Source organism: Triturus cristatus, chromosome 8 (genome assembly GCF_964204655.1).
Source record: "Triturus cristatus chromosome 8, aTriCri1.1, whole genome shotgun sequence".
Taxonomy (NCBI): Eukaryota; Metazoa; Chordata; class Amphibia; order Caudata; family Salamandridae; genus Triturus; species Triturus cristatus.
In genome coordinates this window covers 1,427,531,303-1,427,603,391 of record NC_140591.1, presented here as the reverse complement: position 1 = coordinate 1,427,603,391, position 72,089 = coordinate 1,427,531,303, and positions in this window count along the sequence as shown.

The window sequence follows — 72,089 nt, the reverse complement described above, 5'->3', positions numbered from 1 at the left end:
TATTTGGTTCCCTGCATGCAGTGGGAGCCATTATTGTTCCCGTCCTCAAGGAGTAGCTACTTAAGCTGCCTCCTCCAGGTGGGACAAACTATTTAATCTGTTTTCTGCCCACATCATTGCAGACAAGGAAACAGATCAAACATCTGCTCCCATCCGGTAACAGCATTTTTAAAGTTCCCGCCAGATTGGAGCACATTTTGTGTTTGCATTTTGTGTTTGCTCCTTTGTGGCGGGAGTTTTGAAATTGCTCCTGCCAAGCCAGAGTAAGCACAGGTTTCCCTGCATGCAGCAGTGCGGGCAGGTAAAACTCTTTGTCCCAGGGGTGGGCTCCTGAGACATTGCTAGTGAGCTGGTCCGAGTTGTGGGGTCCCCGGGGCCTTTAAAGGCTCAGGGAAGGGGACCGTGCAGCTCCACTCTTCTTTAAAAATAAAATGGTCCCCAGGGGATGATGCCCCTGGGGCTGAATATGGCCTGGGGATGGGGGTGGCTTGTCCCCTCCCCTAAAACAGACTCTGCGCTCCAGGGCATGGGGTCCCTAGGGCCTTAAACAGCCTCCTCCCTCTAAAAAAGATATCAGGCCTAGGGGGACAGAGTCCATGGGGCCAAAAGCTGGCCACGGGCACCCCTGTCACGCCACAAAAATAAACACCTCGTTCCCACAGATCCTGGCCAATCCTGAGGGGTTTGTTTATAAACAAGCGCCAGCCCCCCCCTTTTTTTTTTGCTGTGGATTTTCAGTGACTTCGCCCTAAAATCTTTTAAAAAATAAGTTTTTGGCCCCAGGAAGGAGTCCTCTTGGACCCCGCCACCAGTCCTAGGGGTCAGGGTACCTCACCCTACCCCCTTATGTCTTTTATTGAACTTTATTTTAGGACTCATGACTGAGACCTAAAAATATGCCAGTAGGTAGTTATAGTTAGGACCTAGTTTCCATAGGAAAATATATTTTTGTCTTGCTAATAACTTTAGGGCTGTTTGATAAATCTTCATGAAATTTTCAAAACTAGTGTGCCACTCACTTAAGCTGCTGTGTTGAAAGTTTTAGGGTGATTCATCAGTTGGTGTCCGAGAAAAAAAGGGGGTTACTAAAATAGGTTTTCCCTTGCAGTTTCCCATAGGGATTTTAGACACGAACGAAATAATAACACATTTTGGAGAAAGCTAGATCTTGGTCCAGAAAGAGTGCTGTTTGTAATTTGGTGTAAATCTGTTCAGCCGTTATGGAGTTATTTAAGAAAAAAGAAATATCGATTTCTATGGACGTGAATCCTCCACAGATCCAACTGATCTCATGCTGAGATCTGATTGGGTGCCACCACTTCAACCAGGAAGTGTTGGGAGCCATCTTGGGACTCAGACTCAGCCGAATCCAAAGAAAAATCATTTTTAAAAAGGACAAAGAGGTAGGGTAGGAATACGTGGAGGATCCATGGCAAAAAAAAGCACAGTAGTATATACATAGCTGATAAATGTATTCAACTAAACGTTCCAATGGCTGTCTTCTTTTTTTCATCTAGCAGTAACTACCCTAGTGATATTTACCCTCAGCACTAATAACATTCCACTGCCACAGTAACATTGGGATTAATGCTGAGCAGAGAGTTGATCTTGACAAAGCTGTTATTTATGTGTTATTGGGCGCTTTCATATTTAATCGGGGAATCTTTATCTGTGCGGGAGACGTTGCCTCTGTTTTTTCAGAAACCGGTCCTACAGAAACAGAGGACCTCATGTACATATTCTTTAAATTAAGAGGAGAACGAGAGGATAGGTAACCCTGCCGTGATTTATAACATTTTCAGCATGCACCTGAATGTTCAGCATTAAAGAGCTGTTTTCACAACGTGGCTGAAAAGCACCAGTTGACCTGGAGATGTTCTCAGCACCTCTGCACCCTCTAACCCTCACTAATTTAGAATTAGACAAGAAAGAGCTTGTGGCTGTGAGATGGAAGTGGTTTTGGGCTCTCACAGCTTCATGCTCTCATTACAAGAGATATTGGGACAAGCCTGGCAGCAGTTAATTGGAGAACAGGTCTTTGTAGTGGATGAAGAGATGTCCTGACCCACTTTACAATGGATGCCTTAGGACCAGGAACAAATCATATTGATGTTTCTGGCTCTGTTGGCTATGATGATAACAAAAGAGCATGATGATTCTCAGGAACAGTGCAAAAAAGTAAAGCATGTGAATTTCCCTTTTCCCAAAACATACCCAAGCAGGTCAATTTAATAGGAAAAAAGCAGAAAGTGCACACACGCAGGCTGCTTCCTATATCACTCTACTGCACCGTGCTGGCATTGGCCCTGCTGGAGCTCAGGACACCAGCTCAGCAAGTAAGTGGCATATATTACAAGGCACACGTGATGCTGCCAGCGGGGTACACCACCCCAAGCAACCTGTATGTGTGCTACCACCTCAAGTGCACTGCCCACCGCATTTGCACGGTCACCCTGTGACATACCCATCTACAATGCTAGTATATACCATATATCTACCTACCACTGTGTGTCCCGCAGTACTATAACCAACCTTCGCTACACCAAAGTGCACACCCCATCACATATCCCCTCACCTCCATGTGCATTGCCACTCAGAACAGACCATTCATGTACTCATACACTGCTACCCTAAGACACACCTACAAGTACTGTCACCTCAACACATACCTCTCCCTGCTATAATGCCCACTATCACCAATAGCGTATCACTCCTCATCGCTATATGCTCAAAACTTCATGACAAAACTCTACCCCAACCCCCGAACGCCCACACACACATGAACTGCAAACACACAGCAAACCCCAATAAAATCAGCCTGAATCCAGACAACCAGGGTCCATATTCCCCTCCCTCTACCAAGCGTGCACTAAGGTCATGCATTCACTATGTCCCTACCTCTATGTAGACATCAACCCTTACAACATACTACACATTCAAGTGAACGTGCCCTTCCACTTCATTCCACACCGCCAGGTGTGCTGTTACCACATACCGACCCAACCAGTCACACACTTCTTACTATGCAGTGCATTTTCACACCGTCAGATATCTACCACACAGTCTATGCTTTTAGAATTAAGATGGACATCTGCTTTCCTCCAAATTGTCCTTGACACACACTCTTAGGAGCAGTGCCCCCCCACCCACGACTGTGCAGACATGCATTTGCTTGGGTGAAACTTCACCTATTCACACTGGATGTCCTGTATGTGGTGACAGGAAATGTTTTGTGTGCAGTGACCTTCCGCTTTTCTAATGAAAGAACAGCCGAGAAAAGCATACATGTGTACACTTTTCCATTTCTGGTGTGGAAATGCCACCAGACTTCTACAGGAAAATAGTCTTGTGGAATAAGAAAAGCCTCGGTGCTCCAAGAAGCTGAATGCATGAGAGAAGGGGTCAAAATTGGCAGAGTTGAAAGGAAAGAGGTTTCAAACGGTCCTGGTGAAATATGCCGCTTCTTTTCTCCAGAGGAGAGCGAGGCTGTCTGAAAAAGTGACTCCTTGCTGAAAAGATGGGGCCAGGTAGGCTCTGAACAGGTCGGCATTGACACACCTGTCTCCACCGAGCCTTCCAACCGCCCTCTTGAAATCTGGAACTCATTCCTTGTAATCCATATGTCTTCTGAGAGAGCACTCCTCGCATCGGGGCACCCCGCAGCACCTCGCTGCCCTCGGTGCCCACATGGGACATTTTGTTCTCTGTGTGTCTATGTTTGACTAGGTGTGTGTGTATTTTCATGTATCTATCTATCTATACATTTGGCTGACTGGTGAGGAACTCGCAAATGGGAGCTCCTCCGCTTGGGATCGTTATTTTTAATATTTATCCCTGTTAGTCCCGGCGACCCAGCACCGGAAACATCGAAATCTCGACGTTAATATTGGCAGATACTTAAATTCTGCTTACCGTGTTTCGGAGCCGATGCCTGAGTGATGAAATCCGGGGTTTGTGGAGCTGCACTGACCAGGACCCCCATCTTGGATAACGGGCCAGAGAAACAAAGGGGATATTTCCGTTTGCCCATACCCGATGCAACTCTTTTCTTGTAACCGCTGCAATCTCCAACCAGTGCCACCCACATTAACTCCTGGTCTGAAGAAGGGAAACATCCTGATTCCGCCCGGACCCATGATGACTCCGATTTGGAAGACGCTGCAGGTCTGACCAGGACCCACTTGGCTGGCCGATGAAAGCGGGTCCCTACTCCAGCTGGAACCAACCACAACTATGCGGCTAGGATCGCCTCAATTGCGATCATCGGTCCCTGGACCTGTCCGGGGAGACGTACAGCTTTCCGGACGAAGTCCGGAGCGTCTCAATTTTACATCTCGAGGGAGACGGTGATTCGTGCTCTTTAGGGGCGCTGATTAGATCCCTCTGTTTTTCAGTGATAAAGCTGGATGTGCTGAGTCTCCAGAATTTGCAGCGGGAGGGCCGCGGACCGAAAAGATCACCTGCGCTGTGCCAGTTCCCGAGCGTATTTCGGGTTGCGCTTCCTACCCTGCGTGGCCTCTGCTTGTCTACCAATCAGCGCTGGATGCTTTTTGACCAGAGGCTAGCACTCGACATTTCACAGGAGGTGCGGCCAGCAAAGGAGCGACGCCGCTGTGCTGCCGGTGTTTTGAAAATCGGTGGGACGTTCGTGACTCAGGTGCCTGACCCCTCCATGGTGGCTGTTCAGTCCACAAATGAGATCCACTGGAACAGGTAATGGTGGGGTTTGCAATGGATGCAGAGACATGAGAGGGTCGCAGGGTCTAATGTTGAGTGGCTCTTCTAATGTTGGAGGCATTTGGATCACCAGAGAATGGTCTCCCATGCCTCTGCATGCCTGACCTCAACATGGTCACCGCACCCGGTGTTTGAGGCTATTCACAGACACACTGTATCCTGTTGGAATCCTTTCTGTCTGTTTGTTTTTTGATTTTTGGTTGATGTTTGGGCAGATGCCTGACCTCCTCTTGACAGCTGAACCCGGTGTGTGAAACGAACACGGTCACACTGGAACCTGTTGTGTGACAGCTTTCTCCCCAATGCCAGGTTTGAAGAAGTGAGTGAGGGGCTTGGAGAGTCTCTAGAGGTGCTTTGCATTGCACCCCTATCTGTGTTTGTTGACTTTGAGGGATGCCTATTTTGTTCGTGCTTATCACTGTGGTTGATCTTGGGCACCCTTTTTGTCCCATGGTCACTGGTGTTTATGGTGTGTTGCCCCCCTCCCTGGTCCCTGCTCGGCTGGGCACTGAAAGTAAAAAGGGTTGGCCCTAAACTTCTGCTTTTGACGGCCATCGTGGAGTGGGCTCGCTGTTACTATCACTCACACCGGGTCTGGGCATTGAAAGAAAAAAGGGGTGGTTCCACTCTCTGCTTTGGTGTAGCCATCCTGGAGTGGACCCTTTGTCATTATCCCACTCTCCTGGGTAATGATCTCTCCTCTTAACACCTTCCACATCCTATGGATATATCATTACGATCATCTGACACACTCTCAAAATGGAATTAAGTCCCAATCCTTCAGGATCCAACGCATTCATTATCAACTACCCACCCAACCTATCGAAAAATGCAGCCAAAAAACACAAGCATCACATTCTTAGGGCTAAGTCCGAAACCTTAATCTCGGAGGTCTACTTTTGCACAAACAAAGGCAGCCGAGTCAATTACCTTATTTTCTACACCTGGAAAAGAGCGTGTTGGCAAAAAGTCTTCTACTCGATGCTACGAATATCAGGTACCAGAAAAACACCTCATGGTCTCAAACTTACTATAGCGCCTTCGTCCTTGCTCAACGCCAATGCCACCATCACCCTCTATAACAATGGAATCATCCTTATCCAAGCCTCCAATGTCAATCTAATTAAGATAGCCATTATCTTCCCTGGGCTCAAAAACGCGGTTTCGGCGAAACATAATGACACCCACTCTCACCCGTCCATCACTCAGGTCACCACTAGTCCTTCCCCCATCACTCGGAGTAGGCCCTCACTCTCTTTAAATCACTCATCGCCTCTAGATGATCACAGAACGATGTTGTCCCCTGTTGAAGTGTCCCTACTCTCTAGACTGCTGACTCAGAATGTGAGAGACATACTGGGTTCACCAATCGCTCAACCAGCCAATCCGACTTTATCTGTTCTTCACTCGGAGAGATCCTCATGTGATCGACTATCATTGCCTTCAATGACTGATCCTTTTCCCTCATCCCTCTTCCCATGTCTCTCACTATGGTGGCGACCACCCTCAGCCATGATCGTTTGAATCCACTCTTTCCTGTCCGGACCGTATCTGACCCTCAGCTCAATGGTGATATCGCCCTCGCTAATGACCCTACCTTGTTATTTAAAGGTCAAGGATCTCCGCTAGTCCCACTGGATCAACTCCCTCCCCAGGAGCCACTCTCCATCAACTTGGACCCCAAGGGCTTACACCAAGGCCCTCTTTCTCCGCTTGCTGTCCCAACACACCCCTTGCCCCTTTCTCACTGGGTCACGCACCTGGACGCTATATCTCTCCAGCTGCACCTCCTCACTACTGAACTACATGACCAGAAAGCTCTCTCACATGTTTTTTTCCCAGTGATCAGTTCCCTCCTCACCTCTACAAACCTGCCCAGAGCCCACCCTAGTGTGAGTGTTCGCTTGGGTAAGTTCTTAGCCCCCCGTTTTGCAAACCATTCCCTTAGCTAACATTAGGGGTGGGTGGAATTTGCGAAGGGGCCTTTCGCAAAATTCCACGAAACTGCAAAAAATCTCTGCGAACACGTGGAATTTCGTGTGCTTGCGGAGATTTCGGGGGCGGGGCTTCTTTGCTTTATTTCTGTAAGTGTTTCCTGCTGAGGTTTACATTTTGTGACAGGAGCATCGTGCCAGAATGAATCCTGCCCTGCAAATTTATCCAAGCAGATGCCACCGTTTTGTGCAATACCTCTACTCAACTGGAGTACTTTCTACTGGCTAATCAGTAAGTGCTACCTTGTTGGGTAAATGTATAGTGCTTTTCCTACACTACAGCTGCATAAAGGGCCAGAAGAGTTGTCTCCCGTGACCATGTGTGTCTGTAACGTTGCCACCGCGCCGAAAGGCGGCGGAGTCCCTTGAGTGAGCTCTCCAACATATTGGGGAAAGGGCGGGAAGCTGTTGCATACAGCTAGTGTATGTGGGGCGGGGCCAAATGGGCGGGGCTTCTGGTCCAGTTCACATGCCTCTTGTTTATAAAGGGTCAGAGCAGGATCTCAGCGGCAGACGAGGAGAAGGAACCTCCTGGTCACAGTTACCACACAAGGATTGCGCTCGAGAAAATCAAAGATTCAAAGACCTCTATCAAGGATTACAGCTAATGTTTCAGGGTGGAATGGAGAGAAGGCACATCTGCTTAGCCACGCTCACGAATTCTAAACGAGAATTGCGCTCGAGAAACTCATGGATGCGAAGACCTCCAGCAAGGATTACAGCTATCTTTTCATGGTGGAAATGGAGAGAAGGCACATCTGCTTAGCCAAAACCTCGCTCGTGAATTTTTGGGCTGATTAATGCGTTACAGAACTTGAGCTTCAACTCGGGCACCAGCTTTATTTATATCTGTAAGTGCTTCCTGCTGAGGTTTCATTTTTGTGACAGGAGCATCGTGCCAGAATGAATCCTGCCCTGCATATTTATCCGAGTAGATGCCACCGTTTTGTGCAATATCTCTACTCAACTGGAGTACTTTCTACTGGCTAATCAGTAAGTGCTACCTCGTTGGGTAAATGTATAGTGCTTTTCCTACACTACAGCTGCGTAAAGGGCCAGAAGAGTTGTCTCCCGTGGCCATGTGTGTGCTACCTCGTTGGGTAAATGACTGTATAGTTTTTCTTACACTACAGCTGCATAAAGGGCCAGAAGAGTTGTCTCCCGTGACCATGTGTGTGCTACCTCAAATGTATAGTGCTTTTCCTACACTAAAGCTGCGTAAGGGGCCAGAAGAGTTGTCTCCCGTGACCATGTGTGTCTGTAACTTTGCCACTGCGCCGAAAGGCGCCGGGGTCCCTTGAGTGAGCTGTCCATCATAGTGGGGAAAGGTCGGGAAGCCGTTGCATAACGCTAGTGTATGTGGGGCGGGGCCAAACGGGCGGAGCTTCTATGCGAGTTCACATGCCTCTTGTTTATAAAGGGTCAGAGACCGATCAGAGCAGCAGATGAGGAGAAAGAAGTTCCTGGTCACAGGAACTAAACGGGGATTGCGCTTGAGAAAGTCATGGATGCACAGAGCTCCATCAAGGATCACAACTAATTTTTTACGGTGGTTATGGGGAGAAAAGCACACCTGCCCAGCCTCGACCTAGCTCACGAATGTTTTTGGCTGATTAATGCGTTACTGAATTTGAGTTTCCTGTTGAGGTTTAATTTTTGTGACAGGATCATCGTGCCAGAATGAATCCTGTCCTGCATATTTCTGTTCCGCCGCGGATCGCGGAAGTTTCAACACTTTCGAGTTCCACGCGGAATGCGAAAATGCAGAAAATTCACAAGTTCCGCGAGCGGAACTGAATTTGCCGCCCACCCTTAGCTAACGCACCATCCCACCCCAGAAGATGTGAAAATTACTTGGCACTCATTGAACTCAATGGCCTGCACAACTCTTACTCTACTAGGTCCCATTCCAACATGATCTCGCCGAAAGAAATTCAATCCATCCATTCCAACCCGTACAGAAAACCTCCTTACAATCCCAGAGTCATCAATAAAGACAACCTCAAGAGAGTGAATGTCAATCAGTCTCCTTCACACACTCATCCTCCACGACTTAAATGTGTACTACTCAATTGCAGATCAGCCAATAAACACGCCTCAGACATCTTTGACCTCATCCAACACAAAGATTTAGACATTATCATCCTCACTGAAACATGGCTACATCCCGCCTCCACCCCTTTCCTAGACCTACTAGTACCTTCTACTCACAACATAATTAGGCTAGACAGAACCCGGAAGCTGGGGGTGGCCTAGCTTGTATTCATAGGAACACACTCTCGATTTCTCACTTAGAGTCCTCGTCGCCCTCCTCCTATGAATACCTTTGTCTCAGCGTCACTAGTAATAACCTGCCGGTTTGCAAACTTCCCACTTTTTATCACCCCCTGGGAGAAAATCTCCCCTTCACCGAGCAATTAATGGAAGTAATTTCTGTCAATATCGATTCAGCTGTGTCCCAAATTTTCCTTGGTGATTTCAACCTTCACTGGTCTAACTCCAATGACCAAGCGGTAACTTGCCTGAAAGCATTCTTGAATGATCATGAACTGATTCAGCACTGTGACCAACCAACTCACAACAAAGGTGAAGCTCTAGGCCTCATTATCGCGAAAGGGCAGACCATCACATTGGACACCATTACCCCTTGCATCCTATCTCCAACATCCCCACATTAGCCAAACTGCTTGAAAAATGTGTACAATCACAACTCACATAGAGAATTTCCAACTCCTAGACCAGCATCAATCCGGCTACCGGAAGGGGCACAGTACCGAGTTGGCTCTCACACATGTGATAGATGACATCTTAAAAATGCTTGATCAAAATGACTCATGCCTCCTAATCCTCCTGAACCTGTCTTCTGCTTTTGACACGGTGAATCACGACAACCTCCCATCCATTCTGAAGAACAGGATGGGTTTCTCAGGTCGGGTGTTAAAATGGTTCTTGTCCTTCCTTCACCATAGATCACAAACAATCAAGGCAAACCACTCCCTCTCCCTGCCCTCTCCTGTACTCATGGGTGTCCCCCAGGGGTCCGACCTATCTCCTATCCTCTTCAACCTTTTCTTGGAGCCACTAGCTAATTCTCTAAATTCCACGAACATTCTTTTCCATATGTACGTGGATGACACACAACTTTATTCGAAAATCTCATCCCCGACAATATCATCTCACTCAACACTACCCTAAACGCCATGCAAAACTGGCTAACGGAGAACCATCTACTTCTCAGCACCTCCAAAACTGAATTCCTTTTCATCTCTCCTCCGAACCACATCCCTAAACTAGTCTCTTGGCTGAATCACCTTACTGCCTTCAATTGTAACCCGCTCATAATAGATTCAGCCAAATCTCTCGGAATCACCCTGGACAAACACCTGAATGTGAAAATCATATTAGCAATGTGTGTAAGGGAGCTAATCACTTGATGAGGACACTCCGAAACATCAAACCATTCCTTCCACCAAAGGACTTCAAGCAGGTGGCCCAAGCTCTGGTCCTCCCGAGGCTGGACTATGTCAGCGCGATGCTCTGCGGCCCGCCCAAATACATCCTGGCACCACTAAGGGCATCACTGAACACTGCAGCCAGACTGGTCACAGGTACCAAATGAACTGAGCACATATCCCCAATCCTAAAATCACTTAAATGGTTGCCTTATGAAGCTTGAATTCAGTTCAAGATTGCCGTTCTAGCGCACAAAGCCCTGCATTTCAAAACTCCCAGGTACCTTGTGCAAAAGCTTAAATTATCCTGTGGTGGGAGAGCATCAATAAGCGCTATCACTCTCCTCCTGAAACCACCCATCCTTAAGAAAAAGAGAATCACTTTCCAAGCCTTCACGACCCCGCCCACTGATTAATTCTCCCGCACAGGTGGGGAATTAATCGCACGTGGGCGGGCCGCGACCGTTATGACGAGCTCAGCTCGTCATGAGCACAGCTCCACTGTGACTCATGACGAGCTGAGCTCATCATGAGCACGAAAGGGGTTAATTTGGGCTTGGATCACTTGTTCGAAATCACTGTTCCTACAACCTTTGTACCCTCATGTGATGCTGCTCATCTTTACTGCATTCTGTGTCCCCCTTTGTTGCCTGTTATATTCAGGTTCATCATATTACTCTCTGTGATTCACTTATTCTGGGCAACATGCCAGTATTCCTGTTATGTATTCATACCTGATATCCATACTGGATCTATGCTCTTTTTTCCGCATTATATACCCCCTTTCTTAGACTGTTACATACTCGCTTATTGTACTATTCTCCTTGAGTGTTCGTGTGTCTATATCTGTAAGCTTGTGTTTGTGCATGTGTGTTTGTGTCAGTGTGTGTGCATGCTTGTCTGTGTGAATGTGTGTGTGTCGGTGCACATTTGTGTGAGTGGGACTATGTCTGCATGTCTTACGAGTGTGTGCCTGTTTATGTCTGTGTGATTGTGTTTGTATGTTTGTCTGTGTCTGCATCTGTCTGTCTGTATGTGTTTATGTTTGTATGATTGCGTGTCCATGCCTGTGTGAGTGCATTTCTGTCTATCTGTGTTGCCGAGGAGAGTGTGTGCATGTGCTTGGCAAAATGATTGCATGTTTGTGTGTCTAGGCTTATGAGTGAATTGATCTCTGTATGATTGTGTGTGTTTTGTCTCTTACAATGTGAGTGCATGTCTGTGTCTCTGTGAGTGCCTGCATTTGTATGAATTTCTGTCTGTGTCTTTATGAGGGCGTCCTTGTTTAATTTTCCATCAGTTTGTGTGTCATTCTCTGTGGAACTAAAATTGTTTCTATATCTGCAAGTGTGTCCATGTCAGTGTGTGTATGTTTTTGTGAGTATATGTGTGGCTGTATCAACGTGTGTCTTGTGTGACTGTCTGTGTCTATGTGAATGAGTCTGTTTTTATGTGCTGGTGAGCATCTGTGCAAGGGCTGACATCTTTGTGCTGCACTTAGATATGAAAATTTTTTTGTGGTGCGTTTAGGTCGTCAGTTTTTTTTAATGTTGGTTGCGTGTGTTATGGTTGGGGGAACATTCTCTCCAATGTCTGAAGTGCTAAATGCTGGATATTTGAAAAACGTATCAGCGAGATATCTCAGTCCAATGACACACACAAATGAATGCGATTCTAATTAGGCCCAAAGTGGGCACACAAGTAAGGCAAATAAGACATCTCTCATGGCAATAAAGGTACCTCACAATTGAAGAGCATGAACTTTAAACAAGTTTCCTGTTGCCAACCTACAATTCATATGCAGACAGACAGGAAAGGTTCACTGGAATCCAGAAAGCCTCACTTAGATGCCTTCCTTGACACGTGCCTCCTCACCTTACTGTTTTTATGTGCAAGCACAGTAGCATTCTTCCCCTTAATCAAAGAGGTTTGATGCCCTGAGAGAGGCTTTCACCTGTCCTAATTTGCCTCAGGCTGTCTCTACTTTTTTTCAAAAACTGGATAGTTGGGTCTGCCTTGCTCATGCGTTTTACCCCACACCATTTGAGACGTGTTCATTAAACATAATTATGTGCAACATAAATTCCCTTTTATCCTTTTTTTGAACACTTTGTGGTTGTTTTATACATACCGAATAAAGCTTCTTGAACTGAACTGATCTGCTTCAAATGATCATCAAAGTCACAATGTATTTGTCAGTGCTACAAGAATAGAGCATAATGGTATGTAGCATGCAAAGTCTGAGGTCACTCTGCTCGATGCTCACTGGTCCATACTCCGAAGGTGGCTGTCAAATTTAAATGTAAACCATCAAGATGTGCAAGATCGGTTGTGACCTTCACTTACATATATATATCACTGAAAAAACAAACGTTACAAGGACATTAAAGTTAGGATCAGATTTCACTCGGGCAAAACCAGTGCAATTCAGCAGTTATAGTTACCTGAGCTATCACTATAATTCACGCCCCGCAATGCACTGCTTATGACCTCACATATTACATCACTCATGAAATGGTCAGTGACATCACTGATCGCAACACTGATGACATCTCAAATGACATCACTCATGACATCATCAAGTGAGTGTAAGTGTTTTTAAGAGTTTATGGTGTTAAGCATACATACAAAAGTTACATTAGTATACTAGGAGCACTACTATTTAGTGATACTACTTCTAACATGTATTAAGTGAGTAGCTGTGTGAATCTGTGTATCCTTGAGTGTATGTGTGTGTAAATGGCTGTATGGGTATATAAGTGGGTGTGAGAGTAGCTGTGTGAGTGTGATGCTGTGTGAATAGCGTGTTGGTGAGTGAGTGGGTGTGTCAGTGGCTGTATGGGTAACTGGCGATGTGAGTGGTTCTATGGGTGGGTAAGTTGGTATGTAGTGACTGTATGGGTGAGTGAGTGGATGTCTGAATGGCTGTATGGGTGAGTGACTCTGTGTGTAAGTGGCTGTGTGGGTGAGTGAGTTGCTGTTTGAGTGGGTGTTTGGTTAAGTGAGATGGTGTATGAGTGACTGTATTGGAGAGTAAGTGTTTGTGTGAATGGCTGTACGGGTGAGCGAATGGATGTGTGAGTGCTTTAATGGATGTGTGAATGGGTATGTAAGTAGTTGTGTGGGTGTGTTAGTGAGTATGGGATTGCTTGTATGGGTGAGTCAGTGGCTGTGTTGAGAGGCTGTATGGGTGAGTGACTGGTGTGCGAGTGAATGTGTAGGTAAATAAGTGAGTGTGTGAGCAGCTGTATGGGTGAGTGTGTGGCTATGTTAGTGGCTGTACGGGTGACTGACTGGCTGCATGAGTGGTTGTATGAGTGAGTGAATGGTTGTATGAGTGTCTCTATGGAAGAGTGAGTGGGTGTGTGAGTGCTGGTATGGGTATGTGAGTGGTTGTGCAGGAGTCAGAGTATGAGAGGTTGTATGGGTGTATGAGTGGTTCTGTGGATGATGTCATCAGTGATGTCACTGACCATGTCATGAGTGATGTAATATGTGAGGTCATAAGTAGTACATTACAGGGGCATAAGTTATAGTTATAGCACAGGTAACTATAACTCCTGTATTTCACTTTTTTAGTATGAGTGAAATCTGAGGCAAACTATATCGTCCCTGTAAACTTTGTTTTTTTCAGTGACTTTCTAAGGTTTTTTAAATTCTATTTCCTAACTATAACGGCCTTGTAACCTTTGGTTTTCTAAGTGAATTTCTTAGGTTTTTTAAATTCTATTTCCTAACTATAACGTCCCTGTTGGACCCGGCCTCGTGGCGTGGTCCTTAACCCCCTGGATTGTGCCCGTTCCCCGCCCCGGCCTTCACGGGCCACCCGTCTGAACTGCACCAAGGCCCTTCACCCGGAGCTGCACGTGGCCGCATACTCCTCGTGGCTCCGCCATCTTGTTGGCATCCACGTCACACCGTGCACCAGCCGGCGCGACCCCGCTCAACCCGGCCTCGACCCCAGCGAAGCCCCGACATCGAGGCACCACGAACTAGCCAGGGGGTGCCGCAGGAACCATTCATCGCCCCCGGCGGAGGACAGTATCGATGGGACCCCCAACTGTCCTCCCCTCTCGAGGTGTGATCGCCCTGCAACTCCCATGGGCCTGGCGCCTCTCCTGCTGGGCGTCTGGCCACCTCCACCCGGCCACTCCGCCCCCTCGGGCGCATAGGTCCGGACATCAAAGGGCTCCAGACCTATATCTGGGGCGACCCCACCACAGCTCGGCAGTTGTATCCCAGAGTCGAGAGCCCTGCTGATTGAATCGCGGCTGACCCTACGGAGAAGAACTCTTGTCGGAACCATCACGAGCCCTGCTGACTGCGTCGCGGCTCCTTCTTGTGAACCCTTTCTGAACCACCTGGTACATCGGAGCCCTGCTGACGCTGTCGCGGCCCAACCTCGCTGAAACCTTCCTCGGAGCCCTGCTGACGACGTCGCGGCTCGAGCTGAGCAGAAACCATCTTGAGAGCCCTGCTGATTGAATCGCGGCTCTCCACGAACTGTACGCCAGAGCCCTGCTGACGCCGTCGCGGCTCGACCCATCCGAGATCCGGAGGTCCTCCAGCTTGAGGATAAGAACTGGGCCCCAGGTACCCTCGTACCGCATTCCTGCCAAAGACTGTCCCGCTACCCCGACCCTTCCAAAGAGACACTGAGACTTTTGGTGGATCCCTCGATCCCTTCATGTAAATATTGACCTCGTAACCTTTTTATTGCTGATAAAGAATTGCTTGTCACAAGACAACCTCCTTGAGTCCTGTGTGGTGGTGTTACCGTGCTAGTACGTGATAGGAGAAGGATCTCTCAGGAGACTTCTCGGCAGCGCTCGGCTACTTCGTGCAGTGAGAGGGCCCCCCCTTGGTGGTCTCACCGACTCCTCGGGGTCCGCCTTCCAACATTTGGTGGCCAGCGACGGGATCCGAGCCGAACGCAGTACGTACCAGCCAGTACCCACTAGCTACCCATCCAAACGAACAGCATCATGAGCAGCCAGGAAAACAACGCGACAATGGAGTTCCAGCCCGAACGGCTGGAAGAATATACGCACAAAGAATTAAAACAGTTCTGCAAAGACAAAGGCATTGCAACCACCAGCCTAGGTACCACAGAGGAGATGCAGAAAGCTCTGAGGGCATGGTTGGAGGCCGGGGCAGGCCCCTCCCAGGAAGAAGGGCCCTTGCCCCTGACTGAGACCACACCAACCCCACTGACTCCGGCAACCGGAGGAAGAAAGAGCCTAGAAACCGGCCTCTACGAAGAAGAAATACGAGAGCGGGAAAAGGTCCGGAGCCACGAGCTAGAGCTCGCCCGACTGCGGCTGGACGGCGAACTCCAGCTGGCAGAAAAGAAACTGGCCCTAGAGCAGCTAAGCCTTCAAGAAGAGATAGAGGAGAAGAGACGACACCGGGAGTTGGAGGAAAAGAAACTAACTCTTGAGCACGAGCGCAGTCTCAAGGAGCTCGAGATCAAGGCCAAGAACGGAGGGACCGACACCCCCAGTACTAGAGACACTCTACCGCCTTCCGAGGCCAAGGTACATATCCCGAAAGAGGTCGTCAAGGAGTATTACAAGAGTGACGACATCCAACAATGGTTCAAGGCCTACGAGGTGGCCATGACCTCTCATCGGGTGCCCCGAAAAGACTGGGGCGCGGGCCTGTGGGGGCGGTTCCTGAGTGAAGGGCGGGACACGCTGCTCCAGCTACCGGAGGAGGTGATGACCTCCTACGATCACATGAAGGAGGCCCTGCTCACCCGCTACGGGCTAACAGCGGAAATGTACCGCCAGCGGTTCAGAGACTGCAAGAAAATCCCGGGTACCACATGGGTGGAATATGTGGACTTTTTCAGTCGGGCCCTAGAAGGGTGGATCAAAGGGAGCAAAGTAACCACCTACGGGCAGCTGGTCGACCTCATCGTGTGGGAACACCTTTCCAACAATTGCTTCATGGAACTGAGACAGCACCTCCTCGACAGCAAAATGACCGACCCGCGAAAACTTGCCGTCGAGGCCGATCGATGGGTCAACTCCCGGGTCCCCCGGAACTCAATGGGGGAGTACCAGAGGAACCCCAACGGACCCCCCCGCCAGCGCGGTGGGGGGGGGAGGGCCGAACAGGAACCGAGACCCTCCCGCCGGGGCCCCCAGGAGCCCCCCTCGAGGGCCACCGCAGCCACATCTCTCCCCGAGCCTAGCCCGAAGGGTGGGCCCGGCCCGACTCGGACCACGGCCACCAGTGACCTGCTACGGCTGCCAACAAACCGGACACTTTGCCAGCGATCCGGCCTGCCCTCTGAACCGAAGAAACGGGGCCGGCGGGCCCCCGCCCCGGCAGCTGACAGCCGCCGCCTTGGGGGGAGGAGAAGAGGAAGAGGAGGCCCTCGACCGAGAGAACACTGAGTGGGAGCCGGCAGCCATGTCCCTGGTCTGCCTGGGTAGCCGAGAGATGGTACCCTGCACCCCCATCCCAACCAACACCCAGAAGTACCGGCAGCAGGTCACGGTCAATGGACAACGGGCCGAAGCCCTTCGTGACGAATGTGCTGTGCCCCGTACGGACGGCCGACAACAGTGAAAGCCTATGCCAGATGGCCCTGGTCCCATTCGAGTGGGGAGGGGTGACGGGCCTGCTGAAGGTGACAGTGCGCGACGACGCCCCGGTCGACTGCCTCCTGGGGAACGACTTGGAAAGTTCCCCCTGGGCTCAAGTAGAGCGACGAGAGCACCTCCGAATGTTGGGACTGGCTGATTGGGCCTGCGCCATCACCCGGTCCATGACCGCCCAGGCCCCCCGCTCATCCTCGACCTCCGGGACCGCCCAACCCGAGGGGCTCACACCCCCTCCCACCAGCAGCGAGGAGGAGGCGGACACCGACCCTGGACCCAGCGAATCCTGCCCCGAAGAGATGGCTTCTCCGAGCGCCCTACCAGAGCTGACACAATGGCGACACGAAGGGGGCCCCACCCGAGAGCAGTTCCAGCAAGAACAACAGTCCTGTCCCTCTCTCGAAGGGGTCCGACAACAGGCGACCGCGCAAGCCAACGGTGACCAGACCGGCACCCACTGGATCTACTGGGCCGAGGGCCTGTTGTACAGTGAACAGAAAGTAGCAGAACTCGGGGCCAGCCGCGTGTTGGTGGTCCCCCTCCGCTTCCGGGAGTTCCTTCTCAACCTGGCCCATGATGTGCCCCTCGCCGGACCCTTGGGGTAAGACAAAACGTACAGTCGTCTGGTGACCCACTTCTACTGGCCCCGGATGCGGAGAGATGTGGACAACCACTGCCGGTCCTGCCAGACCTGCCAAGCCAGCGGAAAGACGGGGGGTCGGGTCAAGGCCCCCCTCCAGCCCTTTCCCGGCGTCAGCACCCCGTTCGAACGGGTCGGAATCGATATTGTGGGACCCCTGGACCCCCAAACCGCCCTGGGCCACCGCTTCATCCTGGTCCTCGTGGACCACGCCACCAGGTACCCGGAGGCGGTCCCGCTAAGAACTATAACGGCCCCTGTGGTAGGCCGGGCCTTGATGGGGATCTTCTCCCGAGTGGGATTCCCCAGCGAAGTGGTGAGCGACGGCGGCACGAACTTTATCTCCAGGTACATGCGGTCCCTGTGGCAACAGTGCGGGGTCACATACAAGTTCACGACCCCCTATCACCCTCAGGGGAACGGACTGGTTGAGCGGTTCAACCGAACATTAAAAGGGATGATCCAGGGCCTGGAAGAACCCCTCAGGCGGAAATGGGATGTCCTGCTGCCCTGCCTCCTGTTTGCCTATCGGGAGGTCCCGCAGAAGTCCCTGGGGTTCAGCCCGTTTGAACTATTGCATGGACACCCGGTCCGCGGACCGCTCAGCCTGGTCAAGGAGGGCTGGGAGATGAAGCCCCGAGGCGCCCCTCCTGACGTCTACCGATACCTCCTGACCCTCCGAAACCAGACCCGCAAGTTCCGAGCCATGGCCGAAGCCAACCTCGAGGCCAGCCAGGAGGACATGAAGCGGTGGTACGATCGCAACACCTCTACTATAGAATTCGAGCCAGGTCAGAAAGTATGGGTCATGGCCCCGGTCGAACCCGGCGCCCTCCAGGACAAGTGGACCGGGCCCTTCAAGGTGGTGGAGAAGAAAAGTCCCGTCACCTACCTGGTCGATCTGGAGTCCCCCCGGAACCCCCTCCGGGTCCTACATGCTAACAGGCTAAAACCCCACTTCGCCCGGACCGAACTGAGCCTGCTGCTGGCGACCGACGAGGGGGGCGAGGACGACTCCGAGCCCTTGCCCGACCTCTTGCAATCCGACATTCACGATGGATCGATCGAAGGGGTCCAACTCGCCTCGTCCCTGACCCCGGAACAGCGCAACGACTGCCAGCAATTACTGCGGGACTACGCAGCCCTCTTCTCTCTCACCCCGGGGGTGACCCACTGGTGCGTCCACGACGTCGACACCGGGGAGAGCCCCCCCATACGACACAGAGCCTACCGGGTGCCTGACCGAGTGCGGGCCTGCATCCAGGCCGAAGTAGCGAAGATGCTGGCCCTGGGGGTCATCGAGCCTTCCGACAGCCCGTGGGCCAGCCCTGTCGTCCTGGTGCCCAAGGCCGCAGCTCCCGGTCACCCCCCGGAGTTGCGATTCTGCGTGGACTACCGAGCCCTGAATGCAGTAACCAAGACAGACGCACACCCGATACCCCGGGCCGACGAACTCATCGACCGCCTAGGGCCCGCTCGCTACTTGAGCACGCTGGACCTCACCGCCGGGTACTGGCAAATCCAGCTCACCCCCGGCGCCCAAGAAAGATCCGCCTTTTCGACTCCGGATGGGCATTACCACTTTCGGGTGATGCCCTTCGGAATGAAGAACGCCCCGGCCACCTTCCAAAGACTGGTGAACAAGGTTTTGGCCGGGCTTGAGGCCTTCAGCGCGGCCTACTTAGATGACATTGCCGTGTACAGCAACCACTGGGCCGAGCACCTCCTCCACCTGAAGGCCGTCCTGGCCGCCCTCCAGCAGGCCGGGCTCACAATCAAGGCCAGCAAATGTCAAATCGGCCACGGATCCGTGACCTACCTGGGCCATCAAGTGGGGAGCGGGCAGGTGGCCCCCCTCCAAGCGAAGATAGATGCCATCCAGACCTGGGAACCCCCCACTACCCAGACCGCTGTCCGGGCCTTCCTGGGCCTCACCGGATACTACCGGCGGTTTATCCGGGACTATGGGAGCATTGTTGGCCCCCTCACAGAGTTAACGTCCAAAAAGCAGCCCAAGAAGGTACACTGGACACCCCGCTGCCAAACAGCCTTCGACACCCTAAAGACAGCCATGTGTACTGCTCCGGTGCTGCAGGCCCCGGACTACCAGAAGGAGTTCGTGGTACAGACGGACGCCTCCGAGTATGGGATCGGGGCCGTCCTATCCCAAGCCGACGAAAAGGGGCTCGACCGACCAGTGGCCTTCATCAGCCGACGACTACTGCCCCGAGAGCAACGCTGGAGCACTATTGAGCGCGAGGCCTTCGCTGTGGTGTGGGCCCTCAAGAAGCTCCGGCCCTACCTCTTTGGCGCCCACTTCCGGGTCCAGACCGACCACCGGCCCTTGCAATGGTTAATGCAAATGCGGGGCGAGAACCCCAAGCTGCTGCGGTGGTCCATCTCGCTACAAGGGATGGACTTTGACGTCGAACACCGGCCCGGCAATGACCACGCCAACGCCGACGGCCTGTCCCGCTTCTTCCGCCTTGACGAGGAGAATCCCCAAGGAGATGGGTGACTCTCCATGCCTTCGGCTGGGGGGGACGCCTGTTGGACGCGGCCTCGTGGCGTGGTCCTTAACCCCCTGGATTGTGCCCGTTCCCCGCCCCGGCCTTCACGGGCCACCCGTCTGAACTGCACCAAGGCCCTTCACCCGGAGCTGCACGTGGCCGCATACTCCTCGTGGCTCCGCCATCTTGTTGGCATCCACGTCACACCGTGCACCAGCCGGCGCGACCCCGCTCAACCCGGCCTCGACCCCAGCGAAGCCCCGACATCGAGGCACCACGAACTAGCCAGGGGGTGCCGCAGGAACCATTCATCGCCCCCGGCGGAGGACAGTATCGATGGGACCCCCAACTGTCCTCCCCTCTCGAGGTGTGATCGCCCTGCAACTCCCATGGGCCTGGCGCCTCTCCTGCTGGGCGTCTGGCCACCTCCACCCGGCCACTCCGCCCCCTCGGGCGCATAGGTCGGGACATCAAAGGGCTCCAGACCTATATCTGGGGCGACCCCACCACAGCTCGGCAGTTGTATCCCGGAGTCGAGAGCCCTGCTGATTGAATCGCGGCTGACCCTACGGAGAAGAACTCTTGTCGGAACCATCACGAGCCCTGCTGACTGCGTCGCGGCTCCTTCTTGTGAACCCTTTCTGAACCACCTGGTACATCGGAGCCCTGCTGACGCTGTCGCGGCCCAACCTCGCTGAAACCTTCCTCGGAGCCCTGCTGACGACGTCGCGGCTCGAGCTGAGCAGAAACCATCTTGAGAGCCCTGCTGATTGAATCGCGGCTCTCCACGAACTGTACGCCAGAGCCCTGCTGACGCCGTCGCGGCTCGACCCATCCGAGATCCGGAGGTCCTCCAGCTTGAGGATAAGAACTGGGCCCCAGGTACCCTCGTACCGCATTCCTGCCAAAGACTGTCCCACTACCCCGACCCTTCCAAAGAGACACTGAGACTTTTGGTGGATCCCTCCATCCCTTCGTGTAAATATTGACCTTGTAACCTTTTTATTGCTGATAAAGAATTGCTTGTCACAAGACAACCTCCTTGAGTCCTGTGTGGTGGTGTTACCGTGCTAGTACGTGATAGGAGAAGGATCTCTCAGGAGACTTCTCGGCAGCGCTCGGCTACTTCGTGCAGTGAGAGGGCCCCCCCTTGGTGGTCTCACCGACTCCTCGGGGTCCGCCTTCCAACAGTCCCTCTAACCTTCGGTCTATTAAGTGAATCCCTATGTTTTCTTTTTAACTAGTAGTTGTGTTTGCAGAGTGGTGAAGAAAGGGGTGGGGCCTCTGGCCAGCTCTCAGGAATCCTGCTGTGTTGGACTTACTGGAGGTAACAGGAGGGCTTTCGGGCCCCAAGAATCTTCAGCATCCAAGAGAACTTCATCCCCCAACCAGCAGTTCACCAGGAGGGGCGTTTGCAGAGTGGTGGAGATAGGGGATATGTCCTCCAAAGACCTCGCAGCAATTCCGCTGTGTGCAACTTACTGGAGTTAACAAGAGGACATGTTGGCCCCCAAGGACTCTCTAGACCCAAGGGGACTTCCTCCCCCAACCAGCAGTGCATCTGGAGGTGCGTTTTGCAGAGTAGTGGAGAAAGGGGGCATGGCGAATAAAAACCTCTCAGCAAACCCACTGCATGGGAATCGCTGGAGGTAACAGGATGGTTTGTTGGCCCCCAAGGGCCCTCAGCATCCAAGACAGCAGACCCGAGACAGCAGTGCACCAGGAGGAGTGTTTGCAGAGGGATGCAGAAAGGGGGCATGGCATCCGAAGACCTCTCAGCCATCTGACTGTGTGGGACTTACTGGAATTAAAAGGAGGGTTTGTTCGCCCCCAAGGATACTCTGCAACCAAGGGTAATTCATCCCAGTGTGCCAGGAGGCATCTTTGCAGAGTTGTAGAGAAAGGGGGAAGACCCTCTGGCGATTTGCCAGTACTACATTTTAAAAAAAAGATTTATTACAGGAGGGGGGGGGGGGTTATGTGGCTCCCCTTCCCTGAGGCAATTGAGGCCTTGGGATCGCTATCCTCTGGGCCAGGCTTTTTTGAATGGGGGAAGGAGGCCATGCAGCCCTCCTCTCTATTCCAATTTCGGCCCGCCCCTTTTATTTTATTTTTTTTTTAAATAAGGGGAAAGGCGCCACGTGTCCCTCCTCCCTGGCTGATTCCTGCCCTGGGGACCCCATCCCCTGGGGCCCAGCATCTCTTCTGGGTGCCCTGGTCCCACCCAGGGCACCCAGTTACTTATATCGGGGACCGCAAGGGGGAGCCTCCAGGTTCTTGCGGTCCCTGCCAGCTCCCCACACCCAGCGGGAACCATCATTGCTTTGACAGAGAGGGAGCTGCTGAACGTGCAGTTCCCTCTCTGTCAAAGCAATTGTGCTCTGCTTCTAACAAGTGAGAGCATTTTTTATTATCTCACTTGCTAGATGCAGAGCACATGTTGCCATGGCTTGGCAAGAGGGGTAAAGCTCCTGCCAAGCCATAGCAAACAATTATGTACCGGGGGTGGGCACCCCGTTACATAGCAGGAGCCAGCCCTGGGGGTGGTGGTCTCCAGGGCCATTATTGGCTTCAGAGGGGAGGCAGCGCGGCCCCCCTTCTTATAATTTGCCACGGGGAGGAGGTTTTCCCTGAGGGTGTGGGGGGCTGTGTGTCCCCCTGCATTCAAAAGGACAAAAGCCCTGGGAAGGTGGTGGCTCCAGGGGCTGTAGGGGGGTCCGCATAGCCCCCTGCTTTCTTCAAACATAAAGCCTCCGGGGGTGGCAGACCCCAGGGCTGGGGGGTACAAGAGACCATCCATTGATATTTATAAAAAGCCCTGGGGACGTGGTGGTCCCCGGGGCAGTAAGGGAGGACATACGGGCCTCCCCAGTATTTTTCTTAAACAAGCCCCAGAGAGGTGGTAGTCCCCAGGACATCAATGAGGCCCTGCAAGGGGGATTGCACGCCCCCCCTTTCTTTATTAAAATGCCCCCTGGACCTGGCCCACTCAGGGGCCACTTAGAAATGAAGCGCGGGAGCCCACGCTTTATTTAGCCAGATTCACTGGTCCCGCTGAAATTATTTAAAACGAAATGCTTTTTTGGGCCCTGCGGGATCCCTGTTTGGCCCCCCAAGAGGCCATGGGGTTAGGATAATTATGCCCTATCCGAGCCGAGCCCCTAGATGGCTGCCAACACTTCCTGGTTTGAAGTGTTGGCAGCCAATCAGATCTCAGCACAAGATCGGGAGGGATCACTAATCCTTTGCGTTCCTATATATACAAATTTGAATTTTCTTCAATATTTCAAAAACTACTGAATGGATTTACACCAATTAACAAAAAGATCGCTTTCTGTACCATCAGCTACCATTCTGCCAAATTTAGTGTAATTTGGTTCAGCAGTTCAGGCTGTGGGGAAAATGTATTTTGGGACCCCCCTTTTTTATTAGTCCCGCTTGTTAGATCGCCCTGAAATTTTCATGACAGCAGCTGAGGTGAGGGACAAATTAGTTTTGAAACTTTTGTGAGTATTCCTCAAACTACACCAAAGTTATTGGCGAATGAATAAAGCTCTTCCCATGGAAACTACATCCTAATTATAACTACCTACTGCCGATATATATATATATATATATATATATATATATATATATATATATATATATATATATATATATATATATATATATATATATATATATATATATATATATATATATATATATATATATATATCACTTACTGGTTGTCAGCAGTAGGTAGTTATAGTTAGGACCTAGTTTCCATAAGAAAAGCGTTGTTTGATTTGCCTATAACTTTGGTACCATTTGACGAATCTTCGCGAAATTTTCAAAACTAATGGGCTACTCACTTCAGCTGTTGTGTTGAAAGTTTCTGGGTGATCCATCAAGCGGGTACCAAGAAAAGGGGGGTCCCAAAATGCTTTTTCTCCATGTTAATTTCCATAGGAAACATTAGACACGGATACAGCCCGAACTGCTAAACGGGATTATACCAAATTTGGCAAAAAGGTGGCTCTTGGTTCAGAAAGCACTCTTTTTGTTAAATGGTGTAAATCCATTCAGAAGTACCTGAGAAATGTAAAGATTTCTCAGATACACAACTGTGGCTGCGGTGGATCTGCAAACCCTCCTGATCTCATGCCTGAGATCTGATTGCCTGCCAACACTTCAAACCAGGAAGTGTTGGCAGCCATCTTGTGGCTCGGCTGAACCGAGTCACAAGACAAAAGGTTAAAAAACACGAAAAGGGAACAGGGTAGAAGCCCTGATGCCCTAGGCCTCTTCAGGGTGTCCCACAGGACCCCCAGTGCCCAAAAAAGAATTTTTAAAAAATGTCGGCGGGATTTGAGATAGATTTGCAAATCCAGCTGAAAATCTTTTAAAAAATCAAGCACTGGCTCCCAAGGTTTGTTTCCTTTAGGCCTCCGGGTGGGTCAGGTTCTGGGGGCATTTGAAAATAGTGATGCGGGGGCCCGTGTGGACCCACAGCCCCGGGAACCGCCACCTACCGGGGGCTATATGTACAAAAATGCGAGGGGTGCTCCAGCTCCCCCTGCAGCCCTGGGGATGCCCACATCTCTGGGGCTATGTGAAACATAATTGCATGGGGGCACCAGCCCCCCATGCAGCCCTGGTGACCGCCACCTCCACGGGGATATATTAAAAAATGGGTGGGGGCTCCAGCCGCCCACACAGCCCTAGAGACCACCACCTCCCAGGGGCTATTTTTGAGAAGGGTGGGGGGGCGCGCAACACCCCTCCTGGAGACGTAAATGGGCCCCAGGGCCGGCTCCTGCAATGTCCCGGGGTGCCCACTGCATACACGCTGGCTTGGGAGATGGCACATATCAAGGTGCCTCATTGCCTTGTATGCAACATTGATGATGTAGTGTATTCGCCCTTAAATATATGGGGACCTAATGAATTGAATTCTGATACAAATACCAAAATTTTCTATCGATAAATTTCCTTGGACGTCATATAAAAGATTAGACTAACATTTGTGGAATACTGATTGTGTGGTGCACTCCACTCACTCACTAATACATCCATTGACATATTGTCTCATACACCCATACAGGCACTCACACACTGAGTGAGTCACCCATAGAACTACTCACACACCTAGATACTCGCCCATACACCCATACACTCAATCACACAGAGACTTACTCAACCAAACAGTGACACACACCCCCACTTACTCATACAAATAGTAACACATACTCACTCAGCTATACAGTCACTGACTGAAGCCTGCACTCATCCATATAGCCACTTTCATATTCACTCACTCACGCATAGTCACTCATATACCCGTCACTCACGTATACTGCTTTTCACATACTCATGTACTCACTCATACTGACACATGCACTCAATCACTGACACAGCCATACAGAAACTTGCTCACCCATACAACTTCTCACACACGAAACAATATCTCATATAGCCACTGACTCACCCACTCCCTCATCCATACAGTTAGTCCCACACCTCCTCACCCACATACACAGACACCCAGACAACCATAGAGGTAGTCAGACAACCAATCAATAACCATTCACGTACCCACTAACAAATCTGCAAATCCGGCTGAAAATCTTTAAACAAAATGAATCACGGGCTCCCACTCTTCATTTCCTTTAGGCCTCCAGGTGAGCCAGGTCCCGGGGGCAATTAAAAATAGTGATGCGGGGGTCCGCGCACACCCCAGGAGCCCTGGGGACTGCCACCTCTCCGAGGCAAATTTTTTAATTTTTAGGAATGGATGGATGGATGGATGGATGGATGGATGGATGGATGGATGGATGGATGGATGGATGGATGGATGGATGGATGGATGGATGGATAGATAGATAGATAGATAGATAGATAGATAGATAGATAGATAGATAGATAGATAGATAGATAGATAGATAGATAGATAGATAGATAGATAGATAGATAGATAGATAGATAGATAGATAGATAGATAGATAGATAGATAGATAGATAGATAGATAGATATATGTTCAGTGAAAACACTAAAGGTTACAGGGATACAAGGACATTATAGTTAGAAAAAAGAAAAGTTAAAAAAACCTTAGAAATGCAATTAAAAAAAGGTTACGTTATAGTTAGGTTTAGATTTTACACACACAAAACCATAGGAATTCAGCAGTTATAGGTACAGTTATCTCAAGCAACTTTAACTCGTGTCCTAAGGTAACTATAGCTTGTGCACCCGCCATGCACTGCTAATTACCCCACATATTTCATCACTCATGACATCTTCTATTACATCATTAATAATACCATTGCAATATTTTCTGTAAAATTATTATTCAAGTGAAAACTGTGCATGGCAGGGGCGTGAGTTACACTTACCTTAGGGTATGAGTTATAGTTACTTGAGATAACTCCAACTCTAACTGCTGAATGTCTATGGTTTTGTGTGGTTAAAAGCTGAACCTAAATATAACATCCCTGTAACCTTTGTTTTTTTTTGTTTGAATTTCTATGGGGTTTTTTAAATTCTATTTTCTAACTATAGCATCCCTGCAACCTTTGTTTTTTCAGTGAATATATGTATATATTCACTGAAAAAACCCAAAGGTGACACAGAAGTTAGAGTTAGGAAATAGAACTTAAAAAACTTTAGAAATTCACTGCAAAATCCAATATATATATATATATATATTATCTACTGGCGGTTGCCAGTAGATAATATATATATATTACCTACTGGCGGTCGCCAGTAGGTAGTTATAGTTAGGACCCTGTTTCCATAGGAAATCCGCAACATTCTATTTGGAATAACTTTGGCGCCGGTCGACGAATCCTCGCGAAATTTTCAAAATAGGTGGGGCGCTACGCTCCGCTCCTACCCTGAAAGTCTCGGGGGGATTCGTCAAGCAGGGGCCGAGAAAAAAGGGGGGTCCCAAAACGCGTTTTCCCCATGCATTTTTCCATAGGACCTTTAGACACAGTTACAGCCCGAACGGCTGAACAGAATTACTTGAAATTTGGCAGAGAGGTAGCCATAAGGTCAAGGAAGTGCCTTTTGCAGGTCTGGTGTAAATCTGTTCAGTATTTCCTGAGTAAATAGCATTTAAAAGCATATATATATGTGGGCGGAGCCTAACCACACATCTCATCCTGAGATCTGATTGGCTGTCAGCACTTCATCCAAGAAGTGTTGGCAGCCATCTTGGGACCAATATACATGATAGCACCTCATTAAAAAGCATTGCAGTTAATAGAAGGTTTTAAGACTTTAGTTACATTATAAATCATTTGTTGATGGTACCATACTCATTTTAGGAATTGTGGTATGTTCTAAGGTGATTTCACCATGTGAAAAAGCCTTCTGCTGGGATATCATGATTGAGAGAAAAATATTTTCTCATGCTTTTACCACAGAGGTTTGGAAGGTGATCTATAGGCTAAACTGAGAGCTTATTTTCTGTAAATTCACATTATCTTTCTCAGTCATGTGAGAATGAAGTCTGACATTCTCAGTAAAACATGTACATCCAACAAGGGCAGAGACTGTCAGTTGATTCCTTTGTGTTCTACTGCAGCTTCCCAGAGTGTTCCAAAGAAATACTAGAGCGCTAACAGTCCTACTTATGATAAACGTATGGCACACCTGAAGCCATCTTGCTTGGATTAAAGTGGTAACTCTTAAAACATTTAATTTAAAAAGGAACAAAATGAGGGGGTTCATTTTTCCATAAAAAGTATGATTAGTGCTGCAGAAAGAAAAATTAGGGCACATTTTGAGTGACTTCTCAAATCCTCTTCTATTTCATTAAAAAATTCTGACATGCAGACTGAAACATGCACTTTCAATACCAGCAGCAGTTTTCCCTGGTGAGCAGTAGCTTTACTACAGTGATCTAATGAGCAAAAAGAGTGCTAACATTCTGAATTTAGGGCAAATGTGTGACACATCTGAATGCCTTCTTGATGGAATCAAAGTAAAAAACTGAAAGTATTTCCTACTGAGGAGACTGCAGTAAATGAGGAAATTAGGAAACTTCATAACAAATAAGTCTCCCAAGATGGCCACCAGAGACAAAAGAGCCCAAATGTAGCCCAAATATCACCCAGATGTAGCCCAAGTATAGCCCAATGACAGAATGTCCCAGAATGTTCTTAAAAACAACTAGAGCGCTTACTGTCTTCATTATGACAAAAGTATGGCACACCTGAAGCCATCTTGATTGGAATAAACTGGTAACACTTAAAACATTTAATTTAAAAAGGAACACAATGAGGAGGTTCATTTTGCCATAGAAATTATGATTAATGCTGAAGAAAGAAAATGAGGGCACATTTTGAGTGACTTCTCAAATCCTCTTCTATTTCATTAAAAAATTCTGACATGCAGACTGAAACATGCACTTTTAATACCAGGAGCAGACTTCCATGGTGGAGTAGTTTTACTACAGTGATCTAATGAGCAACTAGAGTGCTAACATTCAGAATTTATGGCAAATGTGTGACATATCTGAATACCTTCATGATGGAATCAAAGTAAAAAACTGAAAGCATTTCCTACTGAGGAGACTGCAGTACATGAGGAAATTAGGAAACTTCATAACAAATAAATCTCCCAAGATGGCCACCGGAGACAAAAGAGCCCAAATGTAGCCCAAAATCAACCAGATGTAGCCCAAATATAGCCCAATGACAGAAGTGTGCAAAACACTTATTATTTTGTGTTTTTGCAGTGTTATATAGTGCAGACTTGTCAGGTATTGGAGTGCTTTACATGAGCATTGGTTACATCACACAAGAACAAATTCATTTTGGTTGTAGACATGGGGAGACTAAGTGATTTGACCAGAATCACAGAATGTCGAGCTGAAGCAGAAACTTCAACCTGGTTCCCCAGTTGCAAAGTCTGCAGTTCTGGAAGTAACACCACATCCTCTCCCCTAAGTGCAACATTTAATCAAGTGGTCAACTGGATAAAAAAACATAAAGATAACAAATAATTTAAAAGTGCTTTGTCGCTATTTGAAAACTCAGAAAATATGTCCTTATTTTAGTCTTTTAGAGCACTAATCATAATTTTGATGCCAATAAGACCCTCTCATATATGTAATTTCTAAAGGAAATGCTCTAGGTATTACAGTTTTGATTACATCAAGATGATGTCAGGCGTTCCACACTTTTGTAATAAATATAGAATGTTAGCAATCTAGTTGTTCATTAGGATACTGTTGAGAGGCAGAGGCCAGGGGCACGGACTCTGAAAATTGAAGGCAGGTAGGAGGGTGCAAAGGCAACAATTTAACCACACTGAGCAGGCAGGAAGGGCCGTGGAAGCACAACAGACTATAGAGGGCAGTGGAAAGGGGGGCAGGGGCAACAAACCAACAATACAGGACTTGCAAGAGAGGCTGTTGGAGGGAAGATCTATTACGGGTCAAGGAAGCTAGGGGCGGTCCCCAGATCCCCGGGAGCCACCACAGAACTGAGCAGGAGAGTGAGTCAGGGACAAAAGGGGCACCTTAATTTGAGCCGGGGTGCCTAGGAACGCTTGCTCCAAAAATGAAGAAAACAGACATATGAGACATGGAATTGGAGGCAGAATACAATGGCAGTTTAATGAGAAGATGCAACTTCAAAGAAACCGCAGAATAGAGACATAAAGTACAAAATACAGAATCCAGATAATCATACAGCTGTCATAATATTCTCTGTATCTCAATTAATGTACTGACAGAGAGAGAGAGAAAACACATCTATAAATGCATCATGAGAAACAAGTTACACCAAGGAAAATGTTACCTAGGAACACTCACGTTTACTCTTAGAGCAAGCATTCCTGCAATTACAATACAAAATCTTTTAAATGCAAAAGTAAAGAGAACAATGGTAAAACATAACATGACATTTCATATAGGTAAAATAGAATAAGATACTTCAAGCAAAGCAGAGCAAGGCATTTTAAGCAAAGGAAGACAAGAGCTCCCAGCTCTTGGGGAAAACCTGCACTGCCTGTTAACCTATATACAGACGGCGAGGTAGTCCGTCGATATCTGTGGGTGCTCCCTTTTTATATCATTTTGTGGGCTCCTTTGCACGCTACATCTACCTACGTATGCTACCCAAAAGCTTCGTCTGCAGATTTTACCAGACATTTCGTCATTTACCCACTTAATGCTGACAATGGACTGGGTGAAAAGGTCAGTCTCTCAGGCCAATCGCTTATCGTAAGTTCCATAGAGCAAGCAGAAAATAATGGGTATTGTACGGGAATTCAATATATTTATGTATAAAATCTCCTCAGTTCTCCTAACTTGATGCTCTGCGGTTGCCACTTCCTTAAAAGCGGGAAACCTGCCCAGGAAGCAAGTACCAGTCCAGGATGCAGCCTACTGTATGTCGACAGCTTCAGGGGGATGTTGAACTTTGATACCGAGCACGGAGCACTCGGGTAGGGTGGGGGCTACTAGTTTGGATCAGAAGGCCTCGCAGACCTGCCTTCAGACTGCTATACACTAAAATTGCAGAGCTATGGTCAATTTAACAAAGAGGCCTACATATTGAACAGAAGGGCCTACACAGGGGTTTTATGCTGGCTGAGTGGTAAGGATGTCTCAGGATAATTATATAGCAACACAGGACCCGCTGGTCAATTTAATACGGCCTACAAATGCAGCTGGCAGGGCAAGGACAAGGGTCTCATACTTCAGGTGTGGACAGAACGGGCCAGGGGCCCCCTGTGATACAAAATCTACCTTCCTTCAAGGCTGTGGCAATATAATAGACCATTGTGGGCAGAAGGAAGAGGCAATGGTAGTACAACCATACATGCCAACAGACCCGATTCAGCCAGGAAACAACCAATGTTTTTAAGCTCAAATGGGCTTTATTTGATCTGTCTCCTGTCTACAATATCCTCTTTTTCAATGTAACTCAAAGGGGAAAATCAATACCCCAGTTTTTTTTCAAAATCTCCCTCTTACCAAGTTCAAAATGTTCGCAAGTATGGTACATTGGATCATGGAAGGAAATGGGATAGGGACATGGACTTGGATAACAGAGGACAGGAGGGACATGGAGAGGTGCACCAAACTGACCCTGCAGGGCAGGCATCAGGGTTTGCAGCAGCACAATACACCACACAGGGCATGCAGGACGGGAGTGCAGCACAACAATCCATAGAAAGCAAGAGGGAGGGGACAGGACCATGCACATGGACAACAGAGAACAGAGGGGCAAGAGGCAATGGTAGCTAGCTGACCATAATGGACAGACAGGAGAGAAAGCTGCAGCATAACAGACCATAAAGGGCAGGAGGGACGGATCAGGGGCATTACAATGGAACAGACAAGCCAGGAGGGAGGGAGTAGGGCTGGGGGCAAGGGGGCAGGGCAGGAGCAGCAAGATAGCCATGGAGGTCAGGCAGGATGGGCACTAGAAGCAAGACACACCATGAAGAGCAACAGTGAGACTGTGATGGCATACACACAGACCATGGAGGGAAGGTGGGAGGGGGTCAGGGGCAGCTAACTGACCACACAGGGAAGGTGGGAGGGGCCATGGCAGCACAGAAGACCATGCATGGCAAGTGGGAGGGTTAGTGGCAGCACAATGGCTATGATGGGCAAGAAGGAGGGTGGAGGGGCATGCACAAAGGACAATGGAGGATAGAAGGGAGGGTCAGGACCTGTGCACAGACAAGAAAGTTCAGGGGAAGGGACCTCACAACAGACCACACGGGGCAGGCAGGAGGAGCAGTTGCAGCACAACAGACCAGGGAGGGCAGAAGGGTGTGGCAGTACAATGGACCATGTAGGACAGGAGGAAGAGGATAGGGGCATGGCATGTGGACAGGCAGGGTGGAGGTGGCAGGGACAGGTTACAGTCATCTGACAATGCTAGGCAGGTGGGAGGGGAGTGGCAGCTCAACAGAACACTCAGAGTAGATAGGAGTGGCAGGTCCATGGGACATGGTGGGCAAAAAGGATGGAGCAGGGGCATGCACAAAGACATCGGAGGGCAGGGGGAAGGAGAATAGGGGCAGCAAGCTAAGCACAGAGTTTAAGCAGGAGGTCAATGATGGGGCATAGAATTGGGCAATGGAGGGCAGGAGGAGTGGACTGGTACATCATACTAAATTGAGGGCAGTGGCAGCACATCAGACCATGCATGGCAGGAGGGAGGAGGCTAGTCCATGGATTCACACAACAGAGGATAGGGAGGAAGGGGATGGGGCAGCAAGCTAACTGTTCAGAGAAGGCGGGTATTAGGAACTTTATTGTTTTTAAAACATTGTGTCTGTGCGAACTACTTAAAATATGAACAAGTATGCAGCATAATCTCACTTTTATTCAGGAAGAAGAGGACGTTTGTGACTGTGACTCCGGGCTCACTTGGCAGAAACACCCCCTGACCCTCCACCCCCTATCGCAAAATGTAATGCCCGTGAAAAGGGTAGGTGAACACAGTGTTATATAGAACATAGTCCTGAGAGCACGATTGAAAATGAAAACTAGATATAGTGTATGGTATAAACTATGCACCAAAAAGTGTGATATAAGATGAACCGGGCGTGAAATATAATATGCAATACATTGTGCGCAATGACAGATTCATTGGAGAGCGCGAGATAGCACAGGCACTAGCGCGTGCTATGCGATATGCGCCTTGGAGTGTAATATGCACAGGGCAGTGTTGTGTAACCTAACTAGTCTCTAAAGTTGTAATATAAAATATGTGCTGGGGAGTGTAACGTTGCATATGCACTGTGACAAATATATGGATCCCAGATTGTAATATGTATGGCATAGCACTGTGCGTTATAACATAGGCATCGAGAAAGGCACGTTAGATGGGGCAATATAACCTGTGCGAAGACAAGTGTGGCATGACATATTCACGGGGTGGTGTTACAGTGCACATGGGCTAGAGAGTGTCATAGTATATGCACTAGCTAGTGGAATACAACACAGAGGTGTGTGGCACTCGGCAGGCAATGGTGGGTGTAACACAGCATTGGGCTCTGTCAGGAGCACGCTGTGACTCTCAAGTGATGTTCGTCCCCTTTCCAGAGAGTAAAATAAAAAGTATTACACATCCGGCAGTGGATGTGTGTTTTATTAACCGTGAGGGGGGTTTCTTGCATAGTTTTGGTCGAATTTTTGTCGAATCCCCTTTGAATGGCTTGGTGTGCATGTGTATTAAATGTGCCCATCAATAGCTACCCATGTTTGTATAAATAAACGACAAGGGTGTCTACCAGGATTAGGCACGGTAGGGCATCAGACATGTCAGAGCTTCACTAGTGGTGTAAATACATTCCACGTGGATTCATTGCATGCATAGTCGCCTTTTAATGAATATCACGCAAATCGTCATGGTGATAGGTACGTACGGTTTGTCCAGCATGTCCTAGGTGTGTCTATAAATATATATTTTTTAAAAATAATAAAAAACAGTGGCCGGCCCTGGGGATTGGGGTCAAAAAAATATAATTAGGAGACTGGCCCTGGGTTATGGGGTCATCAGGGCCAATAAATTAGAATAAGAAGGGGAACCAAACAGCCCCCCTTCTTAAAAAACTCAAATAAATAAAAGACTGACATCGTGCCGGAGGCCATGCCCCCTCCGTGCAGCACTCTGCAAACGCGCCCCCAACAGGCATCTCCAGTATGCGCCAGGGAGCTGCGCTGCAGCCAGGTGTTCTGAGGCCAAGCCCCTTTTTACACCTCTCTGCAACGCAGCTCTGTGGCGCTTACTGGAGGTACCTAGTGGTCTAGTTTGACCCTAGGGACCCTTAGGATTCAGGGGGACTTAATCTCTCAACTTAGAACAGCCACAGGGCGCGTTTACACAGTGGTGAAGGGAGGGGACGGGGCCTGAGGTGACGTGTGCAAACACGCACTATGGCATGTTTTAAATTGGGGATATAATTTCCCTTCAATACTGAGGGCCCCTGGGGGCTAACTAGCCCACCAAGTGCTTCCAGTAAGCGCCACTGAGCTGCATTGCAGAGAGGTGGTCCAGGCCGTGCCACTTTTTACACCTCTCTGCAACGCAGCTCTGTGGCACTTACTGGAGGTACCTAGTGGGCTAGTTGGACCCTAGGGACCCTCAGGATTCAAATGAACTTAATCTCCCAACTAAAAATGGACACAGGGCGTGTTTACACAGTGGTGAAGGGAGGGGACGGGGCCTGAGTTAACGTGTGCAAAAACGCCCTGTGGCCTGTTTTAAGAGGTAGTTTTAATCCCCATGCCCTATTATACACTAGGGGCTTACAGAGGAGGTCATGCTAATCACAGGGGGACCCCAACGCATAATGTTCCCTAGTGTATGTAGGTGTTTTCACTGTATTCTAAGTGTCTTTTAACATAGCACTGGCTCTAGGACTGGTTAGTCAGACTCAGTTACCACCAGTATCCGTCTGAAAAAGTTGAGGGTACAGGATGATTTTGCAACAAGGCTTCTTTCTGCTCTTCTTTTTGTTCTTTCTGCACGTTATCCTTCTTCCTGCACTTATCTTCGTATTTGAGGACTTCTGTTGCTTCTTTCTGCACTTCTTTTGTTTCTTTCTGTGCATTTTTTCTTCTTTCTTCACATGTCCTATCTCTGTAGGCATAGTTAGAAATTAGCATTTAAAAAACCTTTGAAATTCACAGAAAAAACCATAGGTTTCAGGCACGTTATAGTTAGGAATTAGCATTTAAAAAACCTCAGAAATTCACTGAAAAAACCATAGGTTTCAGGGGTGTTATAGTTAGCTGGACTTTTCACTTGTACAAAACCATTGAAATTCCCCCGTTATAGTTAGTTCAGCTAACTATAACTCGCGCGCCCGCAATGCACTGCTGATGACGTCACATATTACATCACTCATGACATGGTCAGTGACATCACTCATGACATCACTGATGACATCTCAAATGACATCACTGATGACATCACTGATGACATCATCCTTGTGATAGAGTGGCAGACCTCCTCTCACCCTAATATAACCTTTGATACACAAATTCAAAAATAGAGACTAAAATTTTCAAAACAATGGACATACCAATACCAGTTACAACAACCTCTTCAGTAATTCTAAGATCCACATACACATCCACTCATTCACCAACAGTCCTATACAGTCACTCATACATGTACTCACTCATCATATGTACTCATACACCTACACATCCTGTTACACAATGCCACTCATCCATAGAGTTACTCACACACATAGTCACTCATGCTAATAAAGAATCAAACATACATTTACTTGCATATACAGTTATACACACACCACCATACTTACTTCTACGGAAACTTACACATACTTAGTCTTTTAAACAATCACTTATAGAAACACATACTTATTCATACAGGAACTCTTTCAATCTCTCACTCTCACATATACTCACATATATACACCAATAGTCACATATACTAGTTTAAAACATATGTAGTTACTCATAAAGACACTATTGAGACAGTCATTCACTCACTAACACACCCATACACACACTCATCCACCCATACAGTCCTGCACACATGCTGTGTTCAACACATACAAACAGTGAGTCACTCATTCATGCACCTATGCACTACATAATACCCCCCACCGAACCATGCAGACACTCAGACTGATACTCAAAAAACCAACTAATAACCTATATAGACACCCATGTAGCTACTCACCAACCCATGCAGCCACTTATACACAAAGTGAGAGACTGATACAGATATTTACATATTTAAACATTACTCACTAAGCCATGTATTCACTATGATACACTTAATCAGTCAGTTACACAATCAATTTTTCAAAAACAAATCATCCATTTAGACACTTATATACCCATTTATTCTTCCATTGACCTTGAGATATACATATATAAAACATATTTAATTTTCAGAAAAACACACATTCACTGGATGATGTCATCAGTGATGTCATCAGTGATGTCATTTGAGATGTCATCAGTGATGTCATGAGTGATGTCACTGACCATGTCATGAGTGATGTAATATGTGACGTCATCAGCAGTGCATTGCGGGCGCGCGAGTTATAGTTAGCTGAACTAACTATAACGGGGGAATTTCAATGGTTTTGTACAAGTGAAAAGTCCAGCTAACTATAACACCCCTGAAACCTATGGTTTTTTCAGTGAATATAGTTATAGATAGGACCGAGTTCCCATAGGACATCTGAAAATTCTATTTTGAATAACTTTGGCGCCGGTTGACGAATCCTCGCGAAATTTTTAAAACTAATGGGGCGCTCCGCTGAGCTCCTACCCTGAAAGTCTCGGGGTGATTCGTCAAGCGGGGGCTGAGAAAAGAGGGGGGTCCCAAAACGCGTTTTCCCCATGCATTTTCCCATAGGACCTTTAGTCGAAGGTACAGCCCGAACGGCTGAACAGAATTACTTGAAATTTGGCAAAGAGGTAGTCCTCAGGTCAGGCATGTGCCTTTTGCATATATGGTGTCAATCTGTTTAGTAATTCCTGAGAAAATTGCAGTTAAAAGTACATAAATATCTATAAGCGCGCACCGTGCGTGCACGGTGCGCGCACCTTAACGTGCGCAAGCGTAATTCTGATTGGTGGTTACATGTCAGTCAACATTCGAATCGGTCGAAATCAGGAAGTGTCGGCCGCCATTTTGTGTGTGACAGTGAAAAAGAAAGGTGGAGAACGCGAAAAGGGGGCAGGGTAGAGAGTTCCTGACCCCCTAGCCTTTGTCAGGGGGTCCCTGAAGGACCCCGAAGGGTGAAAAAAACATTTTATTTTTTATTCAAAAAATCGCGGGGTGCGCGCACCGTGCGAGCACCGTGCGTGCACCGTGAAAAAACTTTACAAAAAAAAATTCAACTGTTTATAAGTTTATAGAAGATATTAACTATGCTGTTCAACTTTATCCAAATACAAAAAAAAAAGAGCTGAGCCATTCCATATTACAGGATACAGTCAATCTATAACTATATACATAGGTAGTTTATTGTAAAATAAATATATAAAAAATATAATAATACATACATAATTTAACATTTAAAAAACCTTACAAATTCACTTAAAAAACCATAGGTTTCACACACGTTATAGTTAGGAATTAGCATTTAAAAAACCTTGCAAATTCACTTAAAAAACCATAGGTTTCACACATGTTATAGTTAGCTGGACATTTCACTCGTAAAAAAACATTGAAATTCCCCCGATATAGTTAGTTCAGATAACTATAACTCGCGCGACCGCCACTCTATCACAAGGATGATGTCATCAGTGATGTCATGAGTGATGTCACTGACCATGTCATGAGTGATGTAATATGTGACGTCATCAGCAGTGGATTGCGGTCGCACGAGTTATAGTTATCTGAACTAACTATAACGGGGGAATTTCAATGGTTTTTTACGAGTGAAATGTCCAGCTAACTATAACATGTGTGAAACCTATGGTTTTTTAAGTGAATATATATATATATATATATATATATATATATATAAATTTCCAATAAATACCATTATTGTATTGGCAAACACTTTTCAGATCCTCCCACACAGGGTACAGGTTCCACAATCCACTTTAATCCACTGTATGTCTGCTGGCTTAACACCTTTCAAAATGGGAGTGCTTTTATTTATAAATGTGTCTTCTGACTCCCTCTATCGGTCACAGCTATGCCCCATCAGGATTGTTCCACCCAAAGAGTTAGTTTACTAATTGATGGTTACCCATTGTAGTAATATGGACTCAGTGTCATGTGAAAATTGCTCCTTCCCAGGCTTGTGACAGTTCTGGCAATATTGATTAAAGTTCTTCAACAAATGCCACTGTTGCATTGCCGAACACTTCTCAGATTGAGTGTCTCCTTCACTGGGCAAGTGGCTGCACAAATTAATATCACCAACAGCCTCGCTCAAAAGAACATCAAGAGCAGTCAGCGGATTCAAAAGGAATCCATTTATTCTGTTAGGAAGGTGTGTTTTAGGCAAGGTTCGCCTTTCTCAATTCTACTACCACAGAGACAGAGAGTCTAATAACTGCAAACTTTTAAACAAGGAAACACATTCCCATTGGTCAATCACTCACAGTAAGTGATGACATACTCTCATTCCTCCGATCTTTTATTGCGCCAGCATGGCACCATGCGTTGTAAATTATCTGACTTTCAGCGCAATGCAGGTGACTTGATGGCATCTGTAGTAGATCATTTCTCCCACAGAGGGTACGGGTCCCACTATGAACTTTAATCCATTTTATGTCTGCTGGCTTCACGCCTTTCAATACCAGAGCAATTTCATTTGCAAATGTGTCCTCTGACTTCCTTGATCGTATGCTGCTAGGCCCCATCAGGATTGTTTCACCACAGCATTAGTTTAGTAACTGACGCTTACACATTTTTGTAATATGGACTCAGTGTCAGATGAAAACTGCTCCTTCTCAGGCTTGCAACGGTTATTATTATTATTATTATTTGGAATTTATAGAGCGCGATGGCTACCCCAAGTAGGGGTGTCCCGGCGCTAAAAACCATCAGGTGAGTTGCGGCAGCGAGTTATGAGCCATTAGGATCTGTTGAGATAACCTAAAAGAGCCACATTTTTAAGGCTTTTCTAAAGCCGGATTCAGTGTTTGCCTGCCTCAGGGCAACTGGTAGGGCATTCCACAGTGAGGCTGCACCAACTGTGAAGGTCCTCCCTCCCAGGCGTGTCTTCACGAAGCGGGGGGTTTGCAGCAAGATCTGAGAGTTTGATCGTAACACACGATTTTGCTTGTATAAACACAATCTTTGCTTCAGGTAGCTAGGACCGTAAGGGCCCGATACACCAGAATCAGGGCCTTAAATTGAATTTGTTTCTCCACTTTCAGCCAATGGAGCTTCTGTAAATGCGGAGAGACATGGTGTTAAAGGGTGTCCGTAAAACCAGTCTCGCAGTCGCATTCTGTATCATCTGGAGACGTCCTATGGCATATTTGGGTAGACCAAGGTATAGGCTGTTTGCCTAGTCAAGCCTAGATGTGACTGTAGCATGTACTATTGATTTCCGGCAATCCTCCGGTAAAAAGTGAAGGATTCTCCGCAGATTTTTCAATGTACTAAAACAACCTGACGAGACCTGCTGAATTTGAGCGGAGAAGGAAAGATCCGCCTCCCATTTCACTCCTAAATTCCTAATGCGCGAAGCAGGTGTTGGTGGTGACCCCATTTCAGACGGCCACCACATCACTGGATCTGGCGCTGAGCCCTTACCGAAGAACAAAACTTTGGTTTTTCCAGCGTTGAGCTTTAATTTGTTAGTATTCATCCAACGTGCTATATCCTGTAAACAGCCCTTAAAATTCTTAAAAGCGTCTGCCGTCCGCTCCTTAAATGGAAAAACCAGCTGGGTGTCGTCAGCATAGGAAATCGCTTTCACACCCCAGTTGGCGATAAGGGAAAAAAGAGGAGCTAGATAGACATTAAACAGAAGTGGGCTTAAGGCTGAGCCCCGAGGAACGCCACGTCTAAGTTGCTTAGGTTTAGAAACAAATGATTGTAGAGCAACTCTCTGTGTGCGCCCACTCAGATAGGATTGCAACCAAGATAACACTGTCCCACCAAATCCCATGTCTTGTAATCTCTGGACCAAGATGGAATGGTCAACAGTGTCAAAAGCAGCGGACAAGTCCAGGAGCACCAGCAATGCCGATGCTCCTGAGTCCAATGTCCATCTTACAGACTCTGCCACCTCAAGAAGAGCGGTCTCCGTACTAAAACCTGCTCGAAAACCAGATTGAGTGTCGTGTAAAACACGATTCTTCTCAATAAAAGAGGTCAATTGACGTTGAACCAATTTCTCTAACATTTTTCCTAGAGCAGGAAGCAGGGAAATAGGTCTCAAGTTACTAAGGTCACCTGGGTCGCCATTTAATTTCTTCCTCAGTGGGAGAAGAGTTGCATGTTTCCATTTGTCTGGAAAGATGCCCGTAACGGTTCTGGTAATATTGATTAAAGTTCTCCAACAAATGCGACTGTGGTATTGCCATTTCAGATCGGTGCCTCCTTCACCGTGCAAGTGTCTGCATGAATTAATATCACCAACGTTCAAAAGAACATCAGGAGCACTCAGTGGGTTCAAAAGGAATCCATTTATTCTGTTAGTCAGACTCGTTTCAGCAAGGTCTTGCTTTTTTCAATATATATTCCCCCCAAAAAAACAAAGAAATATACATATTTCTGAACAAGAAAAAGCAGCACACCAAGGTGTTTCTGTAACAGTTATTTATTCACTGTTAACCTTGAAAATAAGCCAACACATTTTGACTCTTCAGTCTTGGTCACGGCTGGCAGTCTTACATTTGTTTTTACTTTTATACCATTGCAGCTCATATCTTCCTGCTGCATTATGGGAAATGTAGTTGTATATGATACCAATATTGCAAAATCAAATTGGCCAAATATGTTGACATAATTTTGGTACATTTTATATTAGGTTTAGATATCCTCTAAGTGAGGTAACATTTTATGCAACAACCTTTAAATCAATCAGAAAATTTGATAAAAATAAATTTGTCCTTTTTTACCCAGTGTTACAATTTGACTTACAGTGATTTACAATGTTTTCACAATTTCAGAGTTCTGCCTCTAACAGTGGTATCTAATCATCATGTATGATCATGTACAATCATATATAATCTCGAGGCACGAGTAAAGTCAGTATCCTTGGACCATCATAGTCTTGATTAAAGTTACTTTAGATGTATATACAGGTGCTCAACATTATTGAGGCCATTGGGGCTTTTCGTTCTGAGGTTGATTATATATCTTGATTTTTTCTTTTGTGAAATGCCCTCTCTGTCTCCCCCTGGGGGAGTTTGCCACATGTTCGATTACATAATGCACCATTGTTTTACATGTTTCTCCTTGATTTTCTTTTTTGAGATGTTTAGCAACTGCATATGTCGAATCTTTGTTTTCAATAGCACTTATGTGCTCAAGGATCTGTTGATTTAGTGTTATCTGTTTTCCTATGTGATCTCTTAGCAATAACAATAAATCAAATAATTGACTCTGAGACAACACATGTTGTATATATCCTCGAATGCAAGTATGGCTTGAAATATGTTGGCAGCACAATTTGCCCTTTAAAAAAATGGTTCCTTAAGCACCTAGGGGCCATTGAAAAAAAGATTCCATATATGCAGTATCCATACAACTTGTCATACATCCACTCACTAATCCATGCAATCACTTACTTACCCACAAACTCACCCAATCAGCCACTCACACAACCATTGACTCACCCATATAGCTACTCACACACCCACTTAATCAATCATACAATCACTCAAACAGCCAGTTACTCACACATATAGAATCCCAACAGACCTATTAACACATGTACACAACTACAACTACTCACACACTCTCACAACTACTTATATACCCATTTGCACATCCCTACAAGCACTCAGATGACCACTCACTCACCAATATAGCAACTAACACAGGCACTTACTCTCCAATACAACCACTCATATATCCACTCAGTTAACCAAACAACCACTCAAACAGCCACTCACTCACCCATGCAGACACTTACACATCCACTCATTCACCCAAATAGCCACTCACACAGCCACTCAGTAACACATATAGCCAATCACACATCCAGCCACCCACCCATACAGCTACTCACACAGACACTCACACACCCATCACTCACCAATACAGCAACTCACTCGCCCAAACAGCTACTCACACACCCAATTATTCACCCATACAGGAAATTACACCATCACTTATTCACTCATACAGCTGCTCACACACCCACCCACACAGCCATATAGTCACTTACATACCCATTCACACACTCAGGTGACATATGTTAGAAACAGTATCATCCATTAGTAATACAGAAAGAATAATAATTTACCTTATGATGTAGCTTAGTATACATCTTTAAGTCTCACACACATTTACAAAACTCTTACAATCACTGGATGATGTCATTAGTAATGTCTCATGTGATGTCATTTGAGATGTCATCAGTGATGTCACAGACCATGTCATGAATGATGTAATATGTGAGGTCATAATCAGTGCATTGTGGGCAGTAAGTTATAGCTAACTCAGGTAACTATAACTGCTGAATTTTTATGGTTTTGTACAAGTGAAATCTGAGCCTAACTATAACAACCCTGTAACCTTTGTTTTTTTCAGTGAATTTCTAAGGTTTTTTAATGTTAAATTCCTAATTATAACGTCCCTGTAACCTTTTTTTTTTCATGAATTTTGAAGGTTTTTAATTTTATTTCCGAGCTGTAACGTTTGAGTGTGTGTGTGTGTGTGTGTCTGTGTGCGTGTGTGTGTGTGTGTGTGTGTGTGTGGGTGTGAGTGGCTGTTTAGGTTGGTGAGAGGGTGTGTGAGTGGCTGTATGGGTCTGTGACTGGATTTGTGGGTGTGAGTGGCTGAATGGGTCTTGAGTGGGTGTGTGAGTGTCTGAGTTGGTCTGTGAGTTGGTGCATGAGTGTCTGAGTGGGTGTCTGAGTGGGTGCACAAGTGTCAGAGTGGGTGTCTGAGCGGGTGCATGAGTGAGTGTCTGAGTGGGTCTGTGAATAGGTGAGAGAGTGTCTGAGTGGGTTTGTGAGTGCCTCCATAAGTGTGTGAGTCAGTCTGTGAGTGAGTGAATGAGTGTCTGAATTAGTCTGTGAGTGGGTGTGTGAGCCTCTGAGTGGGTCTGGAAGTGGGTATATGAGTCTCTGAGTGGGTCTGTGAGTTTTAGTGGGAGTCTCTGATTGAGTCTGTGAGTCATTTCATGAGTCTCTGAGAAGGTCTGTGAGTGTGTGTGGGGGGAGTATGACTGGTTCTGTAAGTGGGTGCATTTGTGTCTGAGTGGGTCTGTGTGTGGGGGTACATGTCTGAGAGGGTCTGTGAGTGGGTGCATGAGTGTCTGAGTAGGTGTGAGAGTATCTAAGTTGGTCTATGAGTAGATGCATGAGTGTCTGAATGGATCTATGAGTGCGTGTGGGAGTGTCTGAGTATGTCTGTGAGTGGGATTGTTAGTGTCTGAGTGGGTCTGTTAGTGGGTATATCAGTGTCTGGGTGGGTCTGTCAGTGTGTGTGTGAGACAGCCTGAATGTGTGAATGGGTGTCTAAGTGTCTGTTTGTTTTCACAAGCCGGCCCCAGGGAGGAGGCGGTCCCCGGGGCACGGGGCCTGCATTACCCCCTTCTCTTTATGGTTTTCAAATTCCAAGGAGGTGGTGGTCCCCAGGGCTCTAAAGTGCCGATGGAGGAGGGTCTGCACGGCTCCCCTTCAAGATTTTAATTAGACCCATGGGAAGGTGGTGGTTCCTGGGGCTCAAAAGAGCCCATGGCCAGGGGTCAGCGTGGCCCCACTCTAATATCTAAGTAAAGCCACAGGAGGTGTTGGTCCCTGGGGCTCAAAGAGCCTTAGGAGTGGGGCCCGTGTGTCCCCTCCTTTTTTTTAACAAATGCCCCTTGGACCTGGCCTATTCAGGGAATCATCTCAAAAGAAGCTTGGGAGTCTGTGCTTGTTTTTTTGGGGTGGGATTTTCATCGGAGTTGAGGACAAGCTGCGATTTTCATTGAGAATTTTAAACAATGCTTTTTTGCCCTGCCGGGGTTCCTAAGGGTGAGGGTATTACTACCCTGCCCTCTTTTCTTTTTAGGTCTCGTCTGAGACAGCGCTTTAGCGCTGCTCTGGCGAGACTTATAGTAAGCGAGTTTTGGAAGTGCAAACAGTGGCTTTTCAGGCCTCCAAATACAGTGCATGTACGTCGGCCGGGCGCGCGCACCATTTGGAGGCCTGAAAGCACTCGTTTGCTTTCACTTTCGCGGGCCGCACGGCCTCTCCCACACTCTATATTTTCACGTCCACCCATTGCCCCCACTCTTGCTCTCCGGTGCTGAAGTGCATGGGAACGTACTCTGACTCCTTCTCCTTAGTGCCAATGTTTTTTAAGCAAATCACCGTCAGCTGAGATGTCTGCCTAAAGAGACCACCATATACAGGCACTAATTTAAAACTGTTGCTGCAGGAATAAGACAGCACAGCAGAAAACCATAGATTGCGTGGTAAATATGCCTAACAGTTTACAACACTAATAATGTGTTTATTAATTGTACTTTATACTGCAATAATACAATTTCTAGGCGCTTTAAAATTAGTTATTCCTATTGCACAGTTTAAGGACAACAGAAAAATGGAAGGTTCAATTGACCCTGCTGGAAATCGACCGTGTGAACCCATATCTCAGCGGATGTTAATGGCAAGCTTTAAGCTCAATGAGCCACCCTGCTGGCAAGTACAATACGTTGCACAATTCCACTTCAGCAATTCTTACTAGCCTCTCTTGGCTAAAAGCGAACGCAGAGTGGCATTCGTTATCTAAAAAATGAACTTATCATAGGAATGGACTGCGTCGTGTGCAAATATTCATAATTATCAATGGTTCATCCTCAGGAGTGACTATATAGATGTATAAAATACTACATTCTGAACGTGTTTAATAGGATTTTCTACATTCTGTGGCAAATGTGCAAATGTTACATCTTCATTTAGCCCCGTGAGTGCAGGTTCACTAGAAGTTGCAAAATCCATCTAGTGCCGAGCTACTAGTCTGAATTGTAAACAGAACAAGGTTTGTGCAAAGCCTCAAGCTCTTACTGCAAAATTTCAGAATACAATTTTAAAGAAAGGACTAGGGATATATGTGGTATGGAAACACATTTTTAGGGCTTACATTTGCAGCAGTTGTGTCAATCTGTACACTGCTGAGAAGAGCTTGTGTGTTCTGGGCATTCACTTGAACCCACGTGTTACTGCATTTAAGATAAAGCACATAGCCCAAAGTTAGTCGTAAGATAAACGACTGCAGCACTGGTTCCCAGTATGCGCAAATCTGCTGAACCATAGAGCGGGAACGGAAAGGGAACTCTAAAACAACATTCTGGTCTCAGTTGGAAACTTCCCACCTTGTTGTTTCCATCAATATGTACAAGTTGATGAAAGCCGCATATACAGCTCCTACCAGTGATAACGATCTTAACCAGGAGGCGGCGTTTCTCTTTATTGTACCACTGCAGACTACACATCTACAAACTATTCAAACGTTTCACACCACTCCAGACTTCTTGGCGCATCATTCGGTCTTCTTCCGATACCAAGGTGTGAACGCTTTTCAATCACATCCAGCTGAAAGGCTGCCACGGCAACACTGATAACTATCTTAATTAGGAGGCTAACTTTCAGTTTATTGTAGGATTGCTGTTTCCTTTCACAGCAGATTCCTAAACAATTTAAAGCTGTTAGGCCACTCCAGACTTAGTGGCACACTGTTTTTTTTTTATCCTTTATTTTTTATAAAAACAAAGTCCAAAGTTAATTCAATGCCTTTGCTAGCTTTCTTTTTACATTTTGCTTACACAAACATTTACATGTAAAAATGCAAGTGCAGAATGCTTTACTCACTATTTTGCTCGCATAGTAAACATGAACTCACCATAAAAAGCAGGAACGGAACTGTCTGTTATATTTATTTAAAGTGCATGCGAGTTAGCCTTAATCACTCGAAATGTTATTACTTATTTTGGGAGGTTGCTGTATTGCACCATTAATAATATGCTGAGGTTGTGACATGCTCTGATATAGGTACAAATTTAGGATGCTGCTGTATTTTACTATTAGCAATAGGTAGGGCCGGCTTTAGCACTGGTGGTGCCGGGTGCGACAATTATTTTTGGCGCCCCCACCAAACTCCTTCTCGGATTTACTCATTGACACCCGGCAAAAGTACCCCTCATCGCTTCAATCAGAAGTTATTGCTAAACACAGCACACACCCTCCACATGTCAGCGCCCAGTGCAGCAGCACCAGTCGCACTGCCCTAAAGCCGGCCCTGGCAATAGGCAGTGAAAATGTAGCTTAAGGGAAACATCTGCAGACTTTGTCCCTGGGAGCAAAGTTCGAGTCTTGGCTCGGAAATACTTCTTGTGGGTATAAGCACATTACTTAATCACTATCTGCCTAATAACAAAATATTTCTTTTATCCCTCTGTAACGTAACTCGTGCTCATATAAACAGCTGCATTGCGTTTGGGCCCAATCTTGCGCTTTAAAACACCAAAAATTGTTAGCTTAAATTCACAATGGAATTTTTAAAAATTACATTAATGCATATATAGGGAAATCACAAGCAAAACAGCACTATCCATATAGCAAATTGACTTTTTGCTACTTGCACACACAGCATTCTAGTGAAACATGTACTAATGAGTGCAAGGAGCCCCTTAAGCAGACCTTACACGGGGCCCCCTCACGTTTTCTGATGCTCCCTACTGTTGTCACATTAGCAGCACCTGTCCTACAGTAATACACATGCTAGTCCCCGACGCTACCCTGCTAGGTCATTCAAGAGCATCAGACCACTGAAAGCTGTACTGTACTTCCTGGAATACATCATATGCTAGGGTTGTAGGCAAACTTCCCATTTATTGAGGTGGAGTTAGCTGGCATTAATATTAGGCATGCTACAGTAACCACATAATATTTCTTTTATCCCTCTGTAACGTAACTCGTGCTCATATAAACATCTGTATTGCGTTTGGCCCAAATATTGCGCTTTAAAAAACCAAAAATCATTAGCTTAAATTCACACTTAAATTAAACGCACACTGATGCACGCCGCACACTGCTGCACGCCGCAGAATGCTGCACGCCACACACTGCTGCACGCCACACACTGCTGCATTACTCACTGCTGCATGCTGCACGACACTGCTGCACGCCGCACACTGCTGCACGCCACACACTGCTGCACGCCACACACTGCTGCACGCCACACACTGCTGCACGCCACACACTGCTACACGAAACACTGCTGCACGTCGCACACTGCTGCACGCCGCACACTGCTGCAAGCCGCACTCTGCTGCAAGCCGCACACTGCTGCAAGCCGCACACTGCTGCACGCCGCACACTGCTGCACGCCGCACACTGCTGCACGCCGCACACTGATGCACACTGCACACTGCTGCACGCCGCACACTGCTACACGAAACACTGCTGCACGCCACACACTGGTGCACGCCACACACTGGTGCACGCCGCACACTGCTGCATGCCGCACACTGCTGCATGCCACACACTGCTGCATTACTCACTGGTGCATGCTGCACGACACTACTGCACGCAGCACACTACAGCACGCAGCACATTGCTGCACGCCGCACACTGCTGCACGCCGCTGCATGCCACACAGTGCTGCATGCCTCACACTGCTACACGAAACACTGCTGCACACCACACACTGCTGCACGCCACACACTGCTGCACACTGCTGCACTCCACACACTGCTTTTATGCAAGTTTATGCTACTGACATTGTAAATGACAATGCCTTTTATTTGTTTTAAAACAAAAACATAAATAAAAGGCATTGTAATTTTACAACGCCAATAGCTCAAACTCTTATAAATGCGAGACCTATTGCATTGCAAATGCTTGTTTTTAAATGTTTTGTAAGGGAGTAGGCTGAAACCAAGGATGGCTGCCAACACTTCCTGGTTGAAGTGTTAGCAGCTAATCAGATTTTAGCACGAGATTGGGAGGATTCACTGAGACTTCGTGCCCCTAGATATATCAATTTGGGTTTCTTTTGATAACTCTAAAAGTACTGGATGGAACCAAATAAGAAAAAAACACTCTTTCTGGACCAAGAGCTTGCTTTCTGCCAAATTTGGTGTAATGCCGTCCAGCCGATCGGGCTGTAGTCTTGTTCTAATCCCTACAGGAATTAACATGGGAAACACACTTTTTTTAACCTCTCCCCCCTGTTTCTCAGTACCCATTTCCATGGATCGCCCCAAAACGTTCCATGCACAAGTAAGATCACTGGCACACCTTTTTTGGAAATTTTGAGAAGATCCGTCAAACGGTGCCAAAGTTATAGGCAAGTCAAAAAACATTTTTAATGGACATCCAGTAGGTTATATATATAGCACATGTGAACAAATTACTGCATTTTTTAGGCACTGATGTCATTTAATTCTATGTTCACAAATCACTTTTATTGTTTCACAGTCCCCGAGTCACTGCCCGTACCTCTCACTGTATTCACTTAAAGCCCTTTATCATAGTAGCAGTTCTCACTACTTTTTTAACCACAGCAAATCGTAAACTCCTTAGGGTGCATGCCGGATTTCCGCATGTACACACGAGCATCTCCTTAAACTAACATGGCTCACATTTATATATACATTGGAGTTTCCCATAGTTATGTTTACTCACAGACAGTGCCAAGCTCGCTCTATCCCGTATGTCGGTAACTCTAACGGAAGTCTATTTCACAGCTGATCAAACCCGTATTCATGCGGGCCAAATGTAACAGTGTTCCTTCCTTCTATTGTTTGTAATTTAACTCTGCCATAATACGAGAACATTTCACTGTTATGCCTGTAAACCGCATCTAGAGTTCAATTTGTGTGCATTAATTCGCATAAATATGTTTTTACACTATCATTGGCACAGTCTGTCTTCGCAATGGAAGTCTGTTCGTTATGTCTGTGGCATTAAGCCAAATTATGTAAAGCACTCGCTGACTTACTTCCAGCAGTAAAGCTGAGCTCATGCAAAAGTTTACCAACTGTAGTAAAATGCCTATTCATGTGGTTAACATAGAAAACATACTACTACTAACACTTGTATATAATGCACCCATACACTAGCAGCGCGTTGTGTGATCAAGGCCGCATGTCTGGCGGCCGAAACGCGTCATTTGGACCTTGATGTGTAAATAAAGCCATCATTCTACATCCTTGCTTTTGAAATTTGTGCCCGTGTGTTGCGCCGCTGCTCTGGCTGGGACGTTTCTAGGATTTCGTTTGATGTATATTGTTACAAACAAATGAAAGATACGTAGTCCAGAGATGTAGTTCAGGATCACAGCTTTATTCTTCAGATAGGATCCCTATTAAGTTCATGCTAGGCCTTAATCAATGTCCAGCAATGCCCCACCAGGAGCAGCCTCACTGCTGCTCAGCCCTTCCACACCAACTGATCTCTGCTCCCACTCAAACACTCTCAACATTCCGATGACATCACATAGACTGAGCAGCAAGGCAAGGACAGCAACAGAGAGGATGCATCAATTACGTACTTAGATCATAAAAAATATCTATACAAAAACATTTCTAACGTTGATTCAACACTTTGTCAGAGACTATTTATTGGTTGCAGCAGAAGCGCTATAATCTATCAAAATTAACTGTTGATGTTTAAAATAGTGTTATTAATGAGCTGCCTTATATGAATTTGAAATACTTCATGTCATGAAATATGTTTGGGTAATTACAATGTTTTTTCACGCCACAATGTCAATTGTATATATGTACTGCATATCGGATCCTGCCTACGTTTAGTATTTACTTTATGTTTACCAATCAGAGAGGTTTTAAAAGGCATCTCTTTACTAGGGTGCATTCATAGTGAGAAAGGCTGCACGACAGCTGAAACGCATCTCTGAATAATCTTTGAACTTGCTGGGTCGTGGAGGGCCCAACGCATTAAAGTGCTTTGAATGCATAGGAGCAGATTTACAATAACTGGCGCATCCCTGCATATCAGCAGGGAGGCGCCTGTTCTTCTGCGTCACGGCAGACACTTCTTGCGCCACCATGGATGCGCTGCATTTACAATGCGGCGCACCATGGGGCAAGAATAGACAGATGCGTGACGCATCCGCTGCTGTAAAGGTGACGCATTGCTGGAGTCCCATCGCAAGCGTGACGCAGTTCCAGCAAGGCTCGGGGTGCCCCTATGCCTAACATGCTGTGTCAATCCTTACGCCTGCTTCAAGCAGGTGCAGGGTTTTGACGCAGCACGGCCGTAAAAGTGACTGAGTGAAATCTTGTAGATTTCACTCAGCCACTTTTAGGAGGCATTCCTGCGCCGGAACACCCCCCCCCCCCACGCCGGAACACCCACATGTGGCGCAGGGCTTTACAACGTGACGCATCTCTCTAGATGCGTCACGTTGTAAATACCCCGCAGCATGGCGCTGGCTTTGTGTGGCCACAAATATGGCGAACGGGGCTTGTAAATCTGGCCCCTAGTCTTCATGTGTGTACTCTTCTGTTTAAACACAGGAGTGAATTTTGGATGTTTTAAAGTGCTGCGGTAACGCTTTTACACGCAACACCAGAGTTTTGGGCAGTCTATCTTCAACCGCAACTCAGAAGGTTTGGGTACGTGAGTGCTTTGTTGGCAAACCCCCAGACTTTCAATTGAGAGGAGTAATTGGTGGCACCAGCTGTTGGACCCGGCCTCGTGGCGTGGTCTTTACCCCCATGGATTGTGCCCGTTCCCCGCCCCGGCCTTCACGGGCCACCCTTCCGAACTGCACCGAGACCCCTCATCCCGAGCCGCACGAGGTCGCATACCCCTCGTGGCTCCGCCATCTTGTTGGCATCCACGTGACACTGTGCACCAGCCGGCGCGACCCCGCTCAACCCGGCCTCGGCCCCAGCGAAGCCCCGACATCGAGGCACCAAGAACTGGCCAGGGGGTGCCGCAGGAACCATTCACCGCCCCCGGCGGAGGACAGTATCGATGAGACCCCCAACTGTCCTCCCATCCCTAGGTGTGATCGCCCTGCAACTCTCTTTGGCCTGGCGCCTCTCCTGCTGGGCGTCTGGCCACCTCCACCCGGCCTCTCCGCCCCCCCCGGGCGCCAGGGTCCGGACATCAAAGGGCTCCGGACCTATATCTGGGGCGACCCCGCCACAGATCGGCAGTTGTATCCCGGAGTCGAGAGCCCTGCTGATTGAATCGCGGCTGACCCTACGGAGAAGAACTCTTGTTGGAACTATCACGAGCCCTGCAGACTGCATCGCGGCTCCTTCTTGTGAACACTTTGAAGCCCCCCCCCGGAACATCGGGGCCCTGCTGACGCTGTCGCGGCCCAACCTCGCTGAAACCTCCCTCGGAGCCCTGCTGACGACGTCGCGGCTCGAGCTGAGCAGAGACCACCTTGAGAGCCCTGCTGACCTGATCGCGGGTCCCCACGAACTGAACGCCAGAGCCCTGCTGACGCCGTCGCGGCTCGACCCCTCCGAGCTCCGGAGGTCCTCCAGCTTGAGGATAAGAACTGGGCCCCAGGTACCCTCGTACCGCGCTCCTGCCAAAGACTGTCCCGCTACCCCTACCCTTCCGAAGAGACACTGAGACTTTTGGTGGATCCCTCGATCCCTTTCGTGTAAATATTGATCTCGTAAACCTTTAAATACTGATAAAGAATTGCTCATCTTGAGACAACCTCCTTGAGTCCTGTGTGGTGGTGTTACTGTGCTAGTACGTGATAGGAGAAGGATCTCTCAGGAGGCTTCTCGGCAAGCGCTCGGCTACTTCGTGCAGTGTGAGGGCCCCCCTTGGTGGTCTCGCCGACTCCTCGGGGTCCGCCTTCCAACATTTGGTGGCAGCGGTGGGATCCGAGCCGAACACAGTACGTATCAGCCAGTGCCCACTAGCTACCCATCCAAGCGAACAGTAATCATGAGCAGCCAGGAAAACAACGCGACCATGGAGTTCCAGCTCGAACGGTTGGAGGAATATACGCACAAAGAATTAAAACAGTTCTGCAAGGACAAAGGCATTGCAACCACCGGCCTAGGTACCAAAGAGGAGATGCAGAAAGCTCTGAGGACCTGGCTGGAGGCCGAGGCAGGCCACTCCCAAGAAGAAGGTCCCTTGCCCCTGACTGAGGCCACATCAACCGCACTGACTCCGGCAACCGGAGGAAGAAAGAGCCTAGAACTCGGCCTCTCCGAAGAAGAAATACGAGAGTGGGAGAAGGTCTGGAACCACGAACTAGAGCTCGCACGACTGCGGCTGGACGGCGAACTCCAGCTGGCGGAAAAGAAACTGGCCCTAGAGCAGCTACGGCTTCAAGAGGAGATAGAAGAGAAGAGACGGCACCGAGAGTTGGAGGAAAAAAAACTGACCCTTGAGCACGAACGAAGTCTCAAAGAGCTCGAAATCAAGGCCAAAAACGGGGGGACCAACACCCCCAGTACTAGAGACACCCTACCGCCTGCCGAGGCCAAGGTACATATCCCGAAAGAGGTCGTCAAGGAGTACTATAAGAACGACGACATCCAACAATGGTTCAAGGCCTACGAGGTGGCCATGACCTCTCATCGGGTGCCCCGAAAGGACTGGGGCGCCGGCCTGTGGGGGCGGTTCCTGAGTGAGGGTCGAGACACACTGCTCCAGCTGCCGGAGGAGGTGATGACCTCCTACGATCACATGAAGGAGGCCCTACTCACCCGCTACGGGCTAACCGCGGAAATGTACCGCCAGCGGTTCAGAGACTGCAAAAAAATCCCGGGTACCACCTGGGTGGAATATGTGGACTTTTTCAGCCGGGCCCTAGAAGGGTGGATCAAGGGTAGCAAATTCACCACCTACGGGCAGCTGGTCGACCTCATCGTGTGGGAACATCTCTCCAACAATTGCTTCGTGAAGCTGAGGCAACACCTCCTCGACAGCAAGATGACTGACCCACGGAAACTCTCCGTCGAGGCCGATCGATGGGTCAACTCCCGGGTCCCCCGGAACTCAATGGGGGAGTACCAGAGGAACCCCACCGGACCCCCCCGCCAACGCGGTGGAGGGGGAGGGCCGAACAGGAACCGGGACCCCCCCGCCGGGGCCCCCAGGAGCCCCCCTCGAGGGCCACCGCAGCAACAACTCTCCCCGAGCCTAGCCCGAAGGGGGGCGACCCCGGCCAGACCCAGACCACGGCCACCAGTAACATGCTACGGCTGCCAACAAACCGGACACTATGCCAGCGACCCGGTCTGCCCCCTGAACCGAAGAAACGGGGCCGGCGGGCCCCCGCCCCGACAGCTGGCGGCCGCCGCCCTGGGAGAAGGAGAAGAGGAAGAAGAAACCCTCGACCGAGGGACCACCGAATGGGAGCCGGCAGCCATGTCCCTGGTCTGCCTGGGTAGCCGAGAAATGGTGCCCTGCACCCCCATCCCAAGCAACACCCAGAAGTACAGGCAGCAGGTCACCGTCAATGGACAACGGGCCGAAGCCCTTCGTGACACCGGCGCCAGTATCACCGCTGTCCGCTGCCACCTGGTGACCCCCGAACAGATCCTACCCAATGTGCTGTGCCCCGTCCAGACGGCCGACAACAGCGAAAGCCTGTGCCAGATGGCCCTGGTCCCCTTCGAGTGGGGAGGGGTGACCGGCCTGCTAAAGGTGACGGTCCGCGATGACGCCCCCGTAGACTGCCTCCTGGGGAACGACTTGGAGAGTTCCCCCTGGGCTCAAGTAGAGCGACGAGAGCACCTCCGAATGCTGGGACTATCCGACTGGGCCTGCGCCATCACCCGGTCCATGACCGCCCGGGCCCCCCGCTCGTCCTCGGCCCCCGGTGCCGCCCAGCCCGAGGGGCTCGCACCACCCCCCGCCGGCGGCGAGGGGGAGACGGACACCGACCCTGGACCTAGTGAATCCTCCCCCGAGGAGATTGCTTCCCCGTGCGCCCTACCAGAACTGGCACAATGGCGACACGAAGGGGGCCCCACCCGGGAGCAGTTCCAGCAAGAGCAGCAGTCCTGCCCCACTCTCGAAGGGGTCCGCCAACAAGCGTCCGCCCAAACCAACGGGGACCAGACCGGCACCCACTGGGTCTACTGGGCCGAGGGCCTGCTATACAGTGAGCAGAAAGTGGCAGAACTCGGGGCCAGCCGAGTGTTGGTGGTCCCCCTCCGCTTCCGGGAGTTCCTGCTCAACCTGGCACATGATGTGCCCCTCGCCGGACACTTGGGGCAAGACAAAACGTACAGCCGTCTGGTGACCCACTTCTACTGGCCCCGGATGCGGAGAGACGTGGACAACCACTGCCGGTCCTGCCAGACCTGCCAAGCCAGCGGGAAGACGGGGGGTCGGGTCAAGGCCCCCCTCCAACCCTTTCCAGCCGTCAGCACCCCGGGTCGGAATCGATATCGTAGGGCCCCTGGACCCCCAGACCGCCCTGGGCCACCGCTTCATCCTGGTCCTCGTGGACCACGCCACCAGGTACCCGGAGGCGGTCCCGCTAAGAACTATAACGGCCCCCGTGGTAGGCCGGGCCTTGATGGGGATCTTCTCCCGAGTGGGATTTCCCCGCGAAGTGGTGAGCGACAGGGGCACGAACTTTATTTCCAAATACATGCGGTCCCTGTGGCAGCAGTGCGGGGTCACATACAAATTCACAACCCCCTATCACCCTCAGGGGAACGGACTGGTTGAGCGGTTCAACAGAACCTTAAAGGGAATGATCCAGGGCCTGGAAGAGCCCCTCAGGCGGAGATGGGATGTCCTGCTGCCGTGCCTCCTGTTTGCCTATCGGGAGGTCCCGCAGAAGTCCCTGGGGTTCAGCCCGTTTGAACTATTGTACGGACATCCGGTCCGCGGACCGCTCAGCCTGGTCAAGGAGGGCTGGGAGACGAAGCTCCAAGGCGCCCCTCCTGACGTCTACCGATACCTCCTGACCCTCCGAAACCAGACCTGCAAGTTCCGCGCCATGGCCGAAGCCAACCTCGAGGCCAGCCAGGAGGACATGAAGCGGTGGTACGATCGGAACTCCTCTACCATCGAATTCGAGCCAGGTCAGAAGGTATGGGTCATGGCCCCGGTTGAACCCGGCACCCTCCAGGACGATTCTGCGTAGACTACCGAGCCCTGAATGCGGTGACCAAGACGGACGCCCATCCTATACCCCGGGCCGACGAACTCATCGACCACTTAGGGGCCGCCCGCTACCTGAGCACGCTGGACCTCACCGCCGGGTACTGGCAGATCCAGCTCACCCCCGGCGCCCAAGAAAGATCCGCCTTTTCTACACCGGATGGGCATTACCACTTTCGGGTGATGCCCTTCGGAATGAAGAACGCCCCGGCCACTTTTCAAAGACTTGTAAACAAGGTCTTGGCCGGGCTCGAGGCCTTCAGCGCGGCCTACCTAGATGACATTGCCGTGTACAGCAACCACTGGGCGGAGCACCTCCTTCACCTCAAAGCCGTCCTGGCCGCCCTCCAGCGGGCCGGGCTCACGATCAAGGCCAGCAAATGCCAGATCGGCCACGGATCCGTGACCTACCTGGGCCATCAAGTGGGAAGCGGGCAGGTGGCCCCTCTCCAGCCACAAATCGAGGCCATCCAGGCCTGGGAACCCCCCACTACCCAGACAGCTGTCCGGGCCTTCCTGGGTCTCACCGGATACTACCGGCGGTTCATCCGGGATTATGGGAGCATTGTTGGCCCCCTCACAGAGCTCACGTCCAAGAAGCAGCCCAAGAGGGTGCACTGGACACCCCGCTGCCAAGCAGCCTTCGAAACCCTCAAGACAGCGATGTGTACTGCCCCTGTGCTGCAGGCCCCTGACTACAATAAGGAGTTCGTGGTGCAGACGGACGCCTCCGAGTATGGGATCGGGGCCGTCCTGTCCCAGGCCGATGAAAAGGGGCTCGACCGACCAGTGGCCTTCATCAGCCGACGGTTACTGCCCCGGGAGCAGCGATGGAGCACCATCGAGCGTGAAGCCTTCGCTGTAGTGTGGGCCCTTAAGAAACTCCGGCCCTATCTCTTCGGTACCCACTTCCGGGTCCAGACCGACCACCGGCCCCTGCGGTGGTTAATGCAAATGCGGGGCGAGAACCCCAAGCTGCTGCGGTGGTCCATCTCGCTGCAAGGGATGGACTTTGATGTTGAACACCGGCCCGGCAATGACCACGCCAACGCCGACGGCCTGTCCCGCTTCTTCCGCCTTGACGAGGAGAATCCCCAAGGAGATGGGTGACTCTCCATGCCTTCGGCTGGGGGGGACGCCTGTTGGACCCGGCCTCGTGGCATGGTCCTTACCCCCGTGGATTGTGCCCGTTCCCCGCCCCGGCCTTCACGGGCCACCCTTCCGAACTGCACCGAGACCCCTCATCCCGAGCCGCACGAGGTCGCATACCCCTCGTGGCTCCGCCATCTTGTTGGCATCCACGTGACTCTGTGCACCAGCCGGCGCGACCCCGCTCAACCCGGCCTCGGCCCCAGCGAAGCCCCGACATCGAGGCACCAAGAACTGGCCAGGGGGTGCCGCAGGAACCATTCACCGCCCCCGGCGGAGGACAGTATCGATGAGACCCCCAACTGTCCTCCCATCCCTAGGTGTGATCGCCCTGCAACTCTCTTTGGCCTGGCGCCTCTCCTGCTGGGCGTCTGGCCACCTCCACCCGGCCTCTCCGCCCCCCCGGGCGCCAGGGTCTGGACATCAAAGGGCTCCGGACCTATATCTGGGGCGACCCCGCCACAGATCGGCAGTTGTATCCCGGAGTCGAGAGCCCTGCTGATTGAATCGCGGCTGACCCTACGGAGAAGAACTCTTGTCGGAACCATCACGAGCCCTGCTGACTGCGTCGCGGCTCCTTCTTGTGAACACTTTGAAGCCCCCCCCCCCGGAACATCGGGGCCCTGCTGACGCTGTCGCGGCCCAACCTCGCTGAAACCTCCCTCGGAGCCCTGCTGACGACGTCGCGGCTCGAGCTGAGCAGAGACCACCTTGAGAGCCCTGCTGACCTGATCGCGGCTCCCCACGAACTGAACGCCAGAGCCCTGCTGACGCCGTCGCGGCTCGACCCCTCCGAGATCCGGAGGTCCTCCAGCTTGAGGATAAGAACTGGGCCCCAGGTACCCTCGTACCGCGCTCCTGCCAAAGACTGTCCCGCTACCCCTACCCTTCCGAAGAGACACTGAGACTTTTGGTGGATCCCTCGATCCCTTTCGTGTAAATATTGATCTCGTAAACCTTTAAATACTGATAAAGAATTGCTCATCTTGAGACAACCTCCTTGAGTCCTGTGTGGTGGTGTTACTGTGCTAGTACGTGATAGGAGAAGGATCTCTCAGGAGGCTTCTCGGCAAGCGCTCGGCTACTTCGTGCAGTGTGAGGGCCCCCCTTGGTGGTCTAGCCGACTCCTCGGGGTCCGCCTTCCAACACCAGCTGAAGTGGACAGGAGGTTTTAGCGCGAGGAAGTTGGGAGACTTTCAGCGCAGGGACTAGGATCTCTATGCTAAGCACGGGCCGCACTCAAGATGTCAAAAAGGATTTCTGGTTCTGGGCACCGGGACTTAATATCGTCGCAGTGAGTCCCCGACCTACTAGTCTTTACTCACTGTGCCACTTTGGAATTTCATCGTTAATTTCACCGGAAATGGGCCTCCGAATTTCAAGGTGACATTTCCAACACAAGCAACACTAGGCTGGAGTGTGTTAATTAAAGACGTTGTACTTGTCTTGGTATCCTGTTGTTCGGTTAGCAATATATATTAGCCAAGTTTGGTGTATGCCACAAAGGGTTGGCATATTTTTAGTCGCACTGATGGTATAAACAAAAATGGTACATTTTAGCCGTGATTGCCGTTTTGGCAGTGAAGCTGTAGGTAGCAATTGCACAATAGTGCTACATTGAAAGGAAGTCATTTCGTGAAAAAAACATTTCTAACGTTGATTCATCACTTTGTCAGAGACTACTTGTTGGTTGCAGCAGAAGCGCTATAATCTATCAAAATTAACTGCTGATGTTTAAAAAAGTGTTATTAATTAGCTGCCTTATATGAATATGAAATGCTTCATGTCATGAAATGTCATGAAATATGTTTGGGTAATTACAATGTTTTTTCACACCACAATGTCAATTGTATATATGTACTGCATATCGGATCCAGCCTACGTTTAGTATTACCTTTATGTTTACCAATCAGTGAGGTTTTAAAAGGCACCTCTTTACCTGGGTGTATTCAGATTGAGAAAGGCTGCATTACAGCTGAAACGCGTCTCTGAATAATCTTTTAACTTGCTGGGTCGTAGAGGGACCAACACATCAAAGTGTTTTGGATACTTACAGTCTTTGTGTGCATGCTCTTCTGTTTAAACACAGGAGTGAATTTTGGAGATATATATCTATATATCTATTCACTGAAAAAACCATAGGTTTCACACATGTTATAGTTAGCGGAAATTTTACTGATAAAAAACCAATGAAATTCCCCCGTTATAGTTAGTGCAGGCAACTATAACTCACGCGACCGCAATCCTCTGCTGATGCTAATACTGTATTTAGACACTTATTTGCCCATGTCTTCTTCCATACATTTTTAGCTATACATATATTACAAATATTTTTTTTTCATAAAGACACATATGTCATCAGCAGAAGATTGCGGTCGCGTGAGTTATAGTTGCCTGCACTAACTATAACGGGGGAATTTCATTGGTTTTTTATCAGTAAAATTTCCGCTAACTATAACATGTGTGAAACCTATGGTTTTTTCAGTGAATTTGCAAGGTTTTTTAAATGCTAATTCCTAACTATAACGTGTGTGAAACCTATGGTTTTTTCAGTGAATTTGTACGTTTTTTTAAATGCTAAGTTACTTTACGCCATTCGTGGCGTGCGCGCCCACTTTACGCAGTTAGTGCCGTGCACGCACGGTGGGCACGCGGTGCGATGACAAAGCAAGAAAGCACGTCAACAAATCTGTTTCTGCTTTCCTCCGTGACTATGGTATGGGTGCCATTTACCACAACAACTTGCGTTATGACATGCAAGACATTTATAGAGGAGATGGTGTGCACTTCAATGATGAAGGGAACAGAGTCTTTCTCTTGAACCTTAGACTCTGCATCGGTACTTACTTGTAGGTACCACTAAAAAATCATTTCATAAACACAACGGCTCTTTTTAGAGCCCCCTAATATCTAAACACTTAAATCTGAATTTCATTTATTTTTTTATTTTTTTTTCTACCGTACGCTTACCGTAAGCTTACCGTACGCGTACCCCGTGATTTTTTTTAAAATCAATAAATGTTTTCTTTGTACTTTACAGTCCTTCTTTGACCCCCTCACAAATGTAAGGGGGTCTGTAACTCTCCTCATTGCCCCCTTTTCTTGTTTTCACTCTTTTTTTTCTGAGTGAAACACACAAAATGGCGGCCGCCGCTTCCTGGTTTCGGCCGATTCGAATGTTTACTAAGATCTAACAGCCAATCAGAATCGCGCTCGCGCACGCCACCGTACGCGTACCGTAAGCTTACCGTAAGCGTACGGTAAGCGTACCGTAAGCGGGCTCAGATATATATATTGATTTAAAGGCTATTTTCTCAGAATCTACTGAACAGATTTACACCAAACCTACAAAAGGCACTTCCTTGACATAGGGACTACCTCTCTGCCAAATTTCTAGTAATTCTGTTCAGCCGTTCGGGCTGTAGCTCGTTCTAAAGGTCCTATGGAAAAATGCATGGGAAAAACGCGTTTTGGGACCCCCCTTTTATCTCAGCCCCCGCTTGACGTATCCCCCCGAGACTTTCAGGGTAGGAGCGGAGCGTAGCGCCCCACCTATTTTGAGAAATTCGCGAGGATTCATCGACCGGCGCCAAAGTTATTCAAAATAGAATGTTGCGGATTTCCTATGGAAAAGGGGTCCTAACTATAACTACCTACTGGCGACCGCCAGTAGGTAATATATTACCTACTGGCGGTCGCCAGAAGGTAGTTATAGTTAGGACCTATTAGCCATAGGAAATCCGCAACATTCTATTTGGAATAACTTTGGTGCCGGTTGATGAATCTTCGCGAAATTTTCAAAACTCATGGCCCACTCCGGTCTGCTCCTATCCTGAAAGTCTCGGGGTGACTCGTCAAGCAGGGGGGCCGAGAAAAAAGGGGGGTCCCAAAACGTGTTTTCCCCATGCAATTTTCCATAGGGACCTTTAGTCGCAGCTACAGCCCGAACTGCTGAACGGAATTACACCAAATGTGGCAGAAAGGTAGACCTTTGTTTAGAGTCATGCCTTTTGCTTAAATGGTGTAAATCCGTTCAGTAGTTCTTGAGAAAATCAAAAGTAAAATCACATGTATATCTGGGCAGAGCCTAACCACACATCTCATCGTGAGATCTGATTGGCTGTCAGCACTTCATCCAAGAAGTGTTGGCAGCCATCTTGGGACCAATATACATGATAACACCTCATTAAAGGTTTTAAGACTTTAGTTACATTATAAATCATTTGTTGATGCTACCATTCTCATTTTAGGAATTGTGGTATGTTCTAAGGTGATTTTACCATGGGAAAAATCCTTCTGCTGGGATATCATGAATCATGTTTGAGAGAAAACTGTTTTCTCATGCTTTTCACACAGAGGTTTGGAAGGTGATCTATAAGCTAAACTGAGAGCATATTTTCTGTAAATTCACATTATCTTTCTAAGTCAAGTGAGAATGAAGTCTGACATTCTCAGTAAAACATGTACATCCAACAAGGGCTGAGACTGTCAGTTGATTCCTTTGTGTTCTACTGCAGCTTCCCAGAGTGTTCCAAAGAACAACTAGAGCGCTAACAGTCCTACTTATGACAAACGCATGGCACACCTGAAGCCATCTTGATTGGAATAAAGTGGTAACTCTTAAAACATTTAATGCAAAAAAGGAACAAAATGAGGGGGTTCATTTTGCCATAGAAAGTATGATTAGTGCTGCAGAAAGAAAAAATAGGGCACATTTTGAGTGACCTCTCAAATCGTCTTCTATTTCATTAAAAAATGCTGACATGCAGACTGAAACATGCACTTTCAATACCAGCAGCAGACTTCCCTGGTGAGCAGTAGCTTTACTACAGTGATCTAATGAGCAACTAGAGTGCTAACATTCTGAATTTATGGCAAATGTGTGACGCATCTGAATGCCTTCTTGATGGAACCAAAGTAAACAAGCATTGAACATGCAATAGGTCTCGCCATCGTTTAAGTTAAAGCAATTCTGTTTGCAATTAGGGGGCTTTTTAGCTTTGCTGTTATTAGTGTTTTTCAAACTTTCATGTACATAACATGCATATGTATGCATATATGTATATGTATGCATGCATTTATATTTATATTTATATAGATATGCAGATTGCATATAGGATTATATATGTATGTATATATACACATAAATATATATAAATGCATATGCATATATGTGCATATATATGTGCATATGTGTGCGTGTAGAGAGAGGTAGAGAGAGGTAGAGAGGTAGAGGTGTAGAGGTAGAGAGGTAGAGGTAGAGAGGTAGAGAGTAGTAGAGAGAGAGAGGTAGAGGGAGGTAGAGAGTAGAGGATGAGTAATACAGAGTAGAGAGTAGAGAGTGAGTAGTAGAGAGTAGTGGAGAGAGTAGCAGAGAGTGAGTAATAGAGAGTAGCAGAGTGAGTAGTAGAGAGTGAGTAGTAGAGAGTAGTAGAGAGTGAGTAGTAGAGAGCAAGTAGTAGAGAATGTGTAGTAGAGAGTGAGTAGTAGAGAGTAGTATAGAGTGAGTAGTAGAGAGAGTAGTAGAGAGTGAGAAGTAGAGTAAGAGAGAGTAGTAGAGTAGTAGAGAGTGAGTAGTAGAGTGAGTAGTAGAGAGTAGTTGAGAGCAAGTAGTAGAGAGTGAGTAGTGGAGAGTGAGCAGTAGAGAGTAGTAGAGAGTGAGTAGTAGAGAGTGAGTAGTAGAGAGTAGTAGAGAGTGAGTAGTAGATAGTAGTAGAGAGAGAGTAGTAGAGAGTGAGTAGTAGAGAGTAGTAGAGTGAGTAGTAGAGAGTGAGTAGTAGAGAGAGTAGTAGAGAGTGAGTAGTAGAGAGTGAGTGGTAGAGAGTAGTAGAGAGTAGTAGAGTGAGTAGTAGAGAATAGTAGAGAGTGAGTAGTAGAGAGTGAGTAGTAGAGAGTGAGTAATAGAGAGTAGTAGAGAGTGAGTAGTAGAGAGTAGTAGAGAGCGAGTAGTGGAGAGTGAGTAGTAGAGAGAAGTAGAGAGTGAGTAGTAGAGAGTGAGTAGTAGAGAGTGAGTAGTAGAGAGTGAGTAGTAGAGAGTGAGTAGTAGAGAGTGAGTAGTAGAGAGTAGTAGAGTGAGTTGTAGAGAGTGAGTAGTAGAGAAAGAGTAGTAGAGAGTAGTGTAGAGTGAGTAGTAGAGTAGTAGAGAGTGAATGGTAGAAAGTAGTAGAGTAGTAGAGTGAGTAGTAGAGAGTAGTAGAGAGTGAGTAATAGAGAGTGATTAGTAGAGAGTAGTAGTAGAGAGTAGTAGAGAGTGAGTAGTAGAGAGTGAGTAGTAGAGAGTAGTAGCAAGTGATTAGCAGAGAGTGAGTAGTAGAGAGTGAGTAGTAGAGAGTGAGTAGTAGAGTAGTAGAGAGTGAGTAGGAGAGAAAGAGTAGCAGAGAGTGAGTAGTAGAGTAGTAGAGAGTGAGTGGTAGAGAGTAGTAGAGAGTGAGTAGTAGAGAGTGAATAGTATAGAGTAGTAGAGTGAGTAGTAGAGAGAGAGTAGTAGAGAGTGAGTAGTAGAGAGTAGTCGAGAGTGAGTAGTAGAGTGAGTAGTAGAGAGTAGTAGAGAGTGAGTAGTAGAGAGCACGTAGTTGAGAGTGTGTAGTAAAGAGTGAGTAGTAGAGAGTGAGTAGTAGAGAGAGTAGTAGCGAGTGAGTAGTACAGAGAGTAGTGGAGTAGTAGATAGTGAATAGTAGAGTGAGTAGTAGAGAGTAGAAAAGAGTGAGCAGTAGAGAGAGAGTAGTGGAGAGTGAGTAGTAGAGTGAGTAGTAGAGAGTGAGTAGTAGAGAGTGTGTAGTAGAGAGAAGTAGAGTGTGAGTAGTAGAGAGTAGTAGAGAGTGAGTAGAAGAGAGAGAGTAGTAGAGAGTGAGTAGCAGAGAGAGAGTATTAGAGAGTAGTAGAGAGTGAGTAGTAGAGTGAGTAGTAGAGTAGTAAAGAGTGAGTAGTAGAGAGTGAGTAGTAGAGTGAGTAGTAGAGAATAGTAGAGTGTAGTAGAGAGAGAGTAGTAGAGAGTGAGTAGTAGAGAGTAGTGGAGAGTGAGTAGTAGAGAGCAGTGGTGAGTGAGTAGTAGAGAGTGAGTAGTAGAGAGAAAGTAGTAGAGAGTGAGTAGTAGAGAGTAGTAGAGAGTAGTAGAGAGTGAGTAGTAGAGAGAGTAGTAGAGCTGTAGAGAGTGAGTAGTAGAGAGTAGTGGAGTAGTAGAGAGTGAGTAGTAGAGAGTAGTAGAGAGTGAGTAGTAGAGAGTAGTAGAGAGTGAGTAGCAGTGAGTACAAGATAGTAGGCGAGAGCGAGTAGTAGAGAGCAAATAGTAGAGAGTGTGTAGTAGAGAGTGAGTAGTAGAGAGTAGTAGAGAGTGAGTAGTAGAGAGAATAGTAGAGAGTGTGAAGTAGAGAGAGTCACAGAGAGTAGTAGAGTAGTAGAGAGTGAGTAGTAGAGTGAGTAGTAGAGAGTTGTTGGAAGGCGGACCCCGAGGAGTCGGCGAGACCACCAAGGGGGGTCCTCACACTGTACGAAGTAGCCGAGCGCTGCCGAGAAGTCTCCTGAGAGATCCTTCTCCTATCACGTACTAGCACAGTAACACCACCACACCGGACTCAAGGAGGTTGTCTCAAGACAAGCAATTCTTTATCAGCAATAAAAAGGTTACGAGGTCAATATTTACACGAAGGGATCGAGGGATCCACCAAAAGTCTCAGTGTCTCTTTGGAAGGGTAGGGGTAGCGGGACAGTCTTTGGTAGGAGTGCGGTACGAGGGTACCTGGGGCCCAGTTCTTATCCTCAAGCTGGAGGACCTCCGGATCTCGGAGGGGTCGAGCCGCGACGGCGTCAGCAGGGCTCTGGCGTACAGTTCGTGGAGAGCCGCGATCCAATCAGCAGGGCTCTCAAGATGGTTTCTGCTCAGCTCGAGCCGCGACGTCGTCAGCAGGGCTCCGAGGGAGGTTTCAGCGAGGTTGGGCCGCGACAGCGTCAGCAGGGCTCCGATGTTCCAGGTGGCTTCAAAGTGTTCACAAGAAGGAGCCGCGATGCAGTCAGCAGGGCTCGTGATGGTTCCGACAAGAGTTCTTCTCCGTAGGGTCAGCCGCGATTCAATCAGCAGGGCTCTCGACTCCGGGATACAACTGCCGATCTGTGGCGGGGCTGCCCCAGATATAGGTCTGGAGCCCTTTGATGTCCGGACCCAGGCGCCCGGTGGGGGCGGAGAGGCCGGGTGGAGGTGGCCAGACGCCCAGCAGGAGAGGCGCCAGGCCCAAGGGAGTTGCAGGGTGATCACACCTCGAGAGGGGAGGACAGTTGGGGGTCCCATCGATACTGTCCTCCGCCGGGGGCGATGAATGGTTCCTGCGGCACCCCCTGGCCAGTTCGTGGTGCCTCGATGTCGGGGCTTCGCTGGGGTCGAGGCCGGGTTGAGCTGGGTCGCGCTGGCTGGTGCACAGAGTCACGTGGGTGCCAACAAGATGGCGGAGCCACGAGGGGTATGCGACCTCGTGCAGCTCAGGATGAAGGGCCTCGGTGCAGTTCAGAAGGGTGGCCCGAGAAGGCCGGGGCGGGGAACGGGAACAATCCACGGGGGTAAGGACCATGCCACGAGGCCGGGTCCAACAGGCGTCCCCCCCAGCCGAAGGCATGGAGAGTCACCCATCTCCTTGGGGATTCTCCTCGTCAAGGCGGAAGAAGCGGGACAGGCCGTCGGCGTTGGCGTGGTCATTGCCAGGCCGGTGTTCAACGTCAAAGTCCATCCCTTGTAGCGAGATGGACCACCGCAGCAGCTTGGGGTTCTCGCCCCGCATTTGCATTAACCACCGCAGGGGCCGGTGGTCGGTCTGGACCCGGAAGTGGGTACCGAAGAGGTAGGGCCGGAGTTTCTTAAGGGCCCACACCACAGCGAAGGCCTCACGCTCGATGGTGCTCCATCGTTGCTCCCGGGGCAGTAGCCGTCGGCTGATGAAGGCCACTGGTCGGTCGAGCCCCTTTTCATCGGCCTGGGACAGGACGGCCCCGATCCCATACTCGGAGGCGTCCGTCTGCACCACGAACTCCTTATTGTAGTCAGGGGCCTGTAGCACCGGGGCAGTACACATTGCGGTCTTTAGGGTGTCGAAGGCTGCTTGGCAGCGGGGTGTCCAGTGCACCTTCTTGGGCTGCTTTTTGGATGTTAGCTCTGTGAGGGGGCCAACAATGCTCCCATAGTCCCGGATAAACCGCCGGTAGTAACCGGTGAGACCCAGGAAGGCCCGGACAGCGGTCTGGGTAGTGGGGGGTTCCCAGGCCTGGATGGCATCTATTTTCGGTTGGAGAGGGGCCACCTGCCCGCTCCCCACTTGATGGCCCAGGTAGGTCACGGATCCGTGGCCGATCTGGCATTTGCTGGCCTTGATTGTGAGCCCGACCCGCTGGAGGGCGGCCAGGACGGCTTTAATGTGAAGGAGGTGCTCTGCCCAGTGGTTGCTGTACACGGCAATGTCATCTAGGTAGGCCGCGCTGAAGGCCTCAAGCCCGGCCAAAACCTTGTTCACCAGTCTTTGAAAAGTGGCCGGGGCGTTCTTCATTCCGAAGGGCATCACCCGAAAGTGGTAATGCCCATCCGGGGTCGAAAAGGCGGATCTTTCTTGGGCGCCGGGGGTGAGCTGGATCTGCCAGTACCCGGCGGTGAGGTCCAGCGTGCTCAAGTAGCGAGCGGCCCCTAAGCGGTCGATGAGTTTGTCGGCCCTGGGTATAGGGTGGGCGTCCGTCTTGGTCACTGCATTCAGGGCTCGGTAGTCCACGCAGAATCGCAACTCCGGGGGGTGGCCGGGAGCTGCGGCCTTTGGCACCAGGACGACAGGGCTGGCCCACGGGCTGTCGGAGGGTTCGATGACCCCCAGGGCCAGCATCTTCGTTACTTCGGCCTGGATGCATGCCCGCACTCGGTCGGGTACCCGGTAGGCTCTGTGTCGCACGGGGGGGCTCTCCCCGGTGTCGACGTCGTGGACGCACCAGTGGGTCACCCCCGGGGTGAGGGAGAAGAGGGCTGCGTAGTCCTGCAGCAGTTGCTGGCAGTCGTTGCGCTGTTCCGGAGTCAGGGAAGAGGCGAGTTGGACGCCCTCGATTGTTCCATCATGGACGTTGGACTGCAAGAGGTCGGGCAGGGGCTCGGAGTCGTCCTCGCCCCCCTCGTCGGTCGCCAGTAGCAGGCTCAGTTCGGTCCGGGCAAAGTGGGGTTTTAGCCTGTTAGCATGTAGGACCCGGAGGGGGTTCCGGGGAGACTCCAGGTCGACCAGGTAGGTGACGGGACTTTTCTTCTCCACTACCTTGAAGGGCCCGGTTCATTTGTCCTGGAGGGCGCCGGGTTCAACCGGGGCCATGACCCATACCTTCTGACCTGGCTCGAATTCTATGGTAGAGGAGTTCCGATCGTACCACCGCTTCATGTCCTCCTGGCTGGCCTCGAGGTTGGCTTCGGCCATGGCTCGGAACTTGCGGGTCTGGTTTCGGAGGGTCAGGAGGTATCGGTAGACGTCAGGAGGGGCGCCTTGGGGCTTCGTCTCCCAGCTCTCTTTGACCAGGCTGAGCGGTCCGCGGACCGGGTGTCCGTACAATAGTTCAAACGGGCTGAACCCCAGGGACTTCTGCGGGACCTCCCGATAGGCAAACAGGAGGCACGGCAGCAGGACATCCCATCTCCGCCTGAGGGGCTCTTCTAGGCCCTGGATAATTCCCTTTAATGTTCTGTTGAACCGCTCAACCAGTCCATTCCCCTGAGGGTGATAGGGGGTCGTGAACTTGTATGTGACCCCGCACTGCTGCCACAGGGACCGCATGTATCTGGAAATAAAGTTTGTGCCTCTGTCGCTCACCACTTCGCGGGGAAATCCCACTCGGGAGAAGATCCCCATTAAGGCCCGGCCTACCACGGGGGCCGTTATAGTTCTTAGCGGGACCGCCTCCGGGTACCTGGTGGCGTGGTCCACGAGGACCAGGATGAAGCGGTGGCCCAGGGCAGTCTGGGGGTCCAGGGGCCCCACGATATCGATTCCGACCCGTTCGAACGGGGTGCTGACGGCTGGAAAGGGTTGGAGGGGGGCCTTGACCCGACCCCCCGTCTTCCCGCTGGCTTGGCAGGTCTGGCAGGACCGGCAGTGGTTGTCCACGTCTCTCCGCATCTGGGGCCAGTAGAAGTGGGTCACCAGACGGCTGTACGTTTTGTCTTGCCCCAAGTGTCCGGCGAGGGGCACATCATGTTCCAGGTTGAGCAGGAACTCCCGGAAGCGGAGGGGGACCACCAACACTCGGCTGGCCCCGAGTTCTGCCACTTTCTGCTCACTGTATAGCAGGCCCTCGGCCCAGTAGACCCAGTGGGTGCCGGTCTGGTCCCCGTTGGTTTGGGCGGACGCTTGTTGGCGGACCCCTTCGAGAGTGGGGCAGGACTGCTGCTCTTGTTGGAACTGCTCCCGGGTGGGGCCCCCTTCGTGTCGCCATGGTGTCAGCTCTGGTAGGGCGCACGGGGAAGCCATCTCTTCGGGGGCGGATTTACTAGATCCAGGGTCGGTGTCCGCCTCCCCCTCGCTGCTGGCGGGAGGTGGTGCGAGCCCCTCGGGCTGGGCGGCCCCGGAGGCCGAGGATGAGCGGGGGGCCCGGGCGGTCATGGACCGGGTGATGGCACGGGCCCAGTCAGCTAGTCCCAGCATTCGGATGTGCTCTCGTCACTCTACTTGAGCCCAGGGGGAACTCTCCAAGTCGTTCCCCAGGAGGCAGTCGACGGGGGCGTCGTCGCGTACCGTCACCTTCAGCAGGCCCGTCACCCCTCCCCACTCGAAGGGGACCAGGGCCATCTGGCACAGGCTTTCACTGTTGTCGGCCGTCCGGACGGGACACAGCACATTCGGTAGGATCTGTTCAGGGGTCACCAGGTGGCAGCGGACAGCGGTGACACTGGCGCCGGTGTCACGAAGGGCTTTGGCCCGTTGTCCATTGACCGTGACCTGCTGCCGGTACTTCTGGGTGTTGCTTGGGATGGGGGTGCAGGGTACCATTTCTCGGCTACCCAGGCAGACCAGGGACATGGCTGCCGGCTCCCATTCAGTGGTCCCTCGGTCGAGGGTCTCCTCTTCCTCTTCTCCTTCTCCCAGGGCGGCGGCCGCCAGCTGTCGGGGCGGGGGCCCGCCGGCCCCGTTTCTTCGGTTCAGGGGGCAGACCGGATCGCTGGCATAGTGTCCGGTTTGTTGGCAGCCGTAGCACGTTACTGGTGGCCGTGGTCCGGGTCTGGCCGGGGGCGCCCCCCTTCGGGCTAGGCTCGGGGAGAGTTGTTGCTGCGGTGGCCCTCGAGGGGGGCTCCTGGGGGCCCCGGCGGGAGGGTCTCGGTTCCTGTTCGGCCCTCCCCCTCCACCGCGTTGGCGGGGGGGTCCGGTGGGGTTCCTCTGGTACTCCCCCATTGAGTTCCGGGGGACCCGGGAGTTGACCCATCGATCGGCCTCGACGGCGAGTTTTCGCGGGTCGGTCATTTTGCTGTCGAGGAGGTGCTGTCTCAGTTCCACGAAGCAATTGTTGGAGAGACGCTCCCACACGATGAGGTCGACCAGCTGCCCGTAGGTGGTTACTTTGCTACCTCTGATCCACCCTTCTAGGGCCCGACTGAAAAAGTCCACATATTCCACCCAGGTGGTGCCCGGGATTTTCTTGCAGTCTCTGAACCGCTGGCGGTACATTTCTGCGGTTAGCCCGTAGCGGGTGAGCAGAGCCTCCTTCATGTGATCGTAGGAGGTCATCACCTCCTCCGGCAGCTGGAGCAGTGTGTCTCGACCCTCACTCAGGAACCGCCCCCACAGGCCCGCGCCCCAGTCTTTTCGGGGCACCCGATGAGAGGTCATGGCCACCTCATAGGCCTTGAACCATTGTTGGATGTCGTCATTCTTGTAGTACTCCTTGACGACCTCTTTCGGGATATGTACCTTGGTCTCGGCAGGCGGTAGAGTGTCTCTAGTACTGGGGGCGTTGGTCCCTCCGTTCTTGGCCTTGATTTCGAGCTCCTTCCGAGACTTCCTCCAACTCCCGGTGTCGCTCCTTCTCCTCTATCTCCTCTTGAAGCCGTAGCTGCTCTAGGGCCAGTTTCTTTTCCGCCAGCTGGAGTTCGCCGTCCAGCCGCAGTCGTACGAGCTCTAGCTCGTGGTTCCGGACCTTCTCCCGCTCTCGTATTTCTTCTTCGGAGAGGCCGGTTTCTAGGCTATTTCTTCCTCCGGTTGCCGGAGTCAGTGCGGTTGATGTGGTCTCAGTCAGGGGCAAGGGACCTTCTTCCTGGGAGGGGCCTGCCCCGGCCTCCAGCCATGTCCTCAGAGCTTTCTGCATGTCCTCTTTGGTACCTAGGCCGGTGGTTGCAATGCCTTTGTCTTTGCAGAACTGTTTTAACTCTTTGTGCGTATATTCTTCCAGCCGTTCGGGCTGGAACTCCATTGTCGCGTTGTTTTCCTGGCTGCTCATGATTACTGTACGTTTGGATGGGTAGCTAGTGGGTACTGGCTGGTACGTCCTGCGTTCGGCTCGGATCCCGTCGCTGGCCACCAAATGTTGGAAGGCGGACCCCGAGGAGTCGGCGAGACCACCAAGGGGGGTCCTCACACTGTACGAAGTAGCCGAGCACTGCCGAGAAGTCTCCTGAGAGATCCTTCTCCTATCACATACTAGCACAGTAACACCACCACACCGGACTCAAGGAGGTTGTCTCAAGACAAGCAATTCTTTATCAGCAATAAAAAGGTTACAAGGTCAATATTTACACGAAGGGATCGAGGGATCCACCAAAAGTCTCAGTGTCTCTTTGGAAGGGTAGGGGTAGCGGGACAGTCTTTGGTAGGAGTGCGGTACGAGGGTACCTGGGGCCCAGTTCTTATCCTCAAGCTGGAGGACCTCCGGATCTCGGAGGGGTCGAGCCGCGACGGTGTCAGCAGGGCTCTGGCGTACAGTTCGTGGAGAGCCGCGATCCAATCAGCAGGGCTCTCAAGATGGTTTCTGCTCCGCTCGAGCCGCGACGTCGTCAGCAGGGCTCCGAGGGAGGTTTCAGCGAGGTTGGGCCGCGACAGCGTCAGCAGGGCTCCGATGTTCCAGGTGGCTTCAAAGTGTTCACAAGAAGGAGCCGCGACGCAGTCAGCAGGGCTCGTGATGGTTCCGACAAGAGTTCTTCTCCGTAGGGTCAGCCGCGATTCAATCAGCAGGGCTCTCGACTCCGGGATACAACTGCCGATCTGTGGCGGGGTTGCCCCAGATATAGGTCTGGAGCCCTTTGATGTCCGGACCCAGGCGCCCGGTGGGGGCGGAGAGGCCGGGTGGAGGTGGCCAGATGCCCAGCAGGAGAGGCGCCAGGCCCAAGGGAGTTGCAGGGTGATCACACCTCGAGAGGGGAGGACTGTTGGGGGTCCCATCGATACTGTCCTCCGCCGGGGGCGATGAATGGTTCCTGCGGCACCCCCTGGCCAGTTCGTGGTGCCTCGATGTCGGGGCTTCGCTGGGGTCGAGGCCGGGTTGAGCGGGGTCGCGCTGGCTGGTGCACAGAGTCACGTGGGTGCCAACAAGATGGCGGAGCCACGAGGGGTATGCGACCTCGTGCAGCTCAGGATGAAGGGCCTCGGTGCAGTTCAGAAGGGTGGCCCGTGAAGGCCGGGGCGGGGAACGGGCACAATCCACGGGGGTAAGGACCATGCCACGAGGCCGGGTCCAACAAGAGTAGTTGAGAGCAAGTAGTAGAGAGTGAGTAGTGGAGAGTGAGCAGTAGACAGTAGTAGAGAATGAGTAGCAGAGAGTGAGTAGTAGAGAGACAGTTGTAGAGAGAGAGTAGCAGAGAGTGAGTAGTAGAGAGTAGTAGAGTGAGTAGTAGAGAGTGAGTAGTAGAGCGAGAGTAATAGAGAGTGAGTAGTAGAGTAGTAGAGAGTAGAAGAGTGAGTAGTAGAGAATAGTAGAGAGTGAGTAGTAGAGAGAGTAGTAGAGAGTAGTAGAGTAGTAGAGAGTGAGTAGTCGAGAGTGAGTAGTAGAGAGTGAGTAATAGAGAGTAGTAGAGAGTGAGTAGTAGAGAGCGAGTAGTGGAGAGTGAGTATTAGAGAGAAGTAGAGAGCGAGTAGTAGAGAGTGAGTAGTAGAGAGTGGGTAGTAGAGAGTGAATAGTAGAGAGTGAGTAGTAGAGAGAGAGTAGTAGAGAATGAGTAGTAGAGAGTGTTAGAGTGAGTTGTAGAGAGTGAGTAGTAGAGAGAGAGTAGTAGAGAGTAGTGTGGAGTGAGTAGTAGAGTAGTAGAGAGTGAGTGGTAGAAAGTAGTAGAGAGTAGTAGAGTGAGTAGTAGAGAGTAGTAGAGAGTGAGTAGTAGAGAGTGAATAGTAGAGAGTAGTAGTAGAGAGTAGTAGAGAGTGAGTAGTAGAGAGTGAGTAGTAGAGAGTAGTAGCAAGTGAGTAGCAGAGCATGAGTAGTAGAGAGTGAGTAGTAGAGTAGTAGAGAGTGAGTAGGAGAGAGAGTAGCAGAGAGTGAGTAGTAGAGTAGTAGAGAGTGAGTGGTAGAGAGTTGTAGAGAGTGAGTAGTAGAGAGTGAATAGTAGAGAGTAGTAGATTGAGTAGTAGAGAGAGAGTAGTAGAGAGTGAGTAGTAGAAAGTAGTAGAGACTGAGTAGTAGAGTGAGTAGTAGGGAGTAGTCGAGAGTGAGTAGTAGAGTGAGTACTAGAGAGTAGTAGAGAGCGAGTAGTAGAGAGCACGTAGTAGAGAGTGTGTAGTAAAGAGTGAGTAGTAGAGAGTAGTAGAGAGTGAGTAGTAGAGAGAGTAGTAGAGAGTAGTAGAGTGAGTAGTAGAGAGTAGAAGAGAGTGAGCAGCAGAGAGTGAGTAGTGGAGAGTGAGTAGTAGAGAGTGAGTAGTAGAAAGTAGTACAGAGTGAAAAGTAGAGAGAGAGTACAGAAAAGAAACCACAGTGGTAGGGACAATTTGCGCTGGGAAATGAAGTATTGGTACTTGTGTGTAAATGAGAACCCTTGCTACTAGGTTAGCAATACGACGACCACCAACATCGTAATTTAGGCAAACAGAGTTTACCTTAAACATCAACAATTTATCAAAACCGAGCAATAGGGTTCAAAGTAAAGATCAAGTAATAGTGCTAGTGCACATCAATGAAAGTCTCAAATTAAATTCCAGCTGTTCATGTCTTGTCTTTATTTCTTGACAAAGCTTCTTCGTTGCAAGCCCCCTGCCAGCCAACACGTGTTTCGTCCTGACTATATTAGGTCATGGACTTCATCAGGGCTGCAGGCAAAGAAATAACCAAATTCCATAAGTATATATTACTAGTCAAAAAACATAC